The sequence below is a fragment of the Aphelocoma coerulescens genome, chromosome 4A (genome assembly GCF_041296385.1).
Source record: "Aphelocoma coerulescens isolate FSJ_1873_10779 chromosome 4A, UR_Acoe_1.0, whole genome shotgun sequence".
Taxonomy (NCBI): Eukaryota; Metazoa; Chordata; class Aves; order Passeriformes; family Corvidae; genus Aphelocoma; species Aphelocoma coerulescens.
This window is the reverse complement of record NC_091018.1, coordinates 16991000-17058579: the sequence shown is the minus strand read 5'-3', so window position 1 is coordinate 17058579 and position 67580 is coordinate 16991000. Positions and strand designations below refer to the sequence as shown.

The following is a 67580-nucleotide window of genomic DNA, read 5'->3' as shown; positions in this document are numbered from 1 at the left end:
GGGATCGGGATCGGGATCGGGATCGGGATCGGGACCGTGACCCTCTTGGCAGCGGGGGATCCCGGGAGCCGGGGGAGCCCGGGAGGGGCGGTCCCGCAGCCGGGACGGGAGCGGGCGCGGGGGGCGCCGTTCGGGAGGGCGCGGCTGCGGGGAGCCCTTCGGAGCCGAAGGAACGCGCAGAAATCGCCTCGGCAGCCCCGGCGCCGCTGGGAGCGCGGCCCGGCCCGGCCGCGGGGCCCGTCGGCTCCGTCCGCTGCCCTCAGGCACCGCTCGCAGTCGCGCTCGCATCTGCCCCGGCAGCGCAGAGCAGCGGCCGCTCCTCAGGCCCGAAGCTCTCCTGCGCCGGGAGCATCAGAGCCGCCGCCGCCTCTGCCTTGCAAACCCGGCACCGGCAGAACCGGCCCGGACCGCCGATCCCCGCGTGTGGCGGCGGGAAAAAGCACCCAGGAATCGGCCGCGGCAGAACAAAGGGAAGACGAGCGAGCGGCTCACCCTGAAATGGGTCAAGGAACGCTCACACAAAAGCCCCAAAGGCACGAATGCCCGTGGCTCAGAATGCGAAAGGGCAGGGGGGAGACATAAATCAGAAGCCGCATGCAAGGTCCGGGGCCCAGTTACCTGAATAAAATGCTACACGACTGCTGGGATACTCTATGGATGGATAATGCCTCTCCTACCATGGAATCAGTTCTTGTTAGGTGCTGCATATTTATCTTCCAAAAATGCCTCTGGAGCTGTCATTAGGAAATGCTAAAGAAAGCCTCATAGAACCACATTTTAATGCAATTGCTCTGTGTTTGGTAAGCAGAATCTGCTTTTAAGCCTTGAACCTCATGAAGATCCTTGCATTCTTCAATTGGCTTGGGTTGGTTTCTTGTTTATTTGTTTTTTGCATGCATATGTCATGCCTAATTTGGGGATCTAAGAGAAATTCCCTTTGTATGGAACACACTGGCCTTCAGTCAGCAACATATCACTGGGAGATAGCTGAGCCATTATTGATCACAAAAGGATCAGACCTGAAATATTATGTGCCTGATGTCTGGGGGAAATTCAGCAGAACGGACTGAGCCAGGATCACTGAGAAGATACTGAAGAGTGAAGCCTTCAGTCCTGCGGTGCAGCGCTGCCTGGATTTGGGGATCACCCTGTCCTGGCCCACAGACTGCCCTTCCAGCAAAGAGGTCTGTGTGCAACATGCAGGTGTAGGGGAAAAGGGCTCCCATTGTCCCCTGAAAATCCTGTGGCTGGCGGCTTCCTCTGACCTCAGCTGTGGATCCTTGTGGGGGCTGTGGGATTCAAGCTTACAGATGAATCTCTATCAATCAGTCTGGCTGGGCCAGAGCTTCTGCTCTTGTCCTAAAAAGCTGATCATTCCCTGTATTCACAAGAAAATCAGGCAAACCTGTATAAATACTGGTGACTTCTGTCCTCAGTTGAGGTTCCAGCCAGAGAGGGTGGAGGGTGAATAAACTCAGACTGATATTGGGCCAAGTGTGTAGGATGATTTTGCCTGCAGACATGGAGCAGGAGGCACAGAGTCTCTCCAGCTGGCAAGAGTGAGGCAGAGCAGGAGCCAGGAGCAGCTCCAGCATATAACTTCTACGAAATGTTAGAGATAGTTGCTCTGAGTTTCCAAAGTGTGTGGCTTGGCATGGGGCCAGCTCAGAGCTACAGATTTGCTGTCCTCCCTCTCAGCCACATCACTCAGCCACTCTGTTTAGAGCCCAAGTTAGAAAGAGAAAGAAGTTCAGCTCTCTTTGTATGAAATAGGCCTGAGAAATTGCCAGAAGAGTCAAAACGCTTTTTTGTCACCCTGGAGTTCTCACGTATGAGGGGCCTTTTTATCTTTAACCAAATACTCACTGTACCTGCAGGTGCTCCTATGGAAAGCAAGCCAAGCTTGCTTAGTCTGCTCAGACACACACATCTTCACAGGAACTGAGGTTTCCCATACAGTAGGCTGGAAGCAATGTCTGAGGCTTTTCCTAACAGCTCACCAAAAATTCCCTGTCTGCAAACCGTCTTGAGCAAATTGCTGCTTAGTCAGGCAAAAGCTTGAAAACTGATTGCACGTTCCTATGGTAGAGCAGATTTACCTGTGGGGGTCATTTATCACCTCCAATAGCTGCAGAACCAGAACAGATGTCTGCAATGCTAACCTCTAATTACTTTTATTTATAATGGATTTCACAGGCTCTCAACAGGTCTTTTTCCCCATGCCCTCCTTTCTTTGTCATGTCACAAGCAAAACCAGAGTTACTAGTCTAGTGGCAGAAGGCTCCCCAAACCAACCTTCCTGGCACAATGAGCAGTAAGCCATGTTTGTGCCATCCCTCAGTTTCTCCTATAAAACAGAGATTTTTGCATTTCCTTATTTATTGTGAAAGGTGAGTTCAGGACGAGGTGGAAACGCCCAGATGTTTTCATGAGAATGCAGAAGACAAACATATTTTCTTGCAGCCATGCCAGAGTTGAGTTTCAGGAGTCTGAAAATTTGTGAAAATCCCACACTTCCGTGAAGAGCTTCCACTTTGAAAGTCTTTGTGGTTACCCACATCTGCTCCAGATGAGACGAAAACTCCTGAAGATATGACTTCGACAAATTTCATGTTAATGCCTCAAGGAATGAGATCTGTATCAGGCTTTGATCTGTCTAACATTCAAGATGGAATGCAAGATGTGGTTACTCACAACTCTTGCAGTGAGGTAGCCCTTGGCACAGTTGGCCCAAGCCATGCTCAGAACAAGTGAGTGAGAGCTGTGTGCCCGTCCTGCTGCTCTGCCTGTGCTGCTGCACCTCTTAGCCCTGCTCAGCGTCATCGCCCACGGACCCAAAGTTCCCCAGGGCACTGCCTTCTGGAGAGAGCTAGACAGGATTATCTGTCATGTTGGTGTGAAATTGATTATGACAGTGGGGACAGCAAGAGTGGAGTCCTTGGTTACCTCTGTCACTCTGCAGCGTGTGCTGCAGGCTGTGTCCCAGGGCAGGCCAGTGCCTGTGGTAAGGACATCAAAGCACTGTGACAAAGCTGAGGTGTTGCCCAGGGCGTTGTGCGGTGTGATGCTCCCTCAACACCTCCACAGTGCTTGCCAGGCCACACAAGCTCTGGGCACCTATGGCCAAGCAACAGGGATTGTTGACAGGAGGGACACCCCTGAAGCTTTCAGTGTTCCTGAGCTACGTACTTGAGGTGAACACAGAGCAGGGCTTTGTCAGTCTAGACTGCCATTTGCTTAGAGAAATTAAATCCTCCTGAAATGTCAGCACTGAGCTTTTTTTGCATCCTTTAGAGACTTTCTTTTGCTTTAAGCAATTAAACATGAGAGCTTTCCTACTGTTCTCGCTGTGCTTCTTTATGAGTAGCCTCAGTACTCCTCCATGGATGAGACACTGAAGGTAACACAGTCACTGTTCCTTCAACACTCCCATGATCCTGGTGCCATCTCCTTGATGCCTCTTCAATTTCTTTGTGTTTACTTTGCTTATCAGCACATGCTCTATGTGTCATGGATATTGCTTTTCTTCTTCGAGACCTGCAAGTCTTCCCACAGGCAGTTAAAATAATCTCCAAATACCTGGCTTCAAGATTCATACTAAAGTGGCACCATCTGGCCCATTTTGAAAGCGAAGCAAGCAAATCATACATTTATTCCCACTTAGATCAAAAGGCAAATGCCACTCTATCTCTGCTAAAGGGCAGTCATTTATCTGAAACACCATTTTAAAGAGCTAGAAATAGCTCAAAATACTCCAGCATCTGATGCTTGAATAGAAAAGAAGCAAGCAGGATTCTGTCTAGCTGCTTTGGGAAGCAGTATCTGTTCTTAACAGTCTTTTTGTACAGACCACAGTAAGCAAGCAGATCCATTAATGAGAATATTCCTGATACCTTTCCCATTGGGAGCATCTGATTCATTGCACAGCTAGCAATGCTTCATTGAGCACAAGGAAACACAGTTCTGAAGGCAGTGGGGAGGGGAGCATCTCTCCTTAAAGATGTCATTTCAATCCCCACCTATTCACACTACATGCACTGGAAATACCTCGTTGTGGTGCTGCAGAGGCTTTTGTCCTTCGCTGATCATTTTGGTGTGATCTCAAACAGGATTTGTCTTTTTATTCTATTTTTAATAACTTGTTTGCTGTGCAGTAGCATACTTGCCTTGCTTGTTTCCTGGAGAGATTAGAAACGTAGCCCTTTCAGTTTGCTTTAATATTGAGAGATCCCTAAAAGCAGCATAAACTGAAACTACTCCTACACGACAACAAGCAGCACAGCCAACACAGGGTGGTGTATCTATGGATCTCCATTTACTGGAATGTAGCTTGGCTGGTTACAGATTGCACTGAAGCTACCAGCTCCTTGTCATCCTGTACATGTGCTTTTTTATGGGATGACTATGGGGACATTCTGCATAGTCCAGAGGTACAGCTTATGGGTGTTGTAGCAGTAGTTTTGCACGTGCCAGGCTGAGATGACAATTTTAATACACATACAGAAAGAGAGGCAGAGAAAAAGCCAACAGCCCCTCTCTAAATAACTCACAATTTTGCTCTTTGCAGGCTGCATCTGCTAAATTTGTAGGAAGCAAAGCAAGGATTTTGTCATTATCCGTGGTTGATCTTGTTTTCCCTAAGCAGAACTCAGTGATGTGTGTACCTCAGCCACTTTATAGCATACAATGGCTGACATATACACAGTTAGCATAAAACTTCTGCATAAAAACTGAATTATCATTATCAATGTAGTTCATTTTGGGAATAGCTAAAATAAAGAAATATTGGTGTAACTAGAATTTTCTTCAAAAAGCCTGAAGAAGTGTTTTGTTTTCTTCTATCTTCGCAAGAAGATGATTTTCAAGTGGTAACACATGGTTGAAAGGCCATGTTCAGCATCTAACAATAAAACATAAGCTCTTTCTAGTGGTGGTTCACCAATTTTGGAACAGCTTTGTAGCCATTCCTTGTGAAGAGCTGATGGTCGTGGGGTTCCCATAAATTAAAAGGCCTAAGTATCCCCCTTGTGGGCAAAATACAGTGTCACAAAAGTGATCAGAGTTCTGGCCCATTGAATTAAGTGATTGTTTATGCTTTGAGCAATTCTGGGAGAGGCTGGAAAGCTTCCACATCCTCAGAAAAAAAGTGTGTGCATGCAGATTCCAAGCCTTTCCTTAACACACATTCCTACAGCCATCCAGGCTTAGTTCCCAAGGAAAAAAAAAAACAACTATTTATTAGCAATTGAGTAATGTAGTTTTGAGTCCACTTCACTGAAAGTGAACAGTCATATATTTTGCAATTTTGTATTAAATAACTGTGATATGAGGTACCCCTGGGAATAACAGACAAAGTGACCAGTGTTAATTCTGAGATCACGGTGTAAGATTTGTTACAACAATAAATCATTACAAGTAATTTATCATGCAAAAGATTCACTAAATCTACTGAGAGACCAAGAAAACATTTCAGATAATACAAGTGTTTGACTGCTGGCATATGTTCCTTTCTCCCACTGAGTTTATTTTTGTTTAGTTTTAACTAAAAGCCTTCTAGGGTTCCTTGGGGTTTCATTATATGGCAAGAAGAGCGTCTGATAAATGGAAAGGCCCAGTGCCCCAAAGTAACACTTGGTCTTTTGGAACAAGTTGGTCCTGCCTGTGCCAAACAAGGGGAAGGACCTGGTGCCTGTGGCAGAGGTGCCACAGTGCTCTTTGAGGGCTCAACTTGATGCCTTGTTGCCACAGTATCAGTGAGCCAACACAAAACACTTCTAGAAGAAAGCATAACATAAATACTTCCCCCTCCTCTTCTTCCTTTCTTTTCTCATTGTTCTTTTAGTAATCCTGCTTTTTCGTTGTGAAAGTCACATTCCTGACATTCTTTTTTTAGGATGTAGGGTCAAGTCTGTCTGCCAGACACCTGCAGTCCTCTCCAGTGCAGGGGGATTGTGCTTTAGAGGAGGTTCTGGCTCTTCAGGCCTTTTCACCAACTCCAGCATGTGTCACTTACACTGTTGATGTGAGAAATTACTCAGAACTGAGATGATGGCAGTGCTTAGACATACTAAGGAAATGGGACACTTGCCAAAATGTTAAGAGGTCACAGACTGGCAGTTGAAAGATAAGAGCACATATCAGCTCATACTTCCCAGATGAAGAAATATGGCTTGGAGAGGTTTTATCACTGCCTTTAATGCTATGCACTTGAAGGAAAGCAGCTAATTAAAGCTCTCGGCTGGTGAAGTGGAATTTGCTGAAAAAGCTGTGGTGTCGTTCCATGAAAAAAATGTCCTTTGAATATTTTAGAAGTTGCCATTTCTAAACTCTGCCTTTGTCTTCTTTGGTCTCAAATGTTTGTTTCACTAAACATGATCAAATAGAAACACTGCTGGAAATCTCTCAACTGTTGCTTTCAGATTTTCTGAAGATACAAATGTACAAGATTTTACAGAAAGCCACGAAAGCTTTCATGACACTCTTCTCACAAAGGGACCGACTCTAGCTGCTGCCCCATGTGGAAACCTGGGTCATTCAGCTCACGGCTGGCCTGTACCCAAGGAGACTCCAGATCCCTCCTGCAGTCCTTCCCTCATGTTTCTAGACAGCTGCTGCTTTGCAGGACACTGCCCAGAGCCCTGCTCCAACACCCTCCTTAGGTGGTAGAAAATGATACTGCTGTAAACCCCCTCTTCCAGTCTATTGCTAAAAACTGGGCTTATATGGATACTTCCAGTTCTTTCCCAGCAGCCACAGATTCCCTGGCTGCTCTGGCCAAATTGCTGGGAAATTTCAAGGATTCTCTTTGGAGGAAAGCTGTTGGACTCGGGCAGCATTAGTGCCAGGGTTCCCCAGAAAGCAGCAGAGCCCCAGCACACGTTGTGTACCACAGAATGTTGCAAACAGGGTGTCATGACCCCAATTCCTCACATCTCACATTAATCTGCTTTCGTGGTCATTCCGCAGTGTCACTGCAAAAGATAGCAAAGGTTATTTGTTGCTCTCTCACCACTGTTCTATTATTTTCTTTAGTGAAAGAACACCTCCCTAAACCAACACTTTCAGAAGCACTTGGTCTTTCTAAGAGCTGTACACATACCAGGAGGCAATCCTTGCCCTGATTGATCTGCATGTAGAGATTTTTTTCCCATTTGAAGTGCAAGGTGGGGAAAAAAAACCTGACTTGAAAACACAAAACATGCAGACACTGTTCACTATTTATGTGGCCCCTATTATGTACGTGATGAGAAAGTTTATTTCAGGGTATTATCATACGGAAACTTCAGAGAAAAGCACGCTCCTCACTTGATGCACGGCAGCCCTTTAGAAGATACTGTTCTCCCATCTTTTTTTTTTTTTCCACTTGTCTTTAGAAGTAGAGGAAGATGGTTTAGCTCACATTTTGTATTCAAACTGTAGAATAGTTTCGGTGCCATAATCAATGTGACAGAGACTGAAAGATCTGACGAACCTGAGTTCTGTGAGTTCGGGATGCTGCCCTAACACTAATCCCAAATGGGTGCTTCCTCCTCAAGGCGCTCACAAATACGAGAACAGACTTCACGCACGAACATGAGCCAAGAGTATCTCTGTTTGCAGAGTTGCCTTGTTTTTCTGGTTCAGAAATGACTGCTGGGTTGTTAAGATATATCTGCTGCTGGCATAAACTCCAGAGGAGGAGGATGCGGGGGGAGAAGAGGAAGAGTGTCAGCCCAGAGCCTGGAGAACGCTCTTAAGGCAGAGAAGGATAGAGGGGAGGTGCTGATGGAAAGGACCGCCGGGGAGGGTGCGGAGGGCAGGGAGCCAGGGCAGGGCTGAGCGCAGGCGGGGGAGCAGCGCTGCCTGTGGGCGACGCAGGGGCCGCGGAGTGCGGGGAGAAGGGAGCCGGGCCCAGGGGCCCGGGACAGCCGGGGCGAGGCCCGGGACAGCCGGGGCGGGGGCCGGGGCAGCCGGGGCGGGGGCCGGGGCAGCCGGGGCGAGGCACGGGACAGCCGGGGCGGGGGCCGGGGCAGCCGGGGCGAGGGCCGGGGCAGCCGGGGCGGGGGCCGGGGCAGCCGGGGCGGGCGGGGGCCGGTGCGGGGCCGGCACATTCCGGGCAGGCGCAGTGAGCGCACAGCGCTCCGGGCCCATGGAGGCGGCGGGGCCGCAGCCCTTGCCGGGCCCCGCGGCGGGGCCGCAGCCGGCGGCCGAGGAGATCGACATGTCCCTCGGTAGGTGCGGGGCGCTGCCGGGCGGCGGGGCCGGGCCCAGGGGGCCGGGAGCCGGGGTGGGTGTGCGCGGCATGGGCCGGGCCGGGCCGGGCAAAGGCCGTGCGGTGGCCCCGCCGTGCGGGTGGCCCTGTCCGGCTGGCAGCGGCCAGCACCGGCGGAGGAGCGGTGTGCGGGGTCCCGGCCTCGGCGCTGGGCTGGCCGCGGCCCGGAGCTCACGGGAGAGCGGCCCGGGGGGGCTCACGCAAACCAGCCCCCCTGCGACATGGGAAGGGGAGCCACGGCCTCGCCGTGCTGCTATTTATAGCAGCTTGCTCCGATGTTCGCCATTCCTTTGGCACTGGGAATGTGGACTGTGCATAAACAACCAGCAACCGCCCTATCATGAACTCCCGAGGCCTGGATTCTGACGCATGGACGAGAGATCTTGGTGGATTATCGTGTTGGCGTCTCTGCTGTGAAAGGAAAGTCCACCAGCACCTTTTATTATTGGGTCAGCTTCCTAACTGAAACCTTGTGTCATTTCTTCCCAGCAAAGAGCCATCTGTCAGGAACAGCAGGACATTTTCTGCTGCAAACTCAAATTGATCCCTTGGCTGACGCACCTTTATTTTAATATCTCTATGAGGAGCTATAACAACAGTGGATCCCTCATTTTTTATTTATTTTTCTCCCATAGTATTGCACACCCTTTTTCTCTTTGCTGATGTGGGATGCTCCCTTTGCTTTTGCTCTCCCTTAGAGCTTCTCTCGATCAGACCTCCTGTGGTCCCACTTCATATTCTATCCAGAATACACCTTACTCAGGGTAGAAGAGAGAGTTGGAAAACAAGAGCCCGTTGGTGAAGAACTTTTTCCATCAGGTGGTTTTTCTGTGCTTTCAGATATATTTGTGCCTTACATGAGTTAGCAGTCACAAAAAAACTGCAGGAGTTGCTCTAAAGCTGCCCTGATAGATCTAATTCTGACTTGAGGGCGTAGATGTACCATAAATGACCTCTCAGAATCCCCTTGCAGCCTTGTGTAGAAGTCCATTATACCGCTCTGTTAATCCCATTGTGTTTATGGGCAGAAAAGGAGGGTAACAACTCATACCCAAACACAAAAGACATTGAAAGGTGGCAGATCAGGCACCTGAGCATTCAGCTCCTCTCATTTCCTCACGCTGTAGATAGCCCACCCTTGGATGCGTGCGGTCTCTTCCCTGCAGAGTGTGCAAGGATGCTTTCAAAATGCTTCAGAGCATCCTGTGCTCCAAATCACACATGTCCCAAAGGCACACTTAGCTGATACCATTAGCAAATTCATCCCAAGAACATGGCCCAGCATCTCCCAGCCTATTCTTCTCCTGGCAGACTTGAAAGAGAAATCACAAAAGCAGCCTATTCTTACATCTGCTCTCGTTTCTTTTCCTTGGGCTTTGTATTCATTTGGACTCAGGAGTTCTTGATGGAAAATGACAGGGGACCAGTGCTGGGGCTATGATAACTCATGGTAAGCCCCCACTGAAAGCAAATGGTACTTCTGTCCTTTGACTCCAGTGATACATTAAGGAGCTGGGAAAGGGCCTGTTTTGGACACTTCATTTCTTGCTAATTTGTTGAAGTTAAAAACATTCTGCCTGGAGCTTCACAGATGTGGCTTTTATTATTTGCAAAGTATTTTCTGGAAGATTTGAGGTTGGAAAATATGAATTAATGAAGAGATGTCCCTTTGCCTTTTCCATTCCTCTTCATCTGAACAGCTTGAATTAAGAAGATCCCGTTGATTGCAGACCAGCTGATTGAGAACGGAGGGGCCTGAGCTGTTTCTTGATACAGCTCTGCATCTGAAAGTACTTTGTGTGTCATCCAAGTAGCTCAGCAGCTGTGACATCCTCCCCCCTTTGACCACCTTTCCTAGAGCCACTCAAGTCAGACCTTCTCAAAAAAGTTCTCTGCCCAGCACTGAGCTCTGGTGGCCCTGCAAAAACATCTTCCCTTAGGCTTGTGGGAAGCCTGCAGGATCAGATCCCTCGGTGGATGTGGGTCTGAAATCTTTGTCCTGCCCATGGTGGGGACGTGCTGGATAGTGGCACATTTTTAAATCATTTGCTGCACTCTAATCTCCAGCTCGCAGGAGCCCGGTAAATTGATCCTATACTTTCTAAGCTAAGCTTAATCTTTCATTGTCTGTCCAGCGTAGCTCACAGAACAGCAAGCTCCGTGTTTACTGCGGACAATTGCGAGCACCCAAAGAGGGAATCACTGTGGGTGGAAAGTGCAGGTGCTGTGCGTTTCTCCTCTTCTCATTTCATTCTAGATGACATCATAAAGCTCCACAGGAAAGAGCAGACAGATGCCAGTGCCGCGGGCGACAGCAGAAGGCAGCCGGTCAAGAACAGGAGTTCAGCCTCGGGGTATGGGCGGCCCCGATATCGCGCCTGGAAGCAGAGGAATTTGCAAGGTAGATGGGCACTTGAGACAGCAGAGGCCTGCCAGGCTGGAAAATGCATTTTTGTAGCAAAATCCAGCTCTTAAATCCTTCTCCTATCTAATTTCTCTGTGTTTATAAGATGTGCTCGGGCTCTGATTAGCTTTTCTTCCCGTAACAATGGAATATCAGGGCCCTTTCAGAGCATAATTCATCCATTTCTCTCCCTTCCACTCTCTCATGAATTACTAATTTAAAGTGACTTAATATCTATTCTCTATTCCCCTTGGCTTTGCATGTTTTAATTATGGCTCTTCCTAATCCTCATTTTCCCAGAGCAGACTTAAATTATCCCAATTACCCCCTCAGTAACTGTATTTGATAGCTCAGTTATTGAAACTAAATTGTCACTTTTGCCAAGCATGCTATTTTTAATGGTGAGGTTTTTTTATAATACCGAGTGATCACACCTTTGTTTTGTTCCACTGGTTTTTACCTACAAACCAAAGTTATCTGCTGCATGAAATGCCATCTCTGTGAACTTTATTTTTTTTTTTAAATTACTGCTAAGTCACTCCCTGAAGATTTTAGTGATATTTTGCAGAAATATCTTTGCAGTCTTATATTGGAGTGCCAATCACACATCAGGACAGTGGGATCACTGGGAGCAATCCTGCTTGCCTCTGCTCTGCCTCCCATCCTTGTGTTCTTGGTGTCCACCACACAGTGCCTTACTGAGGATTGTTCCAGTTCGAAACAGAATGATGAAAAATGCCCTTAGTAAATTGATTTTTTTTATCAAAACTCACAGGCTTCGATATTCTCCCACACTTAAGCACTGCATCCAGAGGCAAATCCAAGAAAATATTTTTTACCCTATTCCTTAGATGGGAGAACTTGTCTGTTAATTTACAGAATTATTTCTGCTGCTTTTAGTATTTCACAGGTTTTCAGTGAGTCTGAATTCAGCCATGCCAAGTGCAGAGACCCACCATGCTGTGTGGTGCTGATTGTCGGTAGCAATTTGGGGAAGCTCAGCATGACTGGGAATTTAGCCCATAATTCATCAGGGGCTCAATTCACTCCAGTCCCTGCTGAAATGCAGTCCCTTCTGGGCTGAGATGTGATAACCATTATCAAAATGATGATCTGAGAAGCCCAGCACTGTAATGACATAGGAGGGGGGAGGGTATTACGCTGATTAAACCAGCAAGCAAAGTGCTGTTAATCCCTCTTGGAATATGGCTTAAACCATCTCCCTAGTGGGGGAAAGATGATTTTTAATGACTAGAAATTTGAATTTCAAATCTCCTTGGAAAAAAGAGTCTTGTCAGACATGGGAGCTTGTGCCCAGAGTAGACTGGCTGAGCAGAGATGCCTTTTGGCCATCCCAGGTGTGCTCAGCACCAGGCTCTGAGCATGCACCCAAACATGGGATGTGTGTGGGGGGAGGTTTCTTCCCCAGCTGCTGATGCTGTGGGGTTTTACTGAAACGTTCTTACATTATTAAATATCTGCCAGACCTTTTGCAGAGATGAAGCCTCCCATGTGTCACACTTCAGGACACAACATGACAGAGCGAGGCCTTGGTCCCCAGCTGGTGTAATGGGGTCCCCCTTGGAAGCTGATGGCTCTGTCATATGTTATTTGTGTTGGGTGAGCCGTGCCTGAGTGCACTGCTGAGCACAGGCTCCCTAATAGGAACAGACTGACAGGGGTACGATTTTCTAGTCAGGGCTGCCTTCTGCAGCCCTCCCTCCCATTGCCCTGATGGAATATTCAGGAAAGGCAGCTGAGCTCAGTCTCCTGTCCTCTCCAGGGTGTAGGAGAGCTGTGCAGCAAGGCTTGGTGGCCAGCAGGAGAGCAGCCCAGCAAATAGGCAAGAGATAGGGACAGGTGCAGGGTGGGGGTTGAAGAGAAACAAGGCTGAGCAAAAACAAACTGGGGGAATAGAAGCAGGAGAAAAAAATCAAGGGGCCGTTAAATACAGCAAGTCCACACCTGGTCAAAAAGAAACAGTTTGCCAAAATGGAATGTTTGCCAAGAGAGGAACATTTACACATCTGCACTTCTGCAGTGAGAGGGCATTGTTTGCAAAGGAAATAACAACTGGCCCCTGAGCTTGTGAACTGCATTGCATTTTTGTGTGTGTTCCCAACCAGCACCTCTGGCCACAGGGCACGAAGCATGGTGTTTGGGATCTACTTCCCACGGCCCTGCCCTGGTGCCCTTTTTGTTTTAGAGCCAGAGCAGCTCAAATCATCTTCACACATGTTCCAGTGTAAGCAGCTCAGACTGGTGCTGGCTGGTGTTACACCCTGAGGCTGGAACCTTCATTCATTATGGCAGTGCTGGCCCCTCACAGTGATGTCACTGCTGCCTCAGAACACTTCATTTCCAACTGCTGCCAGTCTGTATAAATTGCTGTCACGTAGCAGTCGACGGTACAGGATCAATACATGCAGCTCACTGCTCTGTGGTTTGTGTCAGTGAGGTTCTGCTATGAGATCCAGGGTTTGGGTGCACTCTCTCTGCCCTCTGCCATGCACAGCTTTGGGCCTGACTTACACAACCCCAAGATGTGTGCACATCTCACTGGTGTAGCAGCTGTTGGGGGGAGTGGGCTGAAAACAGAGGGGCTGTGTGCTCGAGTGACCTTGCAGCTGAGGATAGCAAAGTCTGAAGTAGCAGTGAAGAAAAACACACATCTACTGCTGTTTACCCTCTGTGTGCATTGAGAAGTAGAACATCTGGTTATAGATGATGGAGGTGTTTGGTAGACTTGGGGACATCCTACTGGACGTGCTTGAGCTCCCTGCCTTGGTACAGAGATCAGAACACAGCATGGTTGTAACTCTCTGCAGGCTCCAAACCCTTGATAAACTGGTGTGAATGGCAGCTTGGGGATTGTCCAGCACTGGGCCAAGCTTAGTGGTGCCCAAGTGGCTCTGCTTAGGTGTTGCTTCAGGGATCTGCTGGTTTGTGACGTAAAAAATAAATTCCCTCCTGGCATTCCAGCTGTGAGTTTGTGGTTGTTGTTGTGCCTGTATCAGCTCATACAGTGACTCAGAAACGTTCTGTCTCATTACAGCTACAGAATTTTATTATGTGGAATAATTAGGTTTGGAAGCACTGTGCCTCAGTCTGACAGGGCTTTCCTCTCGCTGAACACTTCAGCACTCTTCAAAATCATCAGCAGGCTTAGGGGAAGAGGTTAAATGCAAGAGGGACAGCGGGTGTGCATGTATCATAAAAAGCCAGCAGGAGGTGTCCCCTCCAATATGGGAAGTAATGGTATGTCAAGCTCAAAGAAAATGAAAGTATATATATAAAAATAAAATTTATGCTATCATGTGGGCACTCAGAACTATTTCAGGGCGCTGTGGGGTTGGCTTTGGGATGCTCAAATCACTTGTGTATCTGTATCAAAAGGCTTTTTCTGTGTCATAGTTAATTCATAGCAGTGTGAGCTCTGACAACAGATTGACAGGTCTCCTGATGTGGGTGTTCCTGCCTTTACAAGGAATCAGAATCATGAAAGGCTTTTCTGTTCTGTATTCTCTCACATCAAATAATGTGTATGTCAGTCCTACATACAGTAAGAATGCCAGAGAGACACTGGAAAAATTGATTATTTAATATGAATGAGCATGACTCTTGCACCACTATTTGTGTAGATACTCCTGTATCACATCAACTTAACCTTGTAATCTATTTACAAAGCTGTAGTCAAAAATCGAATTTTGAAGGATGCTAAAATAAGAGGGCTTTTTTTGTAGGACCTAACCGTTTCAGAAGAGGGTTTGGACAGCAGCAGTTCAATCGGAGACAGTTCAGGAATACCTTGCCTGGTCGCAAGAGAAGAGCAGCTGCTGCATTCGATGGAGTGAGCCCTTTAAATCGCCAGCCATCGGCTCAGGAGGTAGGGGAATAAGGAAGGTACGGCTTCTCCCAAATGTCATGTAGAAATCTGCTCGATTTTATGATCCTGGATCACCCCAAAGAGCAATCTACATAAAAACCACCATCCTTTATACGCCTGTGCACAGCATTTGTATGCATAGGTGAGTACAGACGTACATGCATATGGAATAGCAATTTTCCAGTTGGTTTTATAAAGCTTCTGATTTAGCATAATTTTACTGATCAGTTCCCATAGGTTTTGCAAAAAAAAAGATTTTTTAAGAATTGGTCTTAAAAGGTTTAAAAATATTTCCATAAAAATTAATTCCACAGCATCTCATCTTACTATTATCATTTAGAGGAGGTGTGTTAAGATTCTTTGTTATTTGTTGTCCACCCAGAGCATTTTCCAAGTTCCTGTGAAGTCAGAGGACAGACTTGGTGACTTGTCAGGTGACTCTGGTTCAGAGACATACTTTCCACCAGAGACACTGATTCCCAGTACTGTGACAGATAGTGTGAGAGTCAGCTGGGTTTTCCTGCACTGATGAAAATCCACTCAGTTAGGAGGTCACAGATGCTCAGTAAGCTTTTTAAAAAAATGCAGGTGCTGAACAGGGTGGCATTTAGTGGATGTGTTGTAGGGGTATAAATAAGAACGCCCTAAACTGAGCATGCATGTGCAAGGAGTGAGGTTATTCCTGAAGATAAAGACCAGGATGACTCAAATATTGAGCGTGGCTGGTATTTACAGAAAGTAATAAGCAGTTGCTAGGAGGCATAATTCTACAGTAGCTTCCACTTGGCAGAAATAAACCAAGGGGGAAGAATATGGAAATACACCTCGGTTAGAGGGTAGTAACAGTGATGGTAGTTGTCCCACAGAAATAAACAGGCTGAAGCCTGGGGCTGTTTGTGTTGGACCTGCAGGAGAGATGCTGCTGAGGGGTCTTCTGGTGTGTTTCATGCATCAGGGTGTGGTCCAGGCAATGTAGGTGTCCAGACAAGAAAGAGCTGATGACCAGAAGGAAACCTGAGTGTTGTAGTGCTAGGTTTAGTTTAGCAGGCTGCAGCTTTCCTGAGAGCTCAGCAGGGCTGCTTAGGGCAGGGTGACCACGTCGCTGTCCCGTAGCCCATTCCGCACGGCTCCGCGGTTTTGCTCTGGTCAGCCACCAGCGTTACAGCCAGAGATGGTGAAGGAGGAGAGAAGGGTCTCTCCATAAGGGTGTAAGAGGTTCTTTTAATGGTTACATCTTGTCCCAGCAATCCCCAGAGGCACAGAGACCTCGTGATCCAGGTGCAGGGGCTTTTTCTCAGGGGCTCAGGGACGGTCCATGGGCAGAGTTGGGGTACAGGAACCAATAGGGAGGACCCGAGGGAATGGCCAGGGCTAGGGGCAAGGAACAGGGGGGAACAATGTGGGATAGGAAAAGCAATGGGTAGACAGGTCACCACACCTGAGCAGGGCTATAATGCATGGCTTCTGCTAGATTTGCTCTCCATGAACTGATTGGTTTTTTTCTTCCTTGGTTTCTGCAGCATTAGAATGAAACATTCTTCCTGGCACTTGTAGTTCCATGTCCAGGAACCAAGGCCCACACCCTGACTGTTGACAGCAGTGTCAGCAGCAGTCAGTGGAGAGCAGGATGCTGTGTGCTGTCCCTTGTCCTCACTCCCTGTTCTTGTACCGAGACTGTGGCACAGGTGACAACTGCTGAGGTCTCACTGCTTTTTCAGGGCAACAAGAAGAGCAATGCTTTTGCCAAAAGCGGCAGTGGGCAACAGGAGGAACAGCCACAGCCATCTCCAGGCCCCAAGAGATTCAGAGCAGATCCTTCCAGCATCCGCACCCCAGGGAGAAGGTAAAATCTTTGGTAGCTCTGGGTTACTTTGGTTTTCAGTGATTGCCTGAAGTGAGTGCAGCTCATGGGGTTCTGCTCTCCATATGTGCCAGCTGGGCATGTGCTCGTGCAGTATGAGAAAAATACTGTGTTAGGAAAGCACCTGGAAAGAAAACAACCTCATGCTCGTAGTTAATAATGCTGATATTAATCTGTCGTTTTATTTCAGGAAGCACAGAAAATGTGACCTTTTTATTTTTATTAAATTTTGTCGCTTTGGGAAACACTTTGAAGGGCAAAATAGCATTTATTTTCATAAAGGCAGGAAATACAGATTCCAGCCATAAGGGATAGGCAGAGACAGGGAGTCTGTCCTAATGAGGGGCTGCAGGAGCAGACTGTGCCCCAAGAGCTGTGAGGAAGGCAGTGTGCCAGGTGCTGGGCACTGTCTTGGTGCCTGTCTCATCAAGATCATTATGTTCTCTGAGCTCGAAAGGAAGCTCCTTGCAGTCCTTTCTCTGCTCTGAGCAGAACAGGGACTAAATAACATTGAGAGGTCCTTCTTGACCTGATTTCTTCTCTGTGATTTTCCTCTCATGTTTTTTTGCTTTTAATGAGCAAAGTTCAGAACACACAAGCTGTTGTCTCAGTTGAGCAGAAAATCAAGTTCCTCTGAAACCCTTTGCTGGCAGAAAAACCTGTTGGGCTGAACTCGGTAACACACCGCCTCATTTGCTTCTTACTCTGCTTTTTAAGACCACTTGGGGTTAGGTATTTTGGCATTAAACATTAGAGAGACCTGGCATCATCTTCACCTCTGTCATTCTCTCTCTCCTTTACCAGCAGGCCTTTCCTGCTGAACAGGGGACCAGCATTCCAGCAGAAGCGGGTGCAGCCGTGGTTCTCCAAAGCCCACTTCCAGAGAGGGGTCAGTATTGAGACATTTCCTCTGCAGTCTGCTGGTAGTGACAAACCTTCAAATTTTACCAGCCTTTGTTGTAGCTTTGCTTCCAAAAGTAGCTGGGGGAGAGAGGCAGATGACCTGAACGCTGCATGTGTTGGTAGGAAAGGAAAGCATTTGCAGGCAACTTCTAATGCAGCTTGGTATTCTGGCAGCTGGGAAGTAAATCCTGGGAGGGTGATAAAAATAAACCTTGCAGTTTATAGAGCAGCACAAGCAGGGCAAGGTAAAGCCATCCCATACACATCACTGCCAGTGGGAAACCCCAAATTAGCACATTTCTTAACAACTTGCAAGGAAGGAGCTCTTCAGATGCACCAAACAAAATCCTGGGAAAATCATTGTTTCTGAGAGCTAATTCTTTTAAGTAATTGTTTTTAAATATATTTTACAGCAGATGGATTCTCAAGGAGAAGGGAAACCGCCAAGGATGAGAAGGTAATTTGTGAACAAAGGCACAATGCAAATATGAGGTGCTCTTTCACGCTTGAAGCTGGATGAATCTCCCTGTCTCGGCAGGTGGCAAGTGAAACCCAGCCCGGGAGCAATTCTGACGGTTTCTGTGGTTAATCCCCAGGCGGGCCAGACCAGCTCGTAAGTAAATGAGGTGATTTGTTAGGGTGGGAGCCCTACAAAAGCCATCGAAAATCCCTTTAGCATTATTGCAGCTTCACTTCTATAATGAGTGTGCAATGAATGGTTCAAATCCAAAATGGTTAGCAAATGATGTCTGGTTCCTTTCCCAGCATATCAGAAGGAGATAAAAATCTCCTGTATTTACCTCTAATTACGTGGTAATCTGTAATTACCGTGCCCTTGTTTGTTATGCAGAGTGAGGAGAAATGGAAGCACCATTGTGGGAGGAGGTGGCAGGCTGGTTGTGCTGGTTGTGGGGTGTTGGGAGAAACAGTGTGCCCCACAGGGGCACCTCGTGCTCACTGTGTAACAGGAGCTCAGAGGCTGGAAAGGGGCAGCTGCAGGACCCGGCACCCACCTGGGGGCAGAGAGAAGGATGGGTGAGGGCACTGTGCATGTCCTGGGTGCCAAGAGCACCCCTCGGTAGCCTGGATGTGACAGTCCCCAGTGCTCGAACTCTGCCTGCACGGCTGCTCTCCTGGCTGCCTTTCGACTCTGCCAGGGGTCAGACACGCCATAGGATGGATGGAGTGTGTGGGTGTCTCCTTGACTCCACACTGGTTTGCAGAGGATGGGGAGTGAGCTGCCTTAGCATCCTGAGTGACTGCAGCTGTGTGCTTTTTCCAGGCCTGGATCCAAGCGCCCATTCCTGCGAAGCCAGAGACCCCCGGCACGGGTGGCCAAGCCCCAGCCCAAAGGGGTGCTGCTGAGATTCAACTTCCGCGCGATGGGCAACCAGGTAGAGGATTGTCGACGAGACAGGAGGCACCTGGCTCCCTGCAGCAGCCCTGCCACTGAGCTGTTAACGTCACACTCAGGTTTCTGGGGCTGCCAGCTGGGTTTATCTAACAGAACCTGGGAGGAAAGTCCCGTAGCTGTGTTGGCCAGGTTGCTCACAAAGCTGAAGGCACTTGAGAAGACTGTTCAGCAACTACAGACTCAGCCCAGTTTTCCCCACTCTGATGGCCTGTCTTGGCCTGTCCATGTGCTTGCTTGGAGCAGGGAGATCCTGCTGATGAGTAGTCTTGGCGAGAGGGGACTGTTTCACTGTCAGTGCTTCCCATTCCTCAGAGACACATGGCACTTCTGGGCTTTGCTCGCTCTTTGCTTTGGTGCCCTTCTTGGTGTCATATTTTACACTGAAGTATGGTCCAAGAGCCCTGGGGCAGCTGAGAAATCCTGCTCCACCTTCTTCATTGCCGGCGTTTCTTGTCTGGACAGTTTGGTTTTACTTGATGCCTTGTGCTCAAATGCCATCTGCTTGCTCCTGTTCTTGCCGAGGATGCCCTGTGTCTTGGGGCTGGGAGCTGCTTGGAGGTTTTCCAGCCGCACACAGTCTGTCGAGCTCCCTGTCTCTGTGTGCTGAGTGATTTAATTGACTAACCAGCTGTGAAACACCAGCCTGACTGATGGGCTCTAATCAATAAATACCCTGCTACAAGTTTGGCTGTGCTTTGCCACAAGACAAGGGACTGACTCGCTCTCGCTTTCCCCTGCAGACCAGCCTGACGCTGGATGAGAGGTTCTCTGGTCTGAGGAATAAGAGGCGCTTTACAGCGGCCAGGAGCGCTGGACGGACGGTCACCATGCCTTAGCACCGCGTGCTCGTCACAGGGACTGCCTGGAACAGTCCAGGCTCCATCACAAGGGCTCAATAAAAGTCGCTAGATTCCCTTCGAGATAGCTGATGTGGCAATGTGCTGTCTCCTTCCTTATACACAGAGTGAATGAGTGATTGAGGGCAGGGATAGGGCAGGGATGAGGCAGGGTGAGAGTTTGGGCCAGAGCACAGGGCAGGTGGGACATGGGCAGGCCGGTGGACAGGGATGAGTGGAGATGAATTTGCTGAGAAACCGTAGGGCTGGCACAAGCCCAGTCCCCTGGCCAGGGCACCCTATGCTGACCAGGGTGACTCCTGCAAGTGGGAGGGTGTACCATGGAGCCTTCCCTACACTGTCCTGTTGGGTGGGACAGGGTTGAGGATGCTGTGCCTGCCCACATGAGAGACACAGGGAAGCAGGGATGCTCCACCTGCCCACAATCCCCAGCATCCACCTAATTGCCCAACTTGTGCTTGCAGGCATCCCTGCCCAGAGGTTTGCAGTGTAAGACCCCTCCACCCTGAAAACATGTTGCTTTTCCCTGACGGTCAGGCCTGAGCACCTTGCATTTCTCTGTGGATTGCTGTGTTGTTCTGACTGCTGCTGCTGGCCCAGCTGTGGGGATGGGGTGAGATGTGCCATGCCGTGCTGCTGGGGTGACTGTCCTCAGCACAGACCACAGACAGGCTGCCCCAGCCCAGATCACGTTTTCCAGTGCTGAGTAGTTCTACATTAGGGTTTTTGTAGTTGCAGCTCCACCCATGCTCAAAGCAGCAGCATAATCAAACTAGCAGCAGCACTCTGATGAACATTGGCGGAGATGTTAATGAGCTGGGTTTAGGCAGTTGTTAATGAAGCCCTGCATCAACCCTGAGTAACTGCTCCATTCTCCAGCCACTGCTGGAACCCAGCACTGAACATGCTGGACACAGCCTGTTATTGGGCTCTAAGCTGTACTTAAAAAAGGAAATATTTGATAGACTGCTTTACATTTTACACCGAGCATCTTTAACAAGAGGCTGGACTTGGCATTGATTTTACAGGAATGTGTGAAATGTTGTTAGTTGACGAAGCCGTGATGTATGAGTCCAGTGCACTGAATAAAAACCTAACTTGTCAAATGTCACCTCTGATTATTTCCTTCAACAGCTGTTTGGTGCAAGTTCAGCTTCTCAGTGTGACACTGCATGGGCTGGTGCTTTGGGGGAAACGGGGTCCCCACTGGTGCCCACCTGCAGGCAGTTTACTGCTTTAAAAGCTGCCTCCAAAGCAGTGTGAGGTTTTCAAGAGGCATTTTGTAAAATTGTTGCTGTGATCTCTTTTGCCTTGAATGTTATTGGCAAAATTATCAGAGCAATCCTGGCTCCAAGTATGTTCAAAATTAAACAAATGCACCCCACCGCCCAGGTTAATGAACTCTGGAGGAGACATCACCCCTTTATGCAAATAATCTGTATGTCATGGAAAGTTGAAAAGTTGAACAAGAAACACTGTCACAAATGGCAGTGTCCCTGATTTCAGTTGCCTCCTGACTATAAATACAGACAGAAGATGGCAGACTTGCTAGGAAAACCTGAGCACTTCTTCAAGCAGGTTGCAAAGGGATGGAGCCCTTCAATCCTGAAAGAACAGCTGAGTGTGCGCCATCCTCTTGCTGTTCAGAATGCACCCTGATTCTATTCTCCACAGAAATGTTTTTTAGCAATCTGTACCTTATAATCTTTTAACCATTCCTTAAATTAAAGGCTGAGGTGATAAAAACTGCTTTTTTTTTCCTAGCTTGATTCCCTTGCAGTGCTGGGTGACTTTTTATGTACAGGAGATAAAACAGGCTTTGCACCGAATTCACAAGTAGCCAAAATGCGTAACCATCACTCTAAAAACATACTGGGAGAGGCCACAGTGTGAGCTCACCCCAACAGGCATAAAATACCCATTTCTGCTACAGTACTAAAATACCCACAGAATAATTGTCTCTAACAGAATTATCCCTGCTGTGGTGCACAGGGTGAGCTGCTGCACAGGGCTTGGCTGTCCTTTGGGGGAGGGTGTTTGTGTGCTCAGCTGCTTCCTGAGCCATTGCCAGGGGAACAGGTGGCCTGTGTTCATCCAGGGTCTGACAGTTCCTGTGCAGTGTCCTGTGCTGGACAGGTGGCCCAGCAGTTCCCCACCTGGGGAGTGGCAGCAGCTGGCTTTGGCCGAGCTCCCTGCCAGGATGGCTGCACACAGGCTGGGGCCGCTGTGAAGGGGCAGATCTGTCACCTGGAAAACTTCTACTGTTTCAGGCCAGGCAATGCCAGGTCCAGAGAAACATCTCAGATGGTGTCTGAGAAGTTTAAAAATGTAGAAGCAACTGCACAGGGTTGGAAGAGAGTCCCCATAGTGCATCCCAGGGTAGGGGAGACACCAGCACAAGTGTGTGGCCCTGCTTGGTCACTGCACTGAACCCACAGTACCACTGATCTGTGTCCTCAGTATTTCACAGCCCTTGGTGGAGGATTCTTCCACTATTGCTTTTTGCTTTCTATTTGTGATTCCAAAGGGCAGTATTATGAGTTTTTAGGACAAGAGCAGAAGCTCTGGCCCAGCCAGACTGATTGATAGAGATTCATCTGTAAGCTTGAATCCCACAGCCCCCACAAGGATCCACAGCTGAGGTCAGAGGAAGCAGCCAGCCACAGGATTTGCAGGGGACAATGGGAGCCCTTTTCCCCTACACCTGCATGTTGCACACAGACCTCTTTGCTGGAAGGGCAGTCTGTGGGCCAGGACAGGGTGATCCCCAAATCCAGGCAGCGCTGCACCGCAGGACTGAAGGCTTCACTCTTCAGGACCTTCTCAGTGATCCTGGCTCAGTCCGTTCTGCTGAGTTTCCCCCAGACATCAGGCACATAATATTTCAGGTCTGATCCTTTTGTGATCAATAATGGCTCAGCTACCTCCCAGTGATATGTTGCTGACTGAAGGCCAGTGTGTTCCATACAAAGGGAATTTCTCTTAGATCCCCAAATTAGGCATGACATATGCATGCAAAAAACAAATAAACAAGAAACCAACCCAAGCCAATTGAAGAATGCAAGGATCTTCATGAGGTTCAAGGCTTAAAAGCAGATTCTGCTTATCAAACACAGAGCAATTGCATTAAAATGTGGTTCTATGAGGCTTTCTTTAGCATTTCCTAATGACAGCTCCAAAGGCATTTTTGGAAGATAAATATGCAGCACCTAACAAGAACTGATTCCATGGTAGGAGAGGCAATTATCCATCCATAGAGTATCCCAGCAGTCGTGTAGCATTTTATTCAGGTAACTGGGCCCCGGACCTTGCATGCGGCTTCTGATTTATGTCTCCCCCCTGCCCTTTCGCATTCTGAGCCACGGGCATTCGTGCCTTTGGGGCTTTTGTGTGAGCGTTCCTTGACCCATTTCAGGGTGAGCCGCTCGCTCGTCTTCCCTTTGTTCTGCCGCGGCCGATTCCTGGGTGCTTTTTCCCGCCGCCACACGCGGGGATCGGCGGTCCGGGCCGGCTCTGCCGGTGCCGGGTTTGCAAGGCAGAGGCGGCGGCGGCTCTGATGCTCCCGGCGCAGGAGAGCTTCGGGCCTGAGGAGCGGCCGCTGCTCTGCGCTGCCGGGGCAGATGCGAGCGCGACTGCGAGCGGTGCCTGAGGGCAGCGGACGGAGCCGACGGGCCCCGCGGCCGGGCCGGGCCGCGCTCCCAGCGGCGCCGGGGCTGCCGAGGCGATTTCTGCGCGTTCCTTCGGCTCCGAAGGGCTCCCCGCAGCCGCGCCCTCCCGAACGGCGCCCCCCGCGCCCGCTCCCGTCCCGGCTGCGGGACCGCCCGTCCCGGGCTCCCCCGGCTCCCGGGATCCCCCGCTGCCAAGAGGGTCACGGTCCCGATCCCGATCCCGGTCGCGATCCCGATCCCGATCCCGATCCCGATCCCGATCCCGATCCCGGTAGCGATCCCGATCCCGGTCCCTCAGCCCCGGCCCCTCAGCCCCGGCAGCGCCCCCTAGCGGCACAGCAGCCCTCGGGCACGCCCCCTGAGGAAGCCCCGCCCCGTCGGCCCCGCCTGCGCCGCGGATTGGTTGGCGCGGCCGAGGGGCGCCGCGAAGCCCCGCCCCGTCCCGCGGCGCCCCCTGCGGGCCCCGCGGCGCCTGCGCAGCGGCGGCGGGGCGGCCCCGGCCGTTGTTGTGGAGGGCCCGGTCAAGATGGCGGCCGGGCAGGGGGGCGGCGGCGGCAACAACGGGAGCGGCACCGGGAGCGGGACGGCGCCCGGGAGCGGAGCGGCGGGGCTCGGGATCCCCGCGCACCTGACCCTCTCCTTCTCGTCCGGGCCGCACTGGGGCGCGGCAGCTCTGCCGCAGTCGCACACGGTGCGCAGCCTGGAGCGGGCCCTGGAGGAGGCGGGCAGCTCGGGCATCCTGTGCCTGAGCGGGAGGAAGCTGCGCGACTTCCCCGGCAGCGGCTGCGACCTGAGCGACACCACGCAAGCAGGTGAGTGGGCCCGGCAGTGGCTGGGCCGGGGCTGCGGGCGTCCTTCGGGGCCGCTGCGGGCCCGGCGGTGAGGGCGGGGGGCGCGTGGCCGCTGTGGCGGGCGCTGGGGCCGGGCGGTGGCGGGTGCGGGGCCCTGGTGCGGGGCCGCAGCGGAGGGGTCCCCGTGGCGACACGGGAGGGCTGTGGGGGCGGCGGAGGGGGTGTCACGGGAGCGGCCGCTCTGGGTGAGCAGCGGGGGCCCCGCTGTGTGAGGGCAGTGGAGGAGAGCGGGGAGGCTCCGCGTTTGGGGGGGGTTCTCCGTGCAGGACAGGGCCCGGAGGATGTGGGGGTGCGGTGTCGGGGCTGCCCTGCTGGGCGCGCTGGGGGCCGGTTGTGCCGCGTGGGTGTGGGGCGAGCGGCCGTGCAGGTGTGGGCTGAGAGCGGGGCACGCTGAGCCTCCCGTGTGCGAGCGGAGCGGGGCTCCCGGAGGTGCCTGGGGAGGTGGGGGGCGAGCGGCTGTGTGTGAGCGTGTGCCAAAGCACAGGGTGTGTGTGAGTGTGGAAGGGCACAGGGCTGTGTGTGAGCGTGTGCCAAAGCACAGGGTGTGTGTGAGTGTGGAAGGGCACAGGGCTGTGTGTGAGCGTGTGCCAAAGCACAGGGTGTGTGTGAGTGTGGAAGGGCACAGGGCTGTGTCTATTTGTGTGTGTGAGGGCACAGGGGTGTGTGTGTGAGTGTGGAAGGGCACAGGGTGTGTGTGAGTGTGGAAGGGCACAGGGCTGTGTCTATTTGTGTGTGCGAGGGCACAGGGGTGTGTGTGTGAGTGTGGAAGGGCACAGGGCTGTGTGTGAGTGTGGAAGGGCACAGGGCTGTGTGTATTTGTGTGTGCGAGGGCACAGGGTGTGTGTGAGTGTGGGAGGGCACAGGGTGTGTGTGAGTGTGGAAGGGCACAGGGCTGTGTGTATTTGTGTGTGCGAGGGCACAGGGTGTGTGTGAGTGTGGGAGGGCACAGGGCTGTGTGTGAGTGTGGAAGGGCACAGGGTGTGTGTGAGTGTGGAAGGGCACAGGGCTGTGTGTATTTGTGTGTGCGAGGGCACAGGGCTGTGTGTGAGTGTGGAAGGGCACAGGGCTGTGTTTGTCGGTGGTTGTGGGGACACATGGCTGTGCGTGCCCGAGCTCACCGCGGGCTGAGGTGCTCAGTGTGTTTCGGGGTGGAGTGGTCTCTGTCCCCGTGTGTGCAGTGGTGCTTTTGATGAAAGGTCTCCTGGTGGCATATTGTGAAAGCAAAACGCTCTCTCTTGGGGTTGCCTTGTTGCGTGGGATTTTCCAGCACAGGCATTTTATTTTCCTGACAGCATCTGGTTAATTTTCCCTCTCCCATTGCAGGGCACGTCACGGGTGGCTACTGAGAAACTCCTCATTCGGGGAGTGGAAAGGAACCTTTGGTGTTCAGAATTGTACAGCAAGTTGTGAGCTTGGCGTGTTGCAGTTGAGTGCCAGCCTGGTGGCCTGACAGAAAGTTCCTGTCAGTGTCTTTGCAGCAGCAGAAGCTAAGGGATCCCTGGCTGTTTTCTCCTTTTCTGTTGAAGAGCTTTTGAACAGCTGCAGGAATGATTTTGCAGACAAAAGATTGCTTGCTGGTTTTAGCTGTGATGGAGTATCTAATTCACAACTATAAGTGGCAATGTCTACTCTAGCCCATTGTCACTTTCAACACCTCAGAATGCTATTTCTCCTTAGTGCAGCTGGATGTGTAGCTGAGGATAAATAAGATAATCAGTGTGATACAACTTCCTCTACCTCATGCTACTGTCTGTCCACAAAGCATAAAAGCTGCATTAGGGCCTCCTCTGGCTCTGTCTGTCTCCAAAGAGGAGCCTAAAGAGGAGGAAGACAAGAAGGCTGGAGAGGAGGAAGAACAAAGTGAACTTCCCTCTGTTCTTGGAGACGATGGTGAACTTCCCACAGTTCTTGAAGATGAGGGTGAATTTCCCACCATTCTGGAAGATGACAGCAAAGCTCCAGCCGTGTGGATTGAGGATAGTGAATGTTTCACAGCATGGGATGAGGAGTAGGAACATCCTGTGTCGTGGGAAGAACAACAGCAAAGATCTCTGAGCATGGGAAGAGGAGGGCAAACATCCAGCAGCATGGGAAGAGGAGGGACAACATCTCTCCACGTGGGAAGAGCACCGTGAATGTCCCACTGTTTGGGAAGAGGGTGGTGAAGCTCCATCGTTTTGGGAAGAGGACAGTGAACCTCCCTCTGTTGAGGCATTATGGGCTGAGCATTCTGACAGCAGCACAGCCCTACAGACAGAGGGGAGAGGTGAGTGGTGCCTGATGCAGCTGGGTACGTCTGCTCTCTGCCTTGTCTGCCAGAGGAGGCTGTTGTGTGTGTGTGTCTGAGCATCAGCTGTACTCAGTGTTCCTCTGCAGCTGAATGTCATAGATGTTGTTTATTGCTCTTGCCCACCTGAGTACAAGGGGCTCACAGCCCCAGAGAGTGAGGCTGCATTTTGGCTCTGCTGCAAGGCAGGATCTCCATCTTGGAGTGACTGCCTTTCCTGTTTCTTTCAAGGAACACCGTGAGCGTGGAGGAACCTGCCAAGAAATACACTGAAGTTGAGCCAGTTGGCCAAGGGTAAGTTCAAGTCAGTGACCTCTACACCAGCAGGGGCCGGGTATTTTGCTGGAGGGCAGTGGTATCTTTCAGAGCAGGACACGCTGGCTTGGTCTTATTCTCTAAAAATGTTTAATGCATCAGCTGGTGGAGACTGCCATTATTGAGGGCCAGTTTATCTTAGTCCCAGGTTATAATTTCAAAGGATACTGCAAGACCTAATTAAGGAGAGATCCTGCTTGGGATCAGTTTTGGGTTTTAGTCCTCCTGCAGTAGATTCATAGAGAGGGAGAGATGAATGAGAATATGTATGTGAAAAGCAAAATGCTCTCTTGGGGCTGCCTTGCTGCATGGGATTTTTCAGCACAGGCAGCAAAGCTCTCTCCCAGACTCTACAGTTGTGTTTAGGTTTGGTGTCAGTGACAGCCCATGACAGTGATCATATTAGTAATGTATGCTGTGTGTTTGCTCTGTTATGCAATCCCAAACAGCAGCAGTGGCATTTGAAATAATAACCAAACCCTTTCTCAACTGTTTTGCTCTACTTTCACAGGACTAGAATTGCTTCCTGCTTGCAAGCTATGTGAATATTAATAATAGTGGTGATAAACTGAGAAGATTGTAGGTGCAGAGAATGTTGTTAGAGTTTTGTGGGTGATGGATGAGAGACCATTTCTCCAGGGCTTCCAAGGCCAAATGTCTCTGGCCATGTGTCCTGTAAGCAGCCCCTGAGGGGGGAACATCACTGACTGTGCTCTGGTGTCCCATCCCAGGGCACTTTGCACAGCCTGGCTCCCTCACTCCAAAAAGACTCGCTGCATGTTTGTTGTGGTCTCATGCTGCAGCCTTCTCCAGTTAATGGTCTTCAATGTCCTTTTAGGTGGCCATAAAGAAAATAAATTGTGAACAGCAGAACTGGGAACAAGCTGTGAATGAGATCCTGGTCCTCAAGGACAAGAAGCATCCCAACATTGTCAGCTATTTGGACAGGTGAGTGCTTCAGGTATTGTCCCGTGCACTGCTCCTGAATTAATCTTTTCTGGCAGATGTAGTTTGTAGCTTGTTTAGAAAAAGCCTGACTTGGCCACAGCTTCCTAAAACAACAGCCTGTCAGTTCACTACGTCCCTGTTGTTTTGTTGCTTTGGTTTAGTTTTTTCTTGAAGTTGACCCTATTTTCTGTGTCTTATGAGAAGTGCTGATAAAGTGTGGTAGAAATTATTTCCCTTGGCTTCTCCCCTGCTCTTTTCCATTGCTGCGGATGCCAGGAAGACAAGGTTCTTGTTTCCAGAAACACCTATTTTGCCCATTTTTCAATTGCCTTGCCTGTTTCTGAAGGTTCTTTATGCAAGGTTTTCCAGTTGACCACTTTTGTGCTAAGTGGTGCACAACCTCCTTCTGTGCATAACTCAGAGTTGTGTTGCCTTGCTGCTGGAGTTACTGGTGCAATTGCTGAGTTAAGGTGGTGAACCAGCTGGTGGCAAGTGTTGTGGTTCCAGACTGATCTCAGCTCCTCCTAAACTGCATTTTCACATGCTTGCCATGTAAGGCATCTCCTTTTTCACAGGTGTTTCCTTCTCGTTTAGACTGCAGATTCCAAGGATGGTAGCCTACAGGAATGTCTCTCCATTTTACTCTGTGTTCATTTACAACTGACCTGGAAGAAAACTCCCCTGCAGTCTTTTTCATAAGGTAATTTAGCTGTGCACATTCATGTCCATGCCACTGTTTTCTTCTTTCAGCTACCTTGTTGATGAAGATCTCTGGTTGGTGATGGAGTACATGGATGGAGGAACTTTCCAGGATGCTGTTAGACAGACACATCTGGCTGAAGAAGAGATGGCAGCTGTCATTCGTGAGGTAAGGGCTCCTGCTTGTGCTTCCCATGGCTTGGGCATGATGGTCCTTTGAAAGAGATGGTGAGAACTGGAACGGCTTCATGCTCAGAGCTTTGTTTCTGTGTTGTTTTTTATGCCCTGGAGAAGAGAGAGACTCTTAAATGAACCACCTGTCAGTATCCTTGCACTTCTGCTCTCTTCTTGTACTCTTAGACTGTTGTTGTACTCTGTCTCTCTCTCTCTTCTAGTTGCTGTTCTCAACTTTTCCTTGAACTCTGTCTGGAGCTGGGCTGCACTGCACTTCTTGCCTGTCAAAGCAAAGTTGCTGGTGGCAGAATTCTAAACTGTCCTTTCTTGTATATTCAGGTCATTAATTTTTACCCTCATGTTTCTTGTTCTCTATCAGTGTCTGCAAGCTCTGTATTTCCTTCATTTGAGGAAGGTGATCCAGAGAGATCTGAAAAGCTCCAACATCCTTCTGGAATGGATGGCACTGTCAAGTTGGGTAGATATCCTTGGTCAGGCACAGTGTTCCTGGGATATGGGTGTGGGGCTGCTTCCCAGTGATGGCCACTTCCCCAAAACTGGTGCTGGTGGAAGTGCCTGGATCCTGCTGCCAGCTGAGAGCAGCTGCAACGTGCAGAGGAGTCTGGAGAGAAGCAGGGTGTCAAGATTGGCTTTGCTTTGTGTATGTCCCTTCCAGAGGGGAGGGAGTTAGAATCTAAAGCTTCAAGTGAATACATAAAAGCCACTGCCTGAAACCTGAGGGTATCTTTAAGTGGCCAGTTGCATATTTCCTTGGCTACAGCCCTGAGGCCTTTTGCAGCTTAGTGCAATTCAGTGGTGCATTCTTAGACTTAGAGCTGGGAATTCTTTTGCTTGGATTTTTAATTCCCGCTGACTCTGACAGTGTTTGTTTTTGTCCTCAGCTGATTTTGGCTTCTGCACTCAGCTGACCCCTGAGCAGGATCAACAGAGCTCTGTGGTGGGCACTGCTCACTGGATGGCCCCAGAAGTTGTGAGTGGTTGTCCTTATGGCCCCAAGGTGGACATCTGGTCTTTTGGGATAGTGACCATCGAGGTGGTGGAAGGAGAACCTCCTTACTTCAAGCAAACTGTGGCCATGGTAAGAGGCAGATGTCCAAGTGTTTGCGTGGGCCTGTGTGCACAGAGTGGCTCTGCACTGGGATGAGCTGCTGGATGTTTTTGCACATGGTGGAAGGGAGTTCCCAGAGGACTCACTGAAATTGGCTGTCAGGGCAAACTCGTTTGGATGCAGCTGTGGCTGCATCAGGGTTTGGGTTTTTATTGTTGGTACAGAAAAATTATCTCTGGACAGCATCTCTGTCTGGGTGGACACTGCCTCTGGAGCCTGGGGTTTAGAACCTGGGGTGGCTGTGAGCACCTGTGGGTATGAAGGGAACTGGTGCAGTGTTGTGCTGGCTTTTCCCCAGGCTTGCTGTCTGGTCTGGCAGAACAGGACCCCGCCCTGCAGGAGCCTGGGCGCCTGTCGGCTCTGCTGCGGGACTTCCTCAGTGCAGCCTGGAGCCCCACGAGGAGCACTGCTGCTCTGCCCAGGAGCTGCTGCAGGTAAATGCAGGGGAAACAGCAGCACAAGGGAGGGGTTTTCTTGTCAGGCCCCTGTCCTATAATCTGCAGTCTTGGTGCTTTTCAGATGGAGAGCAAGCAGAATCCTAGACTGGTTTGGGTTGGCAGGGGCCTTTCAAGGTCACCTGGACCAGGTGCCCTGCGATGGGCAGGGCCATCTTCAAGCAGATCAGATGGCTCAGAACCCTGCCTGATCTGACCTTAAATGATTGCAGGGGTGAGGCACCTACTACATCTCTGGGCAACTTCTGTGTTACCCCACTCTCCTTGTAAAAAAAGTCTTCCTGATGTCTAATCTGAGTCTATTTCCCTCTCTTGAGTTTAAAACCACTCCCCCTTGTCCTATTCCACCAGAGCATGTAAGGAGCTTGAGTTTGGAAAGTAATGCTTCATTTCTTTATTTTTTATTCTTTGGGCAACATCCATTTTTATCATCAGCCAAGCCTCTCTCCAGCCTGACACCTCTGATCACTGCAGCAAAGTAGCTGAGGGAGCAGCAGAGATGAAGCACTTGAGGACAGCTTTTTTTTTTATGCTAGTTAAGACAACTGGTTAGTTATGGTAGTTAAGAGAGCTAGTTTGTTCTGCTAGCTAAGATAGTTACGGTAGTTAGGACAGCTATTTTTTTATGCCAGATAGGACAGCTAGTTTATGGTAGCTAGGACAACTACTTTTTTACACTCGTTTTTTTGAATAAAAACTCTGTTAAACCTCAACTCCCTTGAAGTATTCCTTCCTTCTCACCCTGTGATTCAGCTGTCCGGAGCCATGTGAGGGGAGAGTGGGCCCAGCTGTGCCCAGAGCTGAGCCCCAGCAGAGCCCTGGCAGAGCCCAGAGCAGCCTCAGCATCTGCAGAGCCAGGCTGGACGGAGGCCCTTGTAGCCTTCTCGAGTGCATCCGACTCTTGTTTACAAATTTGTGTGCTGAAAAATGCCCCTGGTGCTAGAAGAGGGCGGGGGGGGGGGGCAGGGAAGGCCCAGCTGTTCCATGCAAGGGAAAAGCGCGGCCAGTGGCGGAGAAAACCCATGCCTTTATCCCCTCCCACTTCGGCCAAAAACCTGAATCATGTGGCAAGTCCTATAAGGGCAGGGGAGGAACTGAGGCCCCTCCGTCCCTGCCAACCAAAGCGTCCTTTGCGCGGTTCTGAGCCTCCCGGGCTCTGGTAGCCTCACGGGTGTTTGTTTCTGTCGTGCTGGCTCCCAGCAACCCAGGCCCATCCCGGCACAGGGTGGGTGCTGGGGGCTGTTGGCAGGGAGATGCGGTCCCGGGACACGCATTTGGTAGCCACCTGCAAGTCAAGAGAAGCCTCGGTCTCGGCTCGTCGCCCGCCCTGTCCTTCTCTGTCCTCCTACTCATCGGCGGTCCCCGAGCAGACGCTGCCGAAGCCGCCGCTCCCCAGTAGGGAACCCATCCCGTACTGCTCCTGCAGGGCCTCCTCCGCCTTCGCTGCGGGCGAGACGTGTCTGTCAGCGTTCGGCCCGGCCCCACGGACGGCCCCCGAGCGCCACGGGCACGGCTTCGCTACCGGGTGCCGGCGGCCGGGCTGCCGAGCGGCGGAGCCGGGGACCTGGGGAGGCGGGAGTGGCCGGAGCGCGTGTGTCCCCCGGGGAGCCGCAGCGAGCCAGGCGGAGCCCAGGGACAGTGGGACAGCTCCAGAGTCAGCCACTGCTGCCTGCCCAGCAGCGCCGGAGCCAGAACGGCCAGGGCCGGGCCGAGGCGAGACTGCGGCGGGACCGCCCGGCGCCGGGAGGGAGCGGCGGGGGAGCGGGAGGGACCCCGGCAGAGGGACAGGAGGAGGACGGGCAAGAGTGGGAGCGGGGCGGTAGAGTCGCCGCTGGGAGCGCCGGGGCCGTTAGTCCGGGTGTCCGTTAGTCCGAGTGTCCGTTAGTCCGGGTGTCCATTAGTCCGTGACTCTGTGTCCGTAAGTCCAAGTGTCCGTTAGTCCGGGTGTCCGTTAGTCCGTGACTGTGTCCGTTAGTCCGGGTGTCCGTTAGTCCGGGTGTCCGTTAGTCCGTGACTCTGTTAGTCCGGGTGTCCGTTAGTCCGTGACTCTGTTAGTCCGGGTGTCCGTTAGTCCGAGTGTCCGTTAGTCCGTGACTCTGTTAGTCCGGGTGTCCGTTAGTCCGAGTGTCCGTTAGTCCGTGACTCCGTTAGTCCGAGTGTCCGTTAGTCCGAGTGTCCGTTAGTCCGAGTGTCCGTTAGTCCAGGTGTCCGAGTGTCCGTAAGTCCGAGTGTCCGTTAGTCCGGGTGTCCGTTAGTCCGTGACTCTGTGTCCGTTAGTCCGTGACTCTGTGTCCGTTAGTCCGAGTGTCCGTTAGTCCGTGACTGTTTCCGTTAGTCCGTTAGTCCGAGTGTCCGTTAGTCCGTGACTGTTTCCGTTAGTCCGTTAGTTCGGGTGTCCGTTAGTCTGTGACTGTTTCCGTTAGTCCGGGTGTCCGTTAGTCCGTGACTCTGTGTCCGTTAGTCCGTGACTCTGTGTCCATTAGTCCGAGTGTCCGTTAGTCCGTGACTGTTTCCGTTAGTCCGTTAGTTCGGGTGTCCGTTAGTCCGTGACTGTTTCCGTTAGTCCGGGTGTCCGTTAGTCCGAGTGTCCGTTAGTCCGGGTGTCCGTTAGTCCGTGACTTTGTTAGTCCGGGTGTCCGTTAGTCCGAGTGTCCGTTAGTCCGAGTGTCCGTTAGTCCGTAAGTCCGAGTGTCCGTAAGTCCGAGTGTCCGTTAGTCCGAGTGTCCGTTAGTCCGTGACTCTGTGCCCGTTAGTCCGGGTGTCCGTTAGTCCGTGACTGTGTCCGTTAGTCCGAGTGTCCGTTAGTCCGTGACTCTGTGTCCGTTAGTCCGTGACTGTGTCCGTTAGTCCGAGTGTCCGTTAGTCCGTGACTCTGTGTCCGTTAGTCCGAGTGTCCGTTAGTCCGGGTGTCCGTTAGTCCGTGACTGTGTCCGTTAGTCCGTGACTGTGTCCGTTAGTCCGTGACTCTGTGTCTGTTAGTCCGGGTGTCCGTTAGTCCGTGAGCCTGTGTCCGTTAGTCCGTGACTCTGTGTCCGTTAGTCCGGGTGTCCGTTAGTCCGTGAGCCTGTGTCCGTTCCCCACCGGCCGAGCCCCGGGGCAGTACCGGCCGTGCAGGGCCGCTGAGTTGGGAGGGACCCGCCAGGCTCGGCCGTGCATCATTTATGCATCGTTTGAGCCTAATTAAAGACGGCGTGATTGATAAACCGACACTGGATACCTGCCCCCCTTAGGTTTTTAAGTATTTAATGAGGGGCTAGGCTAGATGCCTTTATGAGGGCTTACACATGCTAATCTACACTTTCTTGAATGTAAAAATACTTCATTGATTGTCAGAAATTTAACGGCGGTAATGCACAAACGTGCCACGAGATGGCAAGTTACGACTGCGTTAGGCACCTCATACTCGCCTCAACTGCAGCGAGGCAGTCACCAGGAAAAACCAAAATACGATGTCTGGGATGGGGAAGGCGTGTTTACAAGAAGCATTTTATGAAATCTAATATTCCTTTTATCAAGATTGAAAATAGTTTTTAATCTGTTCCTTTTCTCTGCCTTTAAACTTGCTAGGGTTCTCTGACACACGAGGGCTATTTTCCACAGTAGGTTCTTGTTTGTTGGTTTTAAAAAGCAAAAATAAAACCAGTTAAGACTAAAATTGAGATTCTGTTTCTTAAATATATGGTAAATATTTTGGGAACTACTTATTAAAGTACAAATTAATGAACCTATGTTTATTGTTTCTTTTTGTGGGAGACACGAATCAAAAGCTGGAGACCAGTGATTATATTCAAGAGTAGGAATAGGAACATTCCTACCTCTCCACTGCCATTCCCTGCCTGATTCTTATGCCATCATTCTTGCCAGTTGAGGAAATCTGTTCAGTTTTGGCCAATGATGACTCACAGGTAAAATTCTTTAGAATTTAAGAGAGAAATTACCTATAAAAATGTGAGGTAATTACTGAATAAAGGCAATTATTATACATCTTATAGAGTTAGCATTTCAACAGAAAGCAGGCTACATTCCACACCTTGTTAAGCCAAGTCTTGATCAAAACACTTGAAGTCAGTTTAACAATGTCAAGGCTATTTATCAAGCCAAAACTGCTGAAAGGCAAGGCAGGGGAGAGTACCTGTAAAAACTTGGAAGGAGCAAGTGTCCAGGTTAGGAATCGAGAGCGAAACCCTGGTTGCATTAAAGCCTCAGGAAATCCTGCCTTCAATTCTATGGCTTTCCAGACCTCACCTGCATGGAGTGTGAGTGACCTCTGTCAACATTTATCCCTGCCCATGTTTGCTACTTTCTCCTCAGGTACCATCTTTGCAGTTCATCTTGTCTGTTAGGATTCATTCTATACAACGAGAAAGCCCCTCAAACTGCTGAGACCAAGCTCCTGCAGCAAGGAATAACATTTCCTACCCTCTGTGAATTGGAGTGACAGACACTATCACAGTACAGTGCATGCATTCATGAACATTTACATAATTTATATCCAGCCCTTCATCTTTCAGCAACACTTAACTGACTCAGTGACTGAGCAGCAATGCCAAACCCCTGTGACAGTGACAAGCAGTGATAACCAGCCTGCTGCCAGCCTTTCTCACGTGGACTTCTGTGTGTTAAAGAGCATCATGAGCAATACTACACCTTCAATACAACTCCATTGCTGCTGGCTTATCTGAGATAAACCTTGAAGGTCAAAGAAAACCTCTGTTTTTGGAATAATAGGGGTGTCTGTCTGGCTTTATTCCAGTCCATGAAGTGTCAAATCAACTTGGACAGAAACAGGGTTTTATTAAGGGCTTAACTTCAAATGTCCTAAAACATCAGCTGCTCACAGGAAGTTGAGCTGTTGGTCTGTCTCACTTCCTGTGAAAAGACAGGAGAAATTAGGAGAGGCTGTGCTCTAAATCGTTAGAGAACATAAAATTATTTACTTGTTCATCATTTGTCAACTCCCTGCTTCCTTGTATTCTGGTTTCTCTTTACAGCATGAAATGCTTCACTTCTGTTTGTATACATATATATTCATAGAAATCAACACACAGAGGCCTTTTTTTCACAGACATTTGAATAAGGTACAGTTACATATCCGTGTTTTATATTTAAAATACTCTGTATTCTGCCCATTTCTGAATTATTCAGTAATAGTTCTGTTTAGTTACAAGAAAAAAACCCTTTATTTTTATGTACAGATAGCATTATATTAACTGTAGTTACATTTTAAGCCTTTTGCAATTAAAGACATTTAATCCCAAATGCTAAGAAAAAGTATTTGGAGACCATTAATTTGAAAATTTGTTTACAACTTTTGAATAGGATCTGAGGATGCTAATCTCCAACCCTGAATAAACCACCTCACTTTTTATTTAAATTACACTTTCATGGACTTAAAATCCAATTTAAATATTCATGACAAATATGCTACTTATTTAGGGAGAAATGCATGCATTAGAAGGCATACTGATTAAACTCAATGTAGTTTTAATGGAAACAGGTAAACACTTGATTAGTGGCCAGTAAAAATCCGTTTTAATTTACATAAAACCTCGTATTTTCTTTGAACCCAAGGTCTAGCTCATTCAACTTATGTCGCTGGACATAAATAATTTTAGTATTGTTATACCATTGCTAGTGACTCTCAGCAGAATCTCATCACATATGCTGACACAAGGTTTATAACTTTAATGTTAAAAAAGAAGTACTAAAGGGTGAAGAAAGAGATCTACTTTTTGCTACATATTTAAGTTTTAAATTGTTCATCCTAAACTACCAGTAATTGTTTTCTTGAGGTTCTTGCTTTTGAAATATCTCTTGCTTTATCAGCAAGCCTGGTTTAACACATGAGATTTGCAGGTAACAGACATACAGTAATAATGAATTCAATATGTGGCTCTCAGCCAGAGCCATGCAAGTGATCAATGTCAGCCAGTGAGCAATCCACCTGTGTGTGTGAACACAGACAGTGCCGGTCTCAGTTGTCATTAATTTACTGCTTGCAGCAGAAATAACCTGACACCCCAAGAAAATGATTTGGCAAAAAGGAAGTTCAAGCTAAGAAACACTTCAGAGTCATCACTCAGAGCTCCAGCAGAGCAGAGCTGACTGGGAAAACAGTTTGTTGTTGTTGTTTGTGTTTATTTTTAAACATTTGTGCAGTGGCATCTTTCAGTTTAGGACTCTGGATCTATCAAACAAAACAAGAAGTTTTAGCATCAGCTATCAAATTCTTATTTAATATGTAAGGTTCAAAATTCAGCTATGAGACAAATCTTCCATTTTGTCAGAAATCAATATCTAATTTACCTTAGCAGTACTTCAGAAGCAGAGTTCATTGGAAGTTATCACTAAAGTGGGTATCTGTGCTAGCTCATTCACAACTTAAAAATCTATTTTAAAGACATGTTATGCATAAAATATTACACACAAATGAGCTCATAACAACACTTTCCTTGAAACAACAGGAATATTTTTCATTAGCAACTCTCATCTCAGAAAAAATCATCTTGTCTATGCATTAATTCCCCTGCCCTTTATGCAAATGAACTTACATCCCATGTGCTCTGGGTCACTGTACTACCAAGGCCTGAACAACAGGCCCTGAGCCAAAGCTCAGGATGAACATTGCAACTTAATGTTATATATATAGTTGCTCACTAACGAAGTATTGTTATATGTGTTCATTTATTGGCAGAATTTATTCACTTTTCCGGATCTAGAAACAGGATAAGGCCACATCTGGCCTAATTAGGGGGTGTAGGATCAAGGACAACTCCCTTGGATCTTCCTTGAGCCTGGCCAGGCTTTGAGAGAAGTCTAGCAGGAAAATGAAATTAGAAATTATGTCAGCTTGTTTGTTTAGCAGTGTAAAAACTGGGCCACTGTCAGAGCAAAGTGGGGGAGCCTCGTGGCTGCAAAGGGGGAGGCACTGCAGGAGTTCCTGGTTACTGGCATGGTTCTCCAGTCCTTGGCTGGGACAGCTTCCCCCCACAGCTGATGCCTCTCGCACTTGGATGATTTATTTTATTGGGGTAAGTGGTGATGTATCTTTCTTAATCACTGTAGGCATTCTCTCTTAGTAATGATTAGCATTGCTCAGCTTATCCCTTTGTAATTCTTTGCTAATGGTTAGGTGCATTGCTTAGCTTATCCTTTCATGATTCTTTGCAGTTTTACATCATAGTAAATGCCACTGTTCCTTAAGTTGGTGTTTGTGTCTCTGACCCTATCCACCAGCAAAACAGTCAGGGACTGTATACATTTTCCTCTCAAAATAAACATTTCTGTTTGTTTCATTGTAGTGTGAAAATTAGGTTTATTAACAATCAGCATTTTAAAGATCTAATGATTTGTTACATCTTGTTTTTTTCCCACATCCTAAAGTCATTTGACTGCATTTAACCATAGAAAAATCTATCACTAGCTTCCAAATAGATTATGAACTACTTAGTAGATTTTTGCTCTTACCTATCACCAGTTATTTCAAAAGTAAACCCCAACAGTGCAATCTCAGTTAAAATACAATAAACTTGACTCCCCAAATTAATTTTATCAATACCCAGAGAGGAACTTACAGATTTTCTGTATTTGATGCTTGGGTATGTTTTCTCTTGAAGATATAAAATCATAACCAGTAGAAGCCACAAGGTGACACTTTAGGACTACTGGACAGAGATTATCATGATGGCAAAATAAATAATTTTAACACTGGAATGAACTGGGCCAATTATGAAGTACACAGCAAGTGTGAAATTGGTCTAGGTCTTTTCTGAAGGGGATTGATTGCTTGGCTGCAAAGAGGCAGGCAGCCAAGTGCTGTATTGACCCACAAGAAGGAGAAAGGAACTCAGAAATCTTTTATTGAGGGGTTTGCTTTCCTGTTATCAAAGCCATAAACCAATTTTATTTATGGAGACGAAAAGCAAATCCGAGCAGTGTGCATAACTTGAAAGTCTTGTGTTCTCAAGGAGAGCACCCCCAAACTTGGCACCCAGAAGTGGCAATGTGAAATAAATGTGTGTGTAGCTGGAAATAAACTACACATTCAGCAAGTCTATAGATCACTGCCACTTGTTTCAGCAACTGCTCCCTAATATGCTGCAAGTGAAAGAAACTAAGTGAGAGGATATCATTTTACAATGTGCCCTGTGGACAGCTCTGCCACAAAGCTGCACAATCAATACTGGGTTCTAACAGCAAAGTTGTTATTAGAAAATTCTTATTCAATACTAACCAATCTTTCTAGCTACCAATTCTTAGGAAATCTTTGATGTAATTTGATTAAAACCCCAACCTTTCTATAACTAATAGTGCTATAAATATTGAGCACAAAAGTATACATACTTAAAAACAAGGAAAGAAAAATCACCTGAGAACACACTTGTGATTTTTTTTCATGTCTTTTCCAGACCTTCATACAGTTTCCCAAAATTATGTTCCTCAAAGAACAAAATTATGTTCCTCCTTCCAGCATAGGCAAAATTTATACACTTGAAATAAGATGCTCATGACACTCTAACAAAGTGCCCCAGGCTCCTCAGGTGAGCAGGAACTGGAGTTCCCCTGTCACTGCTCTGTCAAGTGATCCTGGAGCACAGTATTTGCTTGTCTTAGCTGAAAAAGCCAACTGAGGTATCTTATGTAGCTCCTTGAAGAAGAGATGGATATTATTTTCCTGTTTGTTTATCTCTTACTTCCTACCAACTTGATTGTCCTGCTGAGATAGTAAAGAGATAAAAGGACTTAGGAATTGCTTGGACATTATTCTACTGCATTAGAAAGCACAGTGCAAATCTATCCCAACTATTTTTCCTAAAGTCACAGCACCTGTAGGACAATGGTGTGTAAAGTAAGAAGTCAAGACTTTGCTTTTTAAAACTCTGAGCATGCATAAAAAAGCAAAAGTAAGCAAGACTAACAATAAATTTCTTGGGTATGGATAAAAGCTTAAGAACATAGCAATACCATTTATTCTCTGCAAATCTGGCAGAGATTTATAGATTTTAAACCACTATTTTTTATGGTAGTTTTAGTGCATTCTCGTTTACTAGGAAAGTTTCCTTTCCCTACTGATTTTACCATTTTCCATTCAAGAGCTACTGATTTTCTTTTTCCTCCCATTTCCTACAGGGAATAGGCTATCATGGCAGACTTTTGTTTATTTGTTTATGTACTTTGTATTATTAATAAGCCCTGGGAAGAGTGTTTGTTGCTTAAGCTCCCTCTGCTGGCTCTCCAGCAGCAAAAACACAACAAATGAAAGGTTTTTTACTTGCACTCCTGTTTCATTAGTCTTGGGGCTGGGAAACTGCAATTGCCAAAGTTAGCACTTCCTCCGCAAAGGAAGCACAAAGGACTTAGAATACTAATGTAATAAAGGGGCTACTGGAACTAGGGACAGTTAGTATCATGTATAAAATATTACTTAGGTAAGCCTGTACTTACTGCCTGCAACATTCAGCTTCAAGCAAGGCACCCATGAGCTGAGAAATGCATTTCCTTCCATTTTGCATTCACACCTGCTTAGGATTTAATACCAGTTGTGTTATTGACAGTCCTAATTTGTCTCGTTCTCATATTAGGCAAAGCTTTCTCAATTATTTCACTCCCACCATTTCAAAATGTTACCACAGTGCACAATATATACTTTGAATATTTAGGTCTTCACTGAGACTTTATACAGACTTTGCAGTTTCTCAGATCGAAATGGGTACAGCTGTTCACAATCTGAGAGTGCATCTTTAGAGATTAATCACACTTTCAGTTTCTCATCTGCAAACTTATTTTTACAGCTTGCAGCAAAATCTAACCTATGACCCCTTTTGGACTCTATAAACCCTAGAGTTATCTGAAACATGAGTCCCCATATTTTCAATAATTTTAATTATTCACAGTCCCAATAAAATATAGGCACTGTCCTGCCTTGAAATCCCCAGGAACATCCTTTGTCTATGATCTTTGAGACAGATTCACTCTACTTCAGACACGCCAGTTAAATGGTCTCTGGGTGGGCATGAAGTCACATGACAGAGCTCCATGACAGAGGAGCTCCTCCAAACACTGAGTTAGACAATTTTTTTCCTCCCCAGTAATTCCAAAGGGAGCCTGACATGATTCATGTTCCATTTAGGTATCTCATCATGCTGGGCCAATCTCGTTGTACTTGTCTGTTTGGCAGTGAGGAAATGAGGACTCATATTCTCTCTATTCATTCCCTAGCAGAATGCTGATGTAATTTCAAAAGGATCAGTATTTTGCCTTAACATGTGCTTTGAAATGACATTGTTCTTTTTGCTGTGCTGTTTTTTATTGGAAAGACAAATTAGTTGCTGGTTCTTCATTGCTGTCTCAAAAGGTATAGAATTCCTTGTCTTCATCCCTGTAAGACACTAATGCATGAAATACTTTTCTTGGTTTAAAAGCACAGAAAAAATAAGGAAACCCCCCCTTATTGTCCTCTGAATTCTGCTCCAGCTGTTCCACCAGTACTTCAAGGATATTACTTCCCCCCCACTCCCCCTCCAGGAAAATCTAAGAGTCTGTTAACAACAAAATACAATTCTAGAATCTGCAAAGAAAAAAAACCAAAAATACCATCTAACATTCCTGGTTCACAGTTTCATCACCTGATTTATATTAGCTCTGCATCTGCACTGAAAGGATCTGGAATAATTCAAAGCATATTGCTGAAGCATGGTAACTAAGGTATGACAAAAAAGCACCCTGAAGGTCCCTGCAAAAGCCAAGAAGGATTAAATAGACATACTGAAATAAATAGGGATGTATAAGAAGTTAAAATCCATTGGAAATAAAGAATGGGGTTAGTTTGGTATTTGCTTTATATTTCAGTCAAGTTCATCAAAAGGACTGTGTGAAGACTTATTCTCTCGAGGAAAAGAGAAACATTCCAAGTTTGTTTCTGTCCTCAGTAAATAGTCTTTTAAGTTTTCTCTGAATATTCTTCCTCTCCAGCAATTTTAAGAAATGACACCATCCCCAGCTGCTTTGCTAGAAGGATTAGGAATAGGCAGAGGGTTCATAGTGCTCTTTCCCTATCGTAGACAGACATCCCATCTCTCAACTCTTCCCTGCATCTTTTCCCCTTCTCTTAAAGAGCTATTTATACACTGTAAGCTATTTATGGCTAAACTCATCATTGACCAAAATCTATGTTAGTTTTCCCATTTCTTCAGGGGATGCCTAAAGGTTTAATTTGGATGGTAAGCTGGTTCCTCCAAGTGTGACAATCAGGTTTGAGCATCCAGTACATGGGCTACTCTTTGTACTAAACTAATGCTGTTTCCCAGCTAGTTTCATGCAGGTCAATTTTTCATTACATGACACTTGCACCTAAGAGATTCTTATGGATATGCCTGTTTTTTGACACAATCACAACAAAAGGATTTTTAAAAATGATAGTCACATATTGTACAGACCATCACAGAAAGCAGGGATGCACTGGGAAGAGCAAGACAGCCTTGGCTTCAGGGCCTTCTGACATCAAGAGTTCTGATCTTACTGCATTGCTTTTTAGAATTCCCAAACCCCTGTTTTTAACCACAGTAGGCAGTTGCTGAAGCCTTAATGAACCATATGTTCAGGATGGCAAATGCTCCACTCTAAGAACAGCCATAAGTTCATTTGCATTTTTCAAAACTCCACAATCAGTTCATTCTTCACTATAAATTGTCAAATATGAACGTCTCTTTCCAAGAATACAAATGGAATTTGTGTTTAATTGTACATTTCATGCTGATTCACAGCCTTGCATCACTTAAAACACTGGGGTTATAAGCACCTCAAGGTTTACTCTGGGCTGGAATCATGAATGGTGGTTTAAGGCAATCCCAGATCAATGAATATATAGCTCTTTGTACTTCCACTAACGCCTCCCTCTGTCATACACATGTGAATATAATATTTTTTCCAGCAGAAACTCAATACTGAATTTCTTCCTAAACAAAAATTTACCTGTTTCACTGTTGTATTTAGAAATAATGATAAGGAATATTGTTTCAATCTAAGAATTTGGAATATTTGGTTTATCAGAATACTTATAATCATGTCCATAAGCATGGTGAATATTCATCAATATCTTATATATTTCAAAGGTAGCACGTGCAGTTTAAGAGCCACTACCACTGATGACCTCTTTGGTTTCATTTGTATTTTCTGTTTATGTTGTATGTTCCTTTTCTATTTATCCTGTAAACTCCTCAGAGTAGGTACAATCTCTTAATCTGTCTGTACAGTGCCCAGCACGCTGCAGATTAGTGCCTACAGTAACAATAATGATGGTTTCCAGTGGTTGCCATCTCTCCGAAGCCATTTTAAGGCTTCCAGCAGAGGTCACAATTGCTCAGCAGTTCCCAGGAATGCTTTTCAGTACAGAAAACTAATTTCTGAAATCAAAGCTAGAAGATTTTACTGCATAACTGAGACTTTCCTGCAACCAAACGTGCATTAGATTATTTATTGGTAAGGAAAAAAGATGTATCTAATTAATAATTGCCTCATATTTTGGGAAGCTAATGAAGTAGCTTTGGTCTCTTAGAAAAATAATTTGCCATAAAAGATGAAGTCTCTGAACTAAAGCAAACCATTTAATAGATTAACTGCATATCAGTAGCAATTTGCTTATGGAAAGGATACTTGTATTAGAGAGGATGGCTTTCACTTATGAAAAGTTAAGGGTTTCACTACTGCCAATAAAAAACTAGTTGCTGTTTAAACTCTGGATTTTCATAGTTGCTAACAGCATTTCTGGATTCCTCTATTGTATCATAGGCCTGCTTTGACATATATGAAGCCAAGTTATTCTCAGTATTACTGCCAGACAAACAGTAATTATTTCTCCAGGAGGAAGGAAGGAAGGAAGGGAGGGAGGAAGGGAGGGAGGAAGGAAGGAAGGAAGGAAGGAAGGAAGGAAGGAAGGAAGGAAGGAAGGAAGGAAGGAAGGAAGGAAGGAAGGAAGGAAGGAAGGAAGGAAGGAAAAGAAAGAAAAGAAAGAAAGAAACCCCAAAATGACAAAGTGAAATCATGAAGAAAATGGCACCAGGCTTTTTTTAGAGTTAAAAAATCAAACCAAAACAGTACAGACAAGGGGATTCTAGCTGAGTCAGTGAAAGTGTTGGGATAAAGCAAGATGAAAAAGAAAAGCATCTGGTTGAAGAGCAACAGGGAGTAAAATGGGGAATTAAAGTGAAGGACAAAGAAAAGTGAAGTAACCTGAATTGAACTAATAGTGCAGTAAGTCATACAGATCACAGAATATTTTCCTGCTAATTTACACCTGATTCTTAACCCTGGCCAAAGCAGTTGCTCACTGAATATTTACCCATTCATGCAGCTGTTGTGTCACTAGAGGCTTTGCTGTGATTTTTCCCTCCATTGTCTGACCACTCTCCTGACCATCATTTCTCCTTTCTGTCCTCCTTCTGCCTTTCTCTTCTGGATAACTTCCTCACACAATAGTTTCCACTCCAGTTTACCTAGTGGCTTTGTAATTCGCATCTCTCCCTCTCCTGTTTTCAACAATCTGTTCAGTCCTTGAAATACATTTTTAAATTTTAGTTATGCTCAATTCTAAAGAAAACAGCAATGTGGATATTTGTGTGTGTGACAGTCTCCACTACAGAAGCAGAAATAAAAAGAGAGTGGGATACAATTCTCAAGTGAAAGGTCACTAGAAAGTAATGAGAGCCATGGAAGCTTCAAAAAAATCCTGCCTCCCTGCATTTTATTTTCAAAACAAAGACTTTGAGTGAATGAAATGTGTAGAATAGCTAGGCAATGAAATTCATATCACCAAAGTTAATTCCTTTCTTCATGTCACCACCAAAAGGCAGGCTTCATTTTTAATCCTGGCCAGCAACAAAGTGGTTTTGTTTTTGGTTTTGTTTTTGCTTTTTTCTTTTACATTTGCAAGGATGAGGAATAATTATGTGCATACCTGCCACAGCAAAGGTAAAGTATCTGCCAAGCTCTTTTTGATATTACAATACATTGGGGAAAAATAAAGTCTAGCCACATTTTATTATGCATTTATTTATCAAGAATCTGTCACGCACACCTACCCTACCAGACTGCATACTTGAAAGGTAAGAACAAAGCCTGTTTGTTTTGGGTAAAGTAATCTGTAGAATAACTACTGCTGTACTTAGCAAATGACTTGCATCCTCTGCAAGGGCAAGAAGGAAAAACAAACCATCAACTCTGAGAGAATGAGATTTATTTCATCATTTTAAAGTTTCTTGAATGAAGTTTACAAAGTGATTCAGTCTACTATTATTTATTCAGTCCTCTCCCAAGGACTATCAGTTATAATAAGCTGCATAAAACTGTTTGAATTTTCCTTCCATTTCCTTTATGGGTTGCTATTTGAAATATGTACAGAAACTTCACTATTTTTAGGCATTAATTCAATGAAAACAGACGTAAGCCCAAATCAAACTAACTACTAACAGGTCTCTGAGTCTATAAAATACTATTAAAAATTTGAGGGGAAATGCTGAAAAACGCCCTGGGATAAACAGCTCATGGACCAGTGTCAAATTGCAATTTTCAGGACAGTTCTTATGGAGCTGGATACTGAATGTAAAGAACAGGTAAAATTCATCAAGTTTTGAACACCTCTATTCATTTGTGCTTACATTTTTATTTTATAGAGAGCCTTATATCCATCTTGGAAAACTTCTACTATATTAAGCCCCCTACACAGATGACCCAAATAATTTCTTGATAGACGAACCAGAAAATCAGCCAAAACTTATTTGGAGCTGATGATAAATGTAATTGTACAGATCACAAATGGCAGTCTTCATAACAGTCCTAAAAGCAACACAGGACTTGGAAGAAAACATTTCAACCACAAAATCTCTTCAGCTACTTCAAGGTATGTCTCAACAGTATATAGAACAAAATCAAAATTATTACTTGCTAGATTTATTTTGCATAATAATTGAAAACTATTGTTTTTCTTTGAAAACTATCCTAATGCTAACTTCAAATGTTAATGTCTCAGCGTGTTCATACCTATCAGAGGAGTGAAGACACAGGAATCTTCACTGGAACATGAGGGTGTGCTCTGATGGTGCAACAATGTTCTGACCAGAAAATTATGTGCAAAAATAGAATTTTGACAAGATCCCACATCTCCCTTGAGGTCTCCCTCTCCTTGCTGCTTCCCCCAGAAGTGCAGCTTAACAACTCTTCAGGCACTTATTTAGAAGCACAAAGTAGCCTCAGGCATGAAATGCCTCAGAACGAAGTTCTTAGCCTGCAGTACAGAGCTCGTTCTTTGAGGTGTGAACCTGTACATCAGTCACCTAGAAAAAGATAAATTCTGCTTTTTCTGCAAGTGCAAGGTTCTATCTGTGATGCAAGACCCAGGGAGATAAGTAATAATAACAAAACCAGACAGGGGAATGAGATTCCTCATGCACTCCCCACTGACAGAATACATCCACACCGGGTGAATTGGAAGAGTGATTCCAGCCCAGTCTCTGTCTCTGTGAAGCTGCATCGGAGGGAATCCAATTCTGGTCATGTTGAAAAAGCTTTCAAATGTAATGTGGATTCTCGAATTCAAGCAAGCTAAGAGTGCTCTATTTAGTAAGAACAGCAGCAGAGTGAGAGGAATCAACTGCACATTCACACATCAAGTAATTCAGTGACCTTTAGATGCATAGATTTTGATCTAGAAACCAATGTAAGAAAGTGAATGGATAGAATACGGGTGCTGCTTATTTCTAAAGCTTAGAAGGAGAAATCTTGCTCTCAGGTGACTCCAGGCATTGCTGGCCCTGCTATTTTGAGCTGCTAAACAAAACCCAGCTGAGAGAATGAGATCTCAGTAAAAGCAAACTCTAAACCAAAAATCAGAGGGAGAAGAAAGAATAAACAAGTGCCTGCAGCAGTCTGGGCACAGACTAAAGAAAGTGTTACTAACATGATAGATCATTCTGCAGTGAATGCTCTAAGCAGCACATACCCCACAGAGGATGCTCATTCCTCACTGCTGTGTAGTGCATGGTCCTGTAGGATGCAAGATGGCAGGAGGACTCCTAAAGCTCACAGTGCACTGGGCATGGACAGCAAAGCATGCAAATTCTTGGCACATTTTCTCCACAGAGCATGGCAGTGTCATAAGATGGGATGAATCATTGAGCTTATAACAGCCTGAGTCCAATCACAAGCGCTGAGATGTCTTAACCTTGGACAGAGCTTACCCTTTAAAGCAGAGAATCTGATGGAGGCCAGATTGTACTCCTGCCCAGGGAAAGGTAACACTGCCTGGAGCCAGCTATGTAGCAGCACCACCAGTGCAGTTTTCCCTGGAGCAGTGAAGGGAAATCTTTCCTGGGGAGTGGGGCAGCACCCACAGGGACTGCCTGGGAGTGAGGGCCCTCACCCCCCTCTCTGTCTCTGGTGAGTGATTGTTTTTCTGCTGGATACCCCTGAGGGATTCTTTGACCCTTTGGCTGGAACAGCCCGATATGCCGGCTGCCCTTGAGTGAGAGCTGTCTGTGTGTCTGTGAGAGCAGCTTTGGGCCATCATTCCTGCCTGTGCAGTAGCTGTATCCTGGGCACAGAGAACTGGGAACCTGGGAGGATGTTCGAGCATCATTGTGGATACACCTTGTTTGTTAGTCTTGGCCATAGAATTTGGTTGTGGACTAAAGTTTGTCCAAGTTTGTTATCTGTGAGAAGCTGTTTTCCTGTACCTCCATGACATCAGTACATAGTTCATGTAGAGGATGACAAACCCCCCTGTTTTTTTATGTTCTTTTGGTCTGAGAAACAATTCAGACCATGTGGCATTCAGGTGCAGCAAGAATTACTGATTAATCTCTCTGGTAGACAGACTAGATAGCCATGATTAGCCAAACTGACTACCCAAGCCTGCTGTCTGAAAACATCTATTATTGGAACTTAGATGGAACTGAAGAGCCTATTTCTCATAAGGGATTAGAACTGCAAGTGCATCTGCAAGTGTATGTTTGTGAGACAGGCTAAAAAAAGGCTTGTTACTCATTGCAAACAGAGGAGTACAGCTGAGTGGAGGAAAAAGGATCATTTCATCCCAGTGCTAAAACCCACATTCCCATTGACTTTTTCAAATGGTGGCACCTAGTTTGATTTTTTTAATTAAAAAGGAAAAAGTCCCTTTAAAATAGGAGATAAATCATAGTAATTCAAGACCAAAGGTTGAACTTTCGCTTCTAATTTTCACCTTCAGTTTAACATTCATTATCAATTATGGTGAATATGATTGATTATACTTTGAAGCCAAACTGCCAAATTCTACCCATTTCATATGGTCAGGACTGGAGGCATGATGAGGAGCTGAAACACAAATGTTTATTATATTTAAATACACTCTTGTACAGTGATGTCAATACACATAAAATTTAATAGATTTGGGAAAAAAAGAGAAAAATTTGCAAATGTGTATGTATATTTGCATATGTGTGTCTCTCTCTCTCCATATATATGGGTATCCAGACACACAGTCACTCACAGATGTTGTATGAAATACCAGAGCTCTGTGCTCAGTTCTCAGCCCAATCCCACCATTCCAAGCTGGTTGCTGCAGCCCTGGGGTGTGAACATCAGCTGACCTAAGATGAACACCAGTGTGCCTACATGAGGAGTTGAAGAGATGAGGGCAATTATCTCTCTGTATGCATGTTCAGTTCTGTGTCTGCCAAGGCTGTTTTTTGGGCTTCATTTCTTCTATTTAATGTTCCCTATTAAGGTTCAAATCGAGATCACCATCCAGATCAAGACAAGTAATGATAAATGGAAGCTGTAAGCATTACATGTAAAACTACTTTTTCAGATACAGGGACAAAGGAGAAAAGTAAAATCATTGCTTGTCTAGGTAATGGATGCTGATTTTAAGTTCATAGGAGGATTCTGGAACAGCATTTGTTTTAGAGCTGCCAAAACTATGGGTAAGCAAATTCTGAAACAAGTACACTTAGTAAACAAGTCTGCAATGAAAAGATACCTCAGTTCTGCAGAATCCAGTAAAGTGGAATGACCTGCTCATAAAATCCATTTTAAAAGCTGACCCTAGAGCAAAAATATTATTTCAGTTTAAATAAATAAATAAAAAGAGGTAAGATAGACTTAAATGGACAGTTGCATATTATTTCCAGCTCCAATATCATGCTACAATTCTCTGCTGAAGAAAATATCTACCTATCTCAGGCTACCTCTCCATCAGGCTGGAATAACCCTGATAATCTCTTATGAGGAAAGCTGAAGGCTGTATATGTAGCAAGGCTTAACAAGGCCATGGGTATTACAGCAGAGTATAGATGTAGATTGGTCTAGCTGGAGCAAGACACAGAACTGATGGGAATATTGCTGTGCAAAAATTATCTTTATTGGACTGAAATTTTAAGATTACATAAGCAATAAAAGGATTTGAGTTGGTCTTCATAAGTGTCCTCTTTATATTGTGGCCAAACAAAAGAAAGCTTTCCATTTTAGAAACAGCTTTAAAAATTCATATTTTCAACTGCATCAAAAGATAAAAATACAAGGAAAGAAAAACATTATATAAACAAACATTGCAAAACATGACATCACATAATGGAAGACCTTTTATTAATTTGAAGGGTATAAACTTAAAAGCCAGAGGAAGCTTTTAAAAGCTTCATTTAAAATATATATTCAGAATATAATGGTTCCACCTGAATAATACAAGGTGAGGGCTAAAAGCTTGTACAAAAAGGTATGTTTACTAAATGGATACATTGATCACTGAACTTTACACAGCATTAAATTTTAATGACCTTCAGTGATTTGAGAAGCCTTAGTTGTTTATGTAAGAACTGCAAAAACCCCATGGATTTACATTTACAGACTGCTTATCTCTTCGTAAATGACAACATTTCAAAAAGAAATCGAACAAAACCAGAAAAAAGTGCCTCTGATGAACACTAATGGCCATCTTGTGTAAGCCGGTAAGTGCATCAAAACCCAGCTGGTAAACTTTTCTGTCCTGCTCAGCTGAGAAGGAAGGAAGCAAAACATATTTTAAAGGTGTCTGTTGCTCTTACTTTTCTTTTACAGCATGACTTGAAGGCCCTCATTAAGCCTCACTGTCTCAGCACTGAGCACTGAGCAAACCGAGACCACTCAAATGTTCAAAGCCTCTGGCTAGGACTGAGCAATCACAGACAAAGCACGTAGACAAAAGAGGATGCAGAGGGCCAGAATAGCTGCAATTATTCCAATTACCAACTCAAAGTTTGCTGTGGAGAAATGTGGGCTCTTGATTTTCAGAGCGTGTTGGAAGCCGCGCGGGACGGGGAGCCCGGATCCCCGGTGGGGGGAGCGAGAAAAACAGAAGCCAAACCAATATGGTTGAATAAATGAACTCCGTTTATTAGCAGTCCAAAGGCACTTCTATAGTATACCAGCTTGTTAGCTCCTAAGTGGCTTAAAGCTTCTCAAGACACATTTCTATTTCTACATAATTGGACTACATTGGCAAGTTTCCACAGTCTTGTTATGATCAGAAGAATTTTGTGCTCAACTCCCTGTATACTCCCGGATAGCACAGCTGCAGGTTCTTTACTCCCTGTATGTTCTCAGGCCGAACTGTTTACTCTCACACAGGGACTTTCCCACGAAAAATGTCTCTCACACACACAAGCCTAAAAACCTCCAGCTCAATAGCTTGCACAGTTCTTTTATTGATCCCAATAATTCTATTCTCCAACAAATTCCCTGTTTTTCTTTTGTGCAAGCAATACTGGAGGGGTCACAGATATAGTGACTTTGTATATTATCTACTGCAAGCATTGGAAGGCAAGGTGAACACAATGTTATTAACAGTATTGCTAGTTCTACAGTAATTAAGTGCTACACCAATAAAACTAGTTATAATTTTAAACCTAATAACTTTAACCATCCCTCTAAGTTGAGACCGTCTTCTTTTCTTCTTTTTCTATAATTATGTAGTTAATTGATGTAACTCACTTATCTATTAGTGAAGTGGGAAAAATGATTAGAAAGACTTAAACAGCATAAAGCTTTAAACCTTTCACAGTCGAGGCTGTGGGCTAATAGCAGAAGATCAATGGCTACTTTATATTATTACATGTCTAAAACTAATCACAAGAGTGAATATTCCAAGACTTTACTAACTCAAAAGGTGGAACTCTTTTTCCAGCATAGTTGGATATGGCCACATTCCTAATTCCCCCAAACCTCTCCCACAGCACTAAAGCAGCTTTTAAGCAGCTCACCTGCCATGGGAAGAAGAAAACTAATTTTTAGTCTGACTAATATATTGAAAAAGAACCTTGCTTTGAATATTTGCAGCATTGCAGAATATTTGTGTCGTTGTGCTCCCCAGCTAATTTTGTTGCTTGCACTGTTCTGTACATCACTTATCCAGGTGATGTACACATGTATATCTGTTTAATGTGCTGGAGCTCCCAGTTAATTCTTTGAGAAAGCCAGTTAAAAAAGTTGAAGAACAAAGAAAAGGCAAGAAATTATGTGGTTTTTGTTGTGGTTTTTTTTTTTTTTTTTTGCTTGTTTGGGATTTTTGTTGTTTTTGCTTTTTGTTGTTCTTTAATTTATGTTTTTAAATTAGGAGCAGTGGACAGAAAGACCAAAATTTTTACGATACTGGTTTTCATTTCAGACAGTCCATACCTGGAGTGATTTTAGCTCTGCCCTGTCCTACCAACATCACACTTGGGGCCTCAGCTGGGCCTTCTCCTTGCTGTTTCTTGGGAGCTCCAGGCAGACTGGCACTCAACAGAGACAGCCACTTGTGCTGTCCTTATTTGGTCCAGACTTGTGGGATGCTCCTTGGCTCTGGGCTGCAAATAGAAGCATCTGCTGTGTCCAAACTTATTTTTGCAACAATATTGTGGCAGTTGAACTGCTTTCTTTGTCTTGAAGTCCCTTAGACTTTGAAAGAGCAAGACCTCGTTTTACCTCAAAGAGATTTCTGCAAATTACAATTAGAATTACAGCTATTGGAGGGATTGCAGATTCCAACTGCACAGGTTTTTAAAATTACACTTCAGCTGGCTGCATTTAAAAGAAAACGAGTTTTTTCAAAAATGTAGATTTTTCTTCTAATGTACTACAATGTAATTGCTCCTTTTCAAAAGGCAAACCCAATATAACTTTGAAAAAAATCCAGGGATTTAAATGCTTTTAGACTGCATATATAGAGGCAAAGAATGAACAGATAAATAAACAAGTAGCATTGTACATGAGTTATTTGATGCAGAAATACTCATTCAAAGAAACAATTAGCTGAATTCAAAGAGGCTTTTTGGGAAAACTAGTACTTTTTGTAATAAAAAGGGTCCAGAGATTCTTACAGCTGATATATGCCATTTTGTAAACATTAGCATGCCACTATCACAGACTTTAATGAGGTCCACCCACAGCAAAGCTGAATTAATGGTTTATGAAAGTGCTATATACCCATATTTTTCTTTAATGTTCCATTTTATAATGCTGGATTGTTATCTATATTGCTACTATAGGTAATATTATGCAAATAAATATAAAAACTCAATGTGAAAATGAACAAGTTGTATTAGATTTAAAAAAAAATGAATGTATCAGTAAAATGAAGTAGGTTTCTAATGAAAATAACAAAATAAAATGATGATGTTTGGATTAGTTTTATAATTGGACTTTAAGGCAAAAATTGCAATTATTGTTCCAACCACATGCTGTGTTTCCTGGTGAAAACATTCCCATCTTAAATATCCTTATTTAAAATCAATTCTTCTCATAGCCTCAAACAGAGGAGGAAATTGATCTATTTTAAAATCTGTGCTCAGAAGGCCTTCTTGCTAATATTTCTTCTCCACTGGAAATACTAACTTTCTATTTAACCAGTAATGAAAGGTTAGATTTTACTTAAAAAAACCCCAAACTATCAACTAAAATTCTTCTTCCCAACTGACCTTGCCCCATAAGACACAACTGGAATGTGAAAGGTGGGCTTTCAAAACCTCTAAATGGGCATTTTCAAAATTTTTTGAAAGCCCCTGAGTTGCAGAAGTGGGAATGATGGTTGCTATCTCAGTAGAGTGAGTAAACAAAAGCAATTTGCAACAAATTAATTGGAAATAATCTGCAATATTGCTGCTGCCATGAAACTTTATTCTTGAGTAACTTTTTTGTAAGCAGAGTAACAGAAGGTTGTTCAAAGGCTGCGGAGGAAATGTGGCTCTAGGCTACAGTCTGAGCTCTCAAGCATAGGCAAATCTTTTAAACTTAGGTCCAAAGATGGACTATTTAATGTCAATATACTTCTTAATATTTCTTCTATTGCATGAAATGGTAGGGTAAAAAAGCTGAAAATTAGCTGCATATTTCTGGACTTATATTGCTTTATCCACCACTGCACAAACCCCTCTTTTAATAAAACAAGGATTTTAGCTGAAAGTTCAGCGTGTAACATGAACTACCTCTAACTTCAGAGCCGTTTAAATCTAAATTTAGCTATTCTATTTTTAGAAATTATGAGAAAAATAATAAATCTATGAACTCTATGAAAACATAACACAGCACTCCTGACTATCTTTGCAAGATTCCAATGAGATCTATAGGTTGAACAAAAAAAATCACAAATTACATGTTTGTTGTTGTAGTGGCTCATGAATTACAGTGATTTCCATGGCAACTCCTTTAGTCTTCTTTCAGGAAAGACTGCCAGCACGTTTTGTTTGCTCCTTATTTAAAATGCAATCTGTTACGTGCTACCACATGTATAATTTCTTCCATACATTCCGCAACCCCCCCCCCCCCCAGAACAGAAAACAAACCAGTGTCTTCAGAAAGTCATGTCAAAGGTATTTAGAAAGTCCAAGAATTACACAAACCCATCATATATCATAACTAACTGCAGATATGAAGTTCACAAAATAAGTGCGCATAGAATACGTTCTGCTTTTTATTCGGAATTTTGTTTGGGGGAGTTGGATCATGCGTAAAAAGCGAGTAACGCAAGTTGCGGTATAGCAGGTTTGGGAACTATTCTTCATCGCAGCAATTTAGAACACGATAAAGCTCGCTCCACCACCTACATGAGAACAGACTTTGTCACTCGGAGCGTCTTTTCTCCTCCTCTCGCTCACTGGCGAACGTCCCGGCCCGTCCCCCTCAGCACCACAGACCCCAAGCCCCGCCCACCCCGCCCCGAGGCCCCGCCAATCCCGGCCCGCCTTTCTCGGCTCCGTCCAATCACAGCCGCGGCCCCGCCCCTTACCCGGCCCCTCAGCCCGGCTTTCCTGAGGCGCCCCTCCTGCTCTCGCCGACGCCGCTTCTGGAGGCGGCGCGGCCGCGCTGCCGCAGCCCCGGCGGGTGCTGTTGGGGCCTGGGAAGGGCCGGCGGGGACTGCCGCTCACGCCCCGGCCGGGAGTTCTCCCGGGGGAAGGAAGGGACGGCGGGGAGCGGGCGGCGGCATTTCACCCCGAGCGGCGGCGGCAGCAGCGGGGCCTGCGGGCACAGCGGCGTTCGGGGAGACGAGCGGGGCGGGAAGGGGCGGGCCGCGATTGGCGGGGCCGGGCTCTGCCTCGGGCTGGGATTGGCGGGGCCGGGCTCTGCCTCGGGCTGGGATTGGCTGGGCCGGCGGCGCGGGGCGGGGCTGGCCGTGCCGTGGGGTATAAATGGCGTGCGCGGCGGTAAGGCCGTGGTGGTGTTGTGGCGTCTGCTAGGGCCGCAGAGCCGGGACCGGGGCGTCGGGCGGGCGCTGTCCCGGGACGGTGGTGCCGGCCCAGCCCAGCCCGGCCCAGCCCAGCCCAGCCCAGCCCGGCCCGGCACCCGGAGTGCCCCGGGGGGAACGGCCCTGGCCCGCCTTGCGGGGGAGTAGGGCAGTGGTGGCACCAGGCTGGTGCGGGGCCCGCAGGGGTGGCGGGGGTCCCGGCCGCTGCCGTGGGGTACTGAGTGAGGGGGCTGGGGTTGGCCCACGGAGGTGCGGGGGTTAAAGTAATATCAAAAATAAGGGCAGTAAAGCTGTTTCACTTTATTATTACTTTGTTCTACTTTTATTTCTACTACTACTACCACCACCTTATTATTGCATTACTTTAGTGTTCTAGTTACTATTCTGTTAATGTAGTATACTATAGCATTACTGCATTTTTCAGAACCAGTCCCAGGGGAACCAGGGGTTGACTGGCTGCCCCCACCAAAGCGGGAGCCCCCTTGGGCATGGATGTAACAGCTTGTAGAGATATATTTAAGTGATGACAGGGACTGATTTATGCCCTTGTCAACAGCCCAGAGGTGCAGTGAGAAGCAAGGGCAGCTTTTAGCTGGAGGCAGTGGGAAGATGTGGAGCTGGAAGTGAAACGACAGAAGTAAAGTCAGCGAAGTAAAGCTTGTGGGGCTGGGACAGTGACTGTGGGACTTGGATAGTGGCTGTAGGGCAGCAATAGGACAGAAAGGCTGGAGCTGAAATCCCTGTAGGGCTGGGATAAAGACTAGACCTGGGATGGGGCCTGTAGGGCTGGGATAGCACTTGTGACCGGAGCTGAAACGTCGCAGAGGTGGAGGCAAACTGAAGATCCTGTCCTGAGAACCTGGAGCAGCTTCAACTGGTGGCTGTGGGAAGATGTGGAGCTGGAAGTGAAACAGCAGAGCTGGCAGCAAAATAAAGCTTGTGGGGCTGGAGCTGAAATCACTGTGGGGTTGGGACTGTGGGACTTGGCTAGTTAGTGTGGGGCAGGAATAGGGACAGAAGGGCTGGAGTTGAAATCGCTGTAGGAGTGGGATGGTGACTGGGTCTGGGATGGCTGCTGTAGGGATGGAGCTGAAACATTCCAGAGCTGCTGGAGCCAAACTGAAGATCCTGTCCTGAGAACCTGGAGCAGCTTGGACTGGCAGTGCTGGCAGTGAAGTAAAGCTTGTGGGACTGGAGCTGAAATCACTGTGGGGATGGGATAAGAACTGTGGGACTTGGGTACTGAATGTGGGATTCAGTGAGTGTGGGGCAGGAATATGGACAGAAGTGCTGGAGCTGGAATCCCTGGTGCTTGGATAGACTGTGGAGCTGGCATAGGAGTGCAGGGGTGGAACTGAAATCACTCTGTCACTGGGATAGTGACTGTAGTGCTGGGGCACTGTTGGGAATGTTGGGGCTGTTGGGATGGAGCTGAAATGTCGCAGAACTGGAGCCAAAGCAAAGATCCTGCTGTGAGAACCTGCTGAAGTTTCAGCCTGTGATGGGGAGGATGCAGAGATGGAGCTGAAAGAGCCAAAGTGGTGAAATAAAGGTTGTGAGGCTGGAGCTGGGATCACTGTAGGGCTGGGATAGGGACTGTGGAGCTGGGAGAGGTATGCAAGGGAAGGGGAAACAAGGCAAGGGAGGTGCTGCCGAGGCAGGGCATGGGAAGGTTAGGCAAAGCAAGGCAAGGCAAGCAGGTGTAGGAAAGGAAAGAGAGGGGAAGGCAAGGAAGGGACAGGGAAGGCGAGGAAACCCAAGGAAGGGTTAGGCAAGGGAAGGCAGCTCAAGGGAATGTTAGGAAGGGCAAAGGATTGCCAAGAAAGGCAAGGCCTTCATTTGTTGAATGCAGAGGAAGGTGTAGTGACACAGGATGAGGAACAAAATTTGGAGGTACTTAATGCATTACTTGCCTCAGTCTTTAATGGCAGGGCCAGTTTTCCTGAGGATACCCAGCTCCCAGAGCTGGAACTTGGGGATGGAGAGTTGAGTGAAGCCCCTGTAATCCCCGGCGTGATTATTGATGTGCTCTGCCAGTTGGACACTCACAGGTCTGTGGGCCCTGATGGGATCCACCCCAGAGTAATGAGGCAACAGGTGAGAGAACTTGCCAAACCACAGATGTAAGAAGAATGCAGGAATATGTTATATTTAGTTTATGTGTAAAGAAAATCCAAGCTAGCCTTGTTACCTGCTGTCTGCAGGGTCCTGAAGAACATAAGGACATATGGAAATTTAGTTATTAATGAGACTTTAATCTTACAGCCTACCTTGTAATAATACATTTATCACAAATTTAAACGAATTCACTAAAATGGCAACTAAAATATTGTGTTCATAGTGATAAGAAGTCTAAGGTACAGTTTTTGGGGTATAATGCAATTGCCTGTTACACCAGCATTATAAAAGGATGTAAACAGTTTCAGTTTCAGCATCCATGCCTACTGCTTGAACTAAAAGCTGTACTAACTGATGTAGACATTGTCCTATTAGAAGGAGACACGAGAAACTTTGCTGATATCTTTCAGTTTTACGATCTCTACCAGAACACCCAAAGGCAAGGCATACACTACTTTAAAACTGCTAGTGACACAAAATCATGTTTCTGCTTAATGAAGAAAATAATATATGACTCATCCAGAATAATGGGAATATATTACAAATTCCAAAGCAAGACTTAATGCATCTCTGATCTCCAGATAATTATTTTTAATTAAAGCAAGTAAAGTGAGAGCAAATAGAGCTATAAGGGATAATTATTGAATGAGAAATATGCCAGTCAGATATTTCTGAGCACAATTATACGGGGATAAATTTGCCACATTATGTTACCTTTTATAAGATGTTAAAAAGAACCTTACCAGCTCACATACAGACTCTTAAAAAAGGCCCTGAGAACTTTAAGTTCTTCCCAAATTAAATTAATAACAGGAGTTTCTCAAATATACTGAACAGCAAATAGAACTATTAATCTCAGGGGCTGACAGCATATATTTCACCCAAGATTTAACAGCCAGAGAGAAAGGGCCACCTGGACTCGTTGTTCTAAGTGACCTTGCTGCTGCTCTGCACCTGGCTGTGGGGAAAGGGATTTCCCTTGAAATGCAGGGCTTTTTAGAAAAAAGTGCCTTCAGTTTTTCTAATAAGCAACCTCATAATAACCAATTAGATAAAGCAGCGCAGCTTTAGGCACGTGGCATCACTGCTCTTCTCAGAACAACACAAAGCTCACCATAAGGTGGCTGAATTAGAAGTGTGGGCAACGGGACACCCTCAGAGTCGAAAAGGAGCTGCCAGGTTCCATAAAGGGGCAATCTCATCGCAGGCAAAGGGATCCAGCTGAGTTAAATTAACGGTGTAACCCTGAGCCATTGTAGTCACACTCATCCCAGTCATGCTGCCCTTTTCCCCAGAGAGGAAAAACACCATTTCTGCTGCAGTTACTGTCAGCACTGAGCAACCTATGACATTATGGTCCATGAGTAGGACAGATTTCAGCTCATCTACTGTTACTTTTAATTAGTTTATTGTACCAGTTTCAGCTTTTCGAACATTTCCCTCTGCTTTAAGTACAAGCAGTACAGTAACAGGGGTACAAGAGGGTCAAGTAGTGTTAAGCTCTACAAAATGAAACTGCAATTCATTCTGAGTATCCAGAACTTGCCTTGGTCTGCTTCAAATACTCTGCTCATAGATATTGTGTTAACACTCACTACAAAACACTGCTAGGATTTCAAGTGTGATTCTGAATTACAGTGAAAAAATGTTTTGCTGTGTCATAGCCAGTCACAGGCAACAACACTTTTAGCCAGCCCTCTCTTTAGAACAGGTAGTTTGTTCCTCCCAACCTACTGCCTGCAGTGAATCTCACCATTCTGATGTGCAGACTTCTAATTTCCAACCAGTTCACTCTTGTCAAATTTTGGGCCAGCATTTTTCTCTGAATTCTCTTACATTCCCCTCTACCCTTAAAGAACCTGTGTCTTTTGCCAAAACAAACCAACTTCTTTTTATTTCCTTTTTAAAGCAGGACAGTTTTCTTACTCCTGAAAATCTCATGAACTCTGTTTCATCCTTTATTCATCATTACTCAGCATGAGTGATTGGAACTTACAGAGTATCTCAGATTAGATCAGTAATTTTCTGGTAATGTTCAGCTGTAACTCACCTGCTGCTTAAACAGTAGCAATAAATTAATACAGGATATTTCACAGAGTTCATTCCAGCTATAGGCTGGCTAGGAATATATTAAGACTCACAACTCACATCCTGTATTGTAACTTTTAAAATGTTAATTACTAATATTGGAATAGCAGAACACTATGCTCTGTTTCTGTTTGATGTAAAGAAGACACATTTCAGAGGTTTTCCTATGCATCAATGACAGTGCTGGTATGAGACTTCCAGCTGATGGGGACATTTTGTTTTCAGTAACAGCTGTGGGAATTACTGAAGAAGACAAGAGCAGAATTTGTCCAGATAAACCTGTCTCGTGTTTTTGCTGCATGGTGCTGAACAGGTTTTTTTTACTAAACAAATTTAAAGCAATCCATTAAATTAATTGCACCATGAAAGAAACCAATTATTTCAGAAACACTTAGGACTAGAACTGATTGGGACACATGAAAAAAAAAAAGGAAAGGCAATTAGAATATGTGGTTCAGCTGATGCCAAAATATTTCAGAGGTGGTATCTGATCTGTTACTGGAAACATTTTTTGACAAAAAAAAAAAATTGCAGTGCATGCACCAGCATCCTGAAAAACTCAGATTTCCACTGGTTCCTGGAGTGACTGCAATGGGTCTAAACAAGGGGACCGAATCCATATAACAGGATGCTGCCCCTTAAAATGACTAGGAATAACATTTTCCTGGATATTTGCTCTGGTTTGTAAAGTAAAAGCAACAGCTGCATGAAGCTGTTTAAGATGGAAGACCTCTTGCCTATGTGATGTATTATGCAATGCATACAGAGCTTGTCTCGGAATTAAAATTTGGGTGGAGAGTCAAAGTGAATAGAAAATAAAATAGAGACACTTTAATGAATCAGTGTAAAAATACAGTTTAACTTTATGCAAAGCACAGTGCATGAGACTGCTTCCTAAATTTCAATTTTTACTGGCTTCAAAAAGAGAAAATCACAGCAAGTGCAAAGGCTGTGGTTCTCCTACTAATGTGGAAACTGCTGTTTTGGCTTTATGTAAAATAAGTGTAAATGTGCTCCTGAATATCTGCTACAGATTCTCTTTAAATGGAAATGTCAGCAAAGAGTTCAGAGATGAAGCAGGGGTAGCAACATTTCCAAGCTCTAATGTGTTTGTAGAGAGCATAAGAATAATTTCTCTAGAACACAATAAAAGCCCCTCAAGGTTAAGTTAACAGAGGAGTTTGAGTAAATCACACACCAGGAATAACTTGAAATGTGGCTTCTGTCTTAATTGTCACAAATGCAGAAGCAGATTTATTTCTGTCTGTAATAGTTGCATTTCCTGTACAAACATCAGTTTGAAGCTCCATCTGTTGGCAAGGACCTTTTGAAAATGTAGGTTTCTTGCCTCATTTTCATGAGTCAAACAATGTACCTTGTTGGTTTAAGCCAATTATACACAGGAATGCTTTCCAGATGAAAAGTTTATATTTGTAAATTTAAGTTTTGCTTTCACAAACTGTCACTTTTATAAGCTGAAAAGTCACTTTCCAAAGCATTTATGGTAATAAAGCTCAGTACTTCAAGTAGTCACCCAATGCAAACAAATAGAAATTGAGCATAACCAATGTGTGTCTGTACTTTTTACTGACAGAATTATTTTGTACAATATTTGTTAAGACGTGGGTAGGGATTACAAAAGAAATAGCCTAGGATACACTATTTATTGCAATATTAAATTTAGGTGTTTCAAGAGCATATGCTGATTCCAGAAAATGTAGACACACACGTATTCTGAAATACAAAAATACAATATTTAAAAGCCTTCAAAAGATTGGTTAATGAGCTGGTTTTGGCCTCACTTGAAGATTGTACACTAGATTAAAAGTGAGTGAAAGCAACAGGTTATCCAGGACTAATAGCAATGCTACCAGAGAGCTGCTCCTGAAACAGTTCTTAATCTCATTTAGCATTTCAGAAAATCACCTGGGTGGAACAAAATGAAACCTTAGAATACTCCTATTCCTCACTCACCAACCAAGCCACATGTCCCACAATAACACTACTTTACTATTTATTGTTCTTACTATATTATTAATTTTTATTATATGTTTTGCTATTGATTTTATGCTCCTGGGATGGAGTCAGAGGTGAGGAGCCTGGGAAGCTGAGGAAGAGTGGAGGCAGCTGCAGGTGTGGGGAGCAGAGTTCCCACAGCTGCCCTGTCTGGAGTGCCAGGCTGGACGGGAGGAGCACTGGGGAACGATCAGACCCAAAAAATGAGCTGAGATCTGGCTGGGAGCAGCTGTGGGTGAGAGTGATTGTGAGGCTCTTGGTAAAATGATTAATTAGCTGATACACTGCTGGGGAAGAAGCCTGGGCTGTTGGAGCACTTTGATGTGGCTCATGGCTGGTTCTGAGGAGATGGAGACACTGGGATTTGCTGCTGTTCTGAGTTATTTCCAGAACTGTCTCATAGGAGTAAGTAAGTGATGTAAACTAATTAATCTTATTTACCAGTGAAACGATGTGGGTAAATAAATCCAACAACAGCATTAGGCACGTCTGTATTTATTTTAACATCATCTGAATATTGTTAGTCTAAGAATTGTTGCTGCTAATTATTTTGTAATCACATCTGTGAAAGGAATCGCTATGCAGAAATTATTTTCCATAAGGTTTTGACAGAACAGGTTATGAAGGCTGTGGAGGGAGGGCTTCCTTCCAGCCAGTCTGATTCTGCTGATGCACTGTGGCACTTTTGAGTCACAGGCTGCAGGTGGAAGTGCTGTGTCTACATCAAGTGGTATTGAAAAACTTTTCCCTGCAGAATCCTCCTTGTTTTCTGCCTATTAATTACAAAAAGGAGCATTCTCTTCCTTATGGCTGGTTTATTTTGAAGCTGGTTCTGTTTTGTTTGGGTTTTCTAACAAGTCAGGAAGGAACTTTGTAAGGGTTAACTTGTACTGGTACTTGCTGTGCTATCCTGCTGAAGTCTGCAGAAATTGTGCATTTCTTTAATTGTGGAACTCGTTTCCCTGTGGCTGAGAAAACAACTGTGACTGAACATCTATTAGAAGCAAAACTGTTAAGCAACCATACATCACACATGAAACCTGTGCCACAAGGAGAACCTGTGTTTTTAGGCAAACATGTTTTCAGGTGCTCTCTGTGGTGCTATTTGTGTGTGCACCTACAGGTCATGGTAAGAGTCCTTTGTTGGTGGGGCTGATGATGGAATTCAGACTACAGTATTGTGTTTTGAATCAGAACATGCTTTTTGGATGGGACTTGCTGAAAAAAAAAATTTAAATATTAAATGTACCCAATTTCAGATTAAAAAACTGTGTGTGTTATGTGTGTGTTTGAACAACAGCATGAATATACCCACTGAAGGATTTCTCTAGAGAAGGAACCACCTGCGTGTGTACTCAGGTACCCCTCTAGATCTGTTAAATGCACCATGCAAAGCAGTTGTCCTGCTTGTGATACATTGCTTTCTTTTTATTTGACTAAAATCTCTACATGTTCACTGGGAAGCTAAAAAGCTCTATACAACGATTAAAAAAATCAAACCACAGAACTGTTTCATGAGCTATAAGAATATAGAAAAAATTAAGATAGCAGGTCAGGTGCCAGTTTGCATTTTGAGCTGTGACTGTTCCACTTATTTTAGTGTTTTGGGATTTTTTTTTTTTGGATAATTCCTTGTCTCTGTTACTTCAAGTAACCTTCTTGCACTGCTAAAGGAAATAGACTTGACTGATACCTGACTGCAGCATCACCTTTTGAATCCCATAATCTTCTTCAATTACTCCTACTGTGTCAGGTTATAAGTGGAGCTTGTCTGGCATTGGTATTGTGAGAAAAACCAAAACAACAACAAGTCCCCTCTCTGTTTTTTTTCAGCAGCATTGTTGCTTTTTGTTTTCCTCCTCCATAACATGCAGCATGAGGTGCAGGAAGTGTGCTGGCAGTCCTTGTGAGAACTCCAGAAGGGGGGTTCTGGGTTTTATGGATGGATTTTATGTGTTTTGATGACATTTGCTAATATATAGGCAAATATTTCAGCGAGTATTTCTGACTCAGTTGCTTGCAAGGCAAGGGTTTCCTATCTGTCTGGAAAAAGTTTTGTTCCCTGAAGCATCCTTGTCGCTTCCTTGTTGTTCCATATGCATTTATGAGATGCAAACCAGACTTTGGGGAATCTTAGTTGTGCTGTCTCTTGATTTCTGTTTTTTCCAGGACTATTAAGTGTAGTTTTTCACTCACCTGATGCTTCCCACGCTACAAGGGGAAGCTTCCTTTTTCTATCAGAGCCTGCCTCTTCCCCAAGCTTAGTAATATTTCAAGGGAGCCCTGAAATTTGCTGTTAATGCTGTTAACAAAATGCATATTTCATACCAAGATGAACACAGGTTCTGAGTCTAAAAGATCGTATAGTACAAAACTTTAAATTAGGAAATGAAATATATTTAAATTATGTTGAAGAAGGCTCTGATTAACAGCCATTAACATTAAACTTGGCATTTTATTAAAAACACATGACATGCTCAAGAAGAAGTCTGGTATCTTCCTACAAGTGTTTTCCTGTGTACATTTTTCTTCTCCTTTATGCAGTGAATGCTGAAGCACCTTACAGAGAGTTTTATAAGTACCTGCACAGTCTTCAAGGTGTCAGGATGACAAACCTGCCACTCCCAGCGACTGTTTTGCCTCATGCAGAGCTGGTTTTGAAATACTTGGATTTTGTGATTCTGTGGTGAGCTTTGCGAAGGTAGTAGGTAATTTATGATGCACTCTCTGAATCCTATCCTTGTGCAACTCATCTTTTACTTTTCTTGCTTTCAGGAAATGCAATTAAGTTTAGAGTAACTCGTTGCCTTGGCATGCTCCCTGTTTAGTAACTCTGGCCACAGAAATAGTGTGCATCACCTCCTAAACCTTCTTGTCCTGTACCTAGACCCCAGTGAGGTGACATGGACTGTGACCTACTCTTTAACTGTGGCACAGGTTTCTTTCATTTAAGGTTTATATTTTATGTTTACAAATAGGCCTTTTAAGGTAATGATCTTTAAAAGTATATGTGCCTTTGTGAAGGCGCAGACAGGAAAGTTACTTTTACATTCAAGAAAGAGAAACATAATTGCAATCTTTTGTTGCCAGGTTTACCCACGTAGTGATTGTAAAATTTTATTTATGTATTTTTAAGAAGTGGACAAACATACTCCTTGGGTGAATAAAAAGTAATGAAACCCATTCCAGATATACACACTGAAATGTTGCCTGGTTTTTCTAGTGGTGAGATAACTAAGCATTGAAACTAGAAGCAGCAAAGTAAATATTTCATATTCTAATGCATTAGGTGTCAAGTAGATAAATGAAAATTCAAATGAAACCTGTTAGCAGTGTTTCAACTTCAGAAAGCCCACATACAATAGTGGTGGTGTTATTACTTTGGTTTTCTGCATGTAAAACATCTTTTGGAGAGCAACTTGATATTCACATGGCTGGCTCACAGTCGGGATAATTAAATGGGAATTGGCCTAAATGTTGGTGGAGTATGGCTGGTGCAAGTTATTCTCCAAGTACATTTTCTTGTGGAATAAAATAAACAAAACTCTTTGTATGAACTGATCAGATCTGTTGGATATTCTTTAAAAGCAGTGCATTTTTAGGAAGTGCCTCCCCAAACCAAAACACTTTCCTTTAGGATACAATGTAGGTATGAAAGCTAGGTTGACTCTTAAAGTTGAAAACTATATTCTCATGAAGACCTCTGTGAGGTGTACAAATATAGCATACAGTGATTGAACAATAATAATCATAATAGTAAACCAGATTAAGCAGAAAATCCTTCAAAATGAAAGAACCAACAGAAATGTTATTGCACACATACTTTATTTAAAGATTACGATCATTATTTGTCTGTTCTAAGTTTTACAGATAGAACTTATTACAGCACAGTCTCCTGCACTGCCAAAAAAGAGATGGGAGCTTAATGCATTCTTTAGGAACAGCAGCTTTGTGCATCTTGATTTAGGAGGAGAAACTCATCTGTTTCCATGAATTATGGGGCTCTGAGTTGCTTCTTTAAAAATGTGGCTGCAAATAGAACTGGCAGTTAAGTGAGGCCAGAGGAGTTTCTGCTGGCTGGTGATAAGAGGTGCCTGGCAGCACGGGCATCTGATAGAGGGAGGACAGACTGAATGTCAGCACCGCAATGTGAGCAATGGCAGGAAGTCATTGAAAGTAATGGTTTGCAAAAATTTCACTTGGTTGCTTCCAGTGTGGTTCATTTTCTGCCATCTGCTCCAAGACATCAGAACAATAAGATGAAACATGCAGTCATCTGCATACTTCATTTGCACAATGAGGATATGGATGTAAGTTGTGCTGCCTGTTCAGCCTGGGCCAAACCAGCCTGTTCAACTCGTCAGTGACCTGTTCACACGATGTTAACACATGACTGAAATAGAAATCAAACCTAGAAACTCAAAGCTAAGAGCAAAGAGCTTTGCAGAGGATATAGAGGGACAATTTCAAACGTGCCATATTTAGTTTGTTTTGGGTTGATTGAATAATCCACTGTGTAACAGCTTAATTTCTGATACTTTAGAAAAGTCTAGAACATCTTAAACATGCACTGTGAGCCTGTGAGAGTGAGTTAAAACTTTACACGAGTTCCCAGGGAGGCTGGCCAAGAGGAGGGATTTTGTCATGCAGGGTCACTGGGAAGCAAAGCTCTGGGAGAAGCTAAAACTTGTTGATTTGGGTGCGTGGGGCTGGAGCTGTCAGAGGTGTCTGATGGAGGTGAGCACAGGAGATCAGCCAGTGTCAGTCAGGAAACACCTTCCGTGTGCCTCGGGTAGGCTGCACTCATGGCCACAAGGTATTTTTATTTTGCTTGTTTGTCTACTTGCTTAAAGAGGGAAAAACTCCAAGAGAACTTTATCCTTAGTGGTGGTCTAAAAAAAAAATAAAAATCACTTAAACCCCCACGGCTGCAGCTGTGGGTGCAGGGAGTGACAGAAGAGATGTTTTTAACCCTTACACTGCCTTTTTCAGGCATTACTGCACTATCAGTTCTTTCTCACTGCCCGTGAGTGATGCTGAATTTGAAATGCTAGAGGTGTAGTCAGTCGATTTAAAAAGAAAACACGTGGTTTTAACATATTTTCGCTTGCGGTCAGTCTGTTCTGAAGTCAAGCGTTGGCAGGGCAGGGTGAGCCGGGGAGCTGCACCACACGGTGGCACTGACGGCGTGCGGTGATGGACTTCGACTGAGTTCAGACACTCCCCAGCATCTGATCAGGGCAGAGCTGAGCTGAAAAACTCCCTCTGACCTCCCTGGGAAACACCTGCGCTGCACAACAGGCAAACACAGCGAGGGTGCGGGTTTTGTCCCGTAGTGAGTGACAGCAGCGAGAGAGATCGCAGCGCACCCTCGGCTGAGTGAGGATGGGCGTGTGGGCAGGGTCCTGGGGCATCTGGGAACGGGGGCAGCTGGGCTTCAGTCTCTCTAATTACCTTCCCCACTGATTTTGAAGATTAGGAGGAAAACCTTATAAGTCACCATTATTATGTTTTCTTTTTCTCCCTCTTTTTTTTTTTTTTTTTTTTTTTCCTTTCCTCTTTTAATGCTGCTTGTCTAAAAATGCTGATCAAAATAAAATGAAAAAAAGATATTTTGACTCAGTTTTGATTAAGAGGCTGATGGACATGGTGTTCATCCCCTTTGGTCACTCTCTGAGTGCGGGACTCAGTTACCATTACACTTTCAGATACATGGGGCACAATGTCTTTGAGTTACTTTTTCTTGTAATTTTATTTCATTTTTCTGTTTGGATTTCTCCCTACAAGTTCATATGTGGAAATAGAAAATAACTTGGTATTCTTTAGTAATATTATTATTTTTAAGTGATCTTACTTTCATCTCCAGCCTGTTTCCTTGTACTAGGATCAGAGAAGAGCTTACAACATAGCCAAGATGATCTCTTACTCTGTGATGGAATTGTTTGTACTTGGCCTTTAAAGATGTTTCTTTAAATAGCTGCCAGCATCCTGAGAGAGCTTGTTTCCAGTTCTAACTTACTGAGAACTGTCTTCCCAAAATGAAAATTGTTTTTGTTGCAGTATTATTTTTTTGTCAGTCTTTGAGTGGTGTACTTTATTATTACTTCATGCCTGTCATCCAAGTTACCATCCACTTTGACACCCTTAGCCTTTTTCTTGCACTTTGTGTGACATTGAGAGGACTTCCCTTTTCACCATCATCTGTACCAAAACCCCAGGAACCTGTGGGATTCAAGAATCTGCAGATTAGTAGTGCTGACTTGCTTGTCCAACAGCTACCCCTATACACCCTGCTTACCAGGTTTTCTGATTGTAGGACCTGCTTTATACCCTCACCACTGATTGTATCTGTGACCTTTTCCTATTTTATTCCCTAGTTGGTAATTTTCAACTGGTACCAGTCATTCTTGATAAACTGGACCTCAGAGTAAACACAATCCCCTTTGACATGCAGTTTTTTCTCTTCTGTCTGAAAAAGAAAGGGCTTTGGAGAGCCCTTGGTGTGGCCTTTTAGTATAGAAAAGGGGCTTATAAGAAAGACTGAGAAAGGCATTTGACCAAGGCCTGACAGGAAAATGGGGTGAAAGATGGTAGATTGATTAGGATATAGGGATGAAATTTTTTATACTATGAGGGTGGGAAGATGTGGGCACAGGTTGCTCAGAGAAGCTGCAGCAGCCCCATCATTGCAAGTGTCCAAGACCAGGTTTTATGGGCTTTGAGCAACCTGGGATGGTGAAAGATGTTCCTGTCTGTGACAAAGAGGTTTTGGACTATTGTCTTTAAAAATTCCTTCCAACCCAAACCATTTTATGATATTGTTAATATATCATCTTAATATAACAGTTGAGAGAAGCATCCATGAAAATTTCTGTGTGAGATCAGTAAGAGGGTTACCAAAATGTTTCTTTCTTTTCAAATATCAGGTCTTAGATATTTTATGGAAAATATGCACACACATTTAGAAGATCTACATATGCCAATGAAAAACCTAAAATTAATTGCTGCAGATCAGAGTTAGTGCTATAACGTATCTTGTGTTGTAAAGCAACATGAGACTATTTTTCTGAGCTTATATTGGAGAAAGAGTGAGTTCAGTAAAGGGCTCTGATTTATATGGTGATTTCCCCCCCCACCTGCTGTGTAGTTTTTAAAAAAAATGTTAATTATTTTGCTGACATGAAGGAGAGACAGGAGGTTGTTTCCCATATAGAAAGGGAGAAAGTCTGAGGAGAAAGATTTGTACCCTTCTCCATGTTAAGCCCATACATCTGCCCTTGCCTGGGACTGCTACTAAATTCTTCCAAGTGGATCTCTAGCTTGGCTACACAGAGGGGAAAAGGACAAAATAATGGTGTTGTTCTGAGCTAGATAAGATGGTACAATGATCTTTCAGACCTGTGTGAGAATAGCACAGTCCTTCTTGAGTGAGGCAGTCTCAAAGGGGTCTCGTTGGCATTCTGCCTTTCTTTTCTGTGGCATCCCTCAGAAGCTTGTACGTGTATGCAGCTCTTGGATTTGGATTATGTTT

At 45.4% G+C, this 67580-nt stretch overlaps 3 protein-coding genes and 2 long non-coding RNA genes across 9 annotated transcripts; 4 read left to right on the top strand and 1 right to left on the bottom strand.

Annotated features, from left to right (window-relative positions):
• Positions 1-8077: 8077 nt before the first annotated feature.
• LOC138110504 (UAP56-interacting factor-like) lies at positions 8078-20687 on the top strand. Of its 5 annotated transcripts, none has more exons than XM_069015480.1 (9): positions 8078-8210; positions 10509-10652; positions 14399-14541; positions 16260-16384; positions 17210-17291; positions 17719-17762; positions 17844-17918; positions 18588-18778; positions 19460-20687. In XM_069015480.1, the coding sequence occupies exons 1-9, from the start codon at positions 8129-8131 to the stop codon at positions 19477-19479; spliced, it is 906 nt and encodes a 301-aa protein (XP_068871581.1). In that variant the 5' UTR covers positions 8078-8128; the 3' UTR covers positions 19480-20687. The 5 variants fall into 5 exon arrangements, with proteins under 5 accessions (XP_068871581.1, XP_068871582.1, XP_068871579.1 ...); XM_069015481.1 differs by having other exon boundaries at positions 17207-17291; positions 17722-17762; XM_069015478.1 differs by having other exon boundaries at positions 8079-8210; positions 17207-17291.
• A 3027-nt stretch (positions 20688-23714) lies between these two features.
• On the top strand, positions 23715-27571 carry LOC138110503 (leucine-rich repeat and calponin homology domain-containing protein 2-like). The gene is made up of 4 exons (XM_069015477.1): positions 23715-24056; positions 25419-26361; positions 26614-26676; positions 27536-27571. Exons 1-2 carry the CDS (start codon positions 23771-23773, stop codon positions 25439-25441), a joined length of 309 nt encoding a protein of 102 aa, XP_068871578.1. The 5' UTR covers positions 23715-23770; the 3' UTR covers positions 25442-26361; positions 26614-26676; positions 27536-27571.
• On the top strand, positions 25685-33794 carry LOC138110694 (serine/threonine-protein kinase PAK 3-like). Its single transcript, XM_069015879.1, has 9 exons — positions 25685-25689; positions 25858-26103; positions 26614-26665; positions 27536-27645; positions 28396-28513; positions 28898-28991; positions 29421-29617; positions 29946-30081; positions 31303-33794. The coding sequence occupies exons 1-9, from the start codon at positions 25685-25687 to the stop codon at positions 31923-31925; spliced, it is 1581 nt and encodes a 526-aa protein (XP_068871980.1). The 3' UTR covers positions 31926-33794.
• Positions 33795-44834: 11040 nt separating this feature from the next.
• Positions 44835-49379, top strand: LOC138110236 (uncharacterized). The gene is made up of 3 exons (XR_011150838.1): positions 44835-44995; positions 48979-49079; positions 49189-49379. It is a non-coding gene; the product is annotated as an uncharacterized lncRNA (long non-coding RNA).
• Positions 49380-53043: 3664 nt separating this feature from the next.
• Positions 53044-53631, bottom strand: LOC138110235 (uncharacterized). The gene is made up of 2 exons (XR_011150837.1): positions 53372-53631; positions 53044-53185 (listed from the first exon to the last, which is right to left on the bottom strand). It is a non-coding gene; the product is annotated as an uncharacterized lncRNA (long non-coding RNA).
• Between the last annotated feature and the right edge of the window lie 13949 nt (positions 53632-67580).

What these genes read in the sequence shown, in the direction of transcription:
- LOC138110503 (XM_069015477.1), top strand. Translation starts at nt 23,771, where the DNA reads ATGGCGGCCGGGCAGGGGGGCGGCGGCGGCAACAACGGGAGCGGCACC. An exon ending in GAGCGACACCACGCAAGCAG is followed by an intron (nt 24,057 to 25,418) that starts GTGAGTGGGCCC and finishes CTCCCATTGCAG; the next exon opens with GGCACGTCACGGGTGGCTAC.
- LOC138110694 (XM_069015879.1), top strand. An exon ending in TGGCAGCTGTCATTCGTGAG is followed by an intron (nt 28,514 to 28,897) that starts GTAAGGGCTCCT and finishes GTTCTCTATCAG; the next exon opens with TGTCTGCAAGCTCTGTATTT. An exon ending in CTGCCCAGGAGCTGCTGCAG is followed by an intron (nt 30,082 to 31,302) that starts GTAAATGCAGGG and finishes GCTGGCTCCCAG; the next exon opens with CAACCCAGGCCCATCCCGGC.
- LOC138110504 (XM_069015478.1), top strand. Translation starts at nt 8,129, where the DNA reads ATGGAGGCGGCGGGGCCGCAGCCCTTGCCGGGCCCCGCGGCGGGGCCG. An exon ending in GAAGCAGAGGAATTTGCAAG is followed by an intron (nt 10,653 to 14,398) that starts GTAGATGGGCAC and finishes CTTTTTTTGTAG; the next exon opens with GACCTAACCGTTTCAGAAGA. An exon ending in ATCCGCACCCCAGGGAGAAG is followed by an intron (nt 16,385 to 17,206) that starts GTAAAATCTTTG and finishes CTCCTTTACCAG; the next exon opens with CAGGCCTTTCCTGCTGAACA.